The sequence below is a fragment of the Quercus lobata genome, chromosome 4 (genome assembly GCF_001633185.2).
Source record: "Quercus lobata isolate SW786 chromosome 4, ValleyOak3.0 Primary Assembly, whole genome shotgun sequence".
NCBI classification, from domain to species: domain Eukaryota; kingdom Viridiplantae; phylum Streptophyta; class Magnoliopsida; order Fagales; family Fagaceae; genus Quercus; species Quercus lobata.
The window spans coordinates 38,763,210-38,835,298 of NC_044907.1; the positions used below are offsets into that span (position 1 = coordinate 38,763,210).

At 35.1% G+C, this 72,089-nt stretch overlaps 2 protein-coding genes across 2 annotated transcripts; both read right to left on the reverse strand.

Moving 5' to 3' along the window:
- Positions 1-20,515: 20,515 nt before the first annotated feature.
- Positions 20,516-23,656, reverse strand: LOC115986700 (scarecrow-like protein 22). Its single transcript, XM_031109951.1, has one exon. It carries the CDS (start codon positions 23,049-23,051, stop codon positions 20,847-20,849), a length of 2,205 nt encoding a protein of 734 aa, XP_030965811.1. The 5' UTR covers positions 23,052-23,656; the 3' UTR covers positions 20,516-20,846.
- Positions 23,657-51,912: 28,256 nt separating this feature from the next.
- On the reverse strand, positions 51,913-54,595 carry LOC115988109 (scarecrow-like protein 6). The gene is made up of 2 exons (XM_031111748.1): positions 54,200-54,595; positions 51,913-54,047 (listed from the first exon to the last, which is right to left on the reverse strand). Exon 2 carries the CDS (start codon positions 53,969-53,971, stop codon positions 52,097-52,099), a length of 1,875 nt encoding a protein of 624 aa, XP_030967608.1. The 5' UTR covers positions 53,972-54,047; positions 54,200-54,595; the 3' UTR covers positions 51,913-52,096.
- Positions 54,596-72,089: the final 17,494 nt, after the last annotated feature.

The window sequence follows — 72,089 nt, forward strand, 5'->3', positions numbered from 1 at the left end:
TTTTTGTCACTTTGGTCCTTAAAGTTTTTCTAAAAAATGTCAAATTTTTAGTGTTGAAAAACTTTGTTTTTGGCCTTTTCGCGATTGCTTTTGCGAGTGGTCTCTAGTCGCGAAATTCTTAAGAAATTTCAATTTCTTAAAAATTTCAAGCAGAGATTTTCGCGAGTCCCTTGCTAGTTCTTCGTGAGTCCCTTGCGAGTTCTTCGCGACTCAGACTTAACCCACGAAAATTTGCCCTATGCATCTGCATATTTCACAAGTAGGCTCACAACTGTCTTGCTAGTCATTGACTCACGAAATGCAGAAAAGTACAGTTTTTAAAGGGCTCAAAATGTCAATTTTCAAAATCCTTGTCTTTTTGCACTTTGCGACTCCCACACCCAAAAACTCACACTTTTCTTCAAAACTCAACCAAACTTCATTGGATTTCATCTCTAAGACTTCACTAAGGTAATTCCTAACCTTTTTCATCTTTCAAATCCTTTGATTTTGTCTTTGATTTCATAAAACCTAGGGTTGGGGTTATTTTTGTGTTGGGTTGGGAAAACTTAATTCTTGCAAAATTTTCAAATTTTGTTGATTGGGCTTAGTTTCATTTAGTTTCTTGTTTATTGTGTTGGCCCCTTGTGTCATTTTAACATGTATTTAGACAAGTTTTTCACATGTTCATGTATTGTTTATCATATGTGTATAGTGTGTGCATTCTAGGTGTTTGATAAAATGCCTCTATGATATTTTTTTCATCCATTTGGACTCCGATGAGTACCAATTTTTGGGTTTTACCATATTTATTCATGTTTAACATGTTTTAATCATTGGTTGGTGTTTTACACACTTTGCCCTATGAGTGCTTGTTCATGCATTGCATATGCACACTGGATGCACAAACTCTATCACTTGACATGTTTTACATACATTCATGCTAGTTAAGTCCTTTTAGACATTTTTAGCACATATAAAATGTTCATGTGTCTTTGTTATGATCGTTTTATCTTATTTTAGGACATTTTCTTCTATTTTTGCTTGTTTTTGGACTAACTTGTATCTAATCAAGTTTGTTACCATGTTTGTGTATGGTTTGTGTGTTTGCTCATTTTTGTAGATGTCTCCTCGCAAGAAAACTACTACCAAGAAACCTCTTAAGCGTTAAAGATTTGAAGAGGATCGCTTTCGAAATAGAGATGCATTTGAGGCATTCTCGGAATACTACAAGGATGCTGTCATAATTGTGGAGAGAAAGGTAAACCTTCCATCTCTTAAGAGCACTTTCATCCTCGATGTGTTCAGAGATCGCACATGGGCTCCACTCCTCACAGGCTCAGTCGATGTGCATCATGTTTTGGTTAAGGAGTTCTTTTCAAATGCAGTTGCGGAGGGAGATCATGTAAATTATTGGGTGAAAGGGAAGGAGTTCACAATTTCTGCCATGTCGATTCAGAACTTCCTTCAAATCAGGCTGGTGATCCTAGAGTCTTCTCTTCCATATGATAAGAGGAAATCGCTAGTGGTATCAGTGATAACACTAGTTCTTGGGGGAGAACGGTTGAAGAAGTGCTTGCTTACCACCAACTTTTCTCTTGAAATGAGAATACTAGCGTACACCATGATTTTCAACCTCTTTCTAGTGAGGAATCTGACGAACCTCTCCCATCCTCGAGCTCTGTTCCTTCATGACTTGTCCAAGAAGAAGGACATTGACATTTGTGCTCACATCTACTATTTACTTGAGAAATGTGTCAGCAAGAGGACATCTCGGATGACTCTACCTTTCACGAGATTGATCATGTCCATCATGCGACACGAGAGGGTCCATGAAAGCTCAATTAGTGTGAAAACACTAATACTTGTTTAGACCCCCAATTTTAAATTATGGCTAAATTACTTTTACTCTAACTTATCAAAGTGCAAAACAAGAGTAAATAAAATGCAATAACTCGGTAACACTACTCTAAGCCATAAGCAAACAACAATGAGCAATAAACATAAAGCTTAAAGAGTAGGGATGAGAGACACAAACACAAGATAACACCAAGACGTGTTATCAAAGAGGAAACTGTAGTACTCGGCAAGAAATCTCTCCGTGACCCTTTAAGTCGAAATCAATCTACTAATGAATGTACACGAATATCAAAAAGACCCTCCAAGCCTAATCTACCCCATGTACTTGAGCCCTCCAAGCTCTTGCTACCAATGGACTTCTCGAAGTCTAGTTTTTCGGATCCCACAATTCCGCACGATTGCATCCGCCACTCAATAGCTTCTCCCAATACTTCCCAAAGGCACCAAAACTTCTCTCAACACTCCAAATGGGTGAGGTAAGTGTTAGGCCAAGAACCTCTCAAGAATGTGTAAATGGAGAGGTGGGAGTAGATGGAAACTTTAGAGAAATGATGTAGAGAATTGTGGGTAAAACCAATCTCTAACTCTCAAGTTTTTGGCTAGGGTTTCCCTCTCAAAAGTTTCTTCAGAAAATACTCCTTTTCTTTTTTCTTATATTTCGTGGGTAATGAGGGTTTATATAGTGTTGGTAAAGAATGGGAAAAGTCACACTCCAAAAAGCAATAGACAGTGGATTTCACGGGTCACTCACGACTTAGCCTGAGTCGCGAGTCACTCATGAGATCTAGCTTGTCAAAGACTCTTCAAATTCTCGCATGTGCTTCTCACATGACTTGTTTTGTGAGTCATCAGTCACAAGTCCAGTCGTGAAAACCCCTTCTTCATAGATTCTTCACTAAACTCTCACACACAACCCTTACATTAAATCCCATAAAAATTCAAGGAAATGATTGAACATAATTACAATTAAATTTGACACGGAATAAAAGCCAACATAAACATAGTTGTCAATCACAACTTTACAATCTCCCCCTTTGGCTATTCCGTGACAAAACCCCTAAACAAACTCTAGACTTAAAACGTGAGCTTGGAAACAGAGGCAAAACTCACTCACACTTAAATCTAAAATCTGTGAAGCATTTAAACCATATGCACATGTGTCTTAAAACACTTGCACATAACAAATAACTTCATTAAGCATGAGACAAGTAGAATACAAGGCATGTATAAAGAACAAGTAAAAAGCAATCAAGATAAACACAAGATATGAAAGAGTACATCATAACTTGATCAAACAGGAACAGTCACTAAGAAATAACCACAATGAACATTTATCAAGTAAATGATCATCTAAACATGCAAACAATTAAGAGTAGTGCAAAAATTAATTGCATGTCCAACACAAGCACATGATGCATTAAAGAAACTAAAGCAAAAAGCAATAAATAACTAAAAGCATCAAGAAATGACTATAAAAACCAAGGTACACATAGTACTAAAGAAAAAACTAAGTTTTAAACTAAAGTACTGAAAGCTTTAAAATAAAGCACTGTAAATAAGCATAAAGCAACTAAATAAAACTATAAGAGCAGTAAACATAGTTTCAAAATTCTGCTCCCCTTCAAGTTGTGCTCCCCTTCAAGTTGTACTCCCCCTCACTAACTACTCCCCCTTATTGATTGAAATGGCCAAAGGTGCTAGTCCATGCTCGCCAAGTCTCTAATCTGAGTGGAGAGTGCAATATTTTTCTCTTAAAGATACATCATCTATGTGGTGGTGTATGCACGATGTTCGCCCAACGACCTTTGAATAGCTTCCCGTGATCGCTGGAAATAATCGAATCTATTAAGAAGTAGGTCAATATGATCAAGAGCATGAGGAGGTGCATAAGGCTAAGCCCATGGCTGCTGCTGCGGCTGAGTAGGTAAGGCTTCCATGTCTTCAGGATTGAGGGTGAAGTTGTTAATATCTTCATTGGTATTACCACCCTCAAAAGCAATGTCCTCACCTTCTGCTCTCTCTTCCTTTTCTTTAAGAACAGGGAAACGAGCTTTGTTCCTTGTCATTGTCTGAGCAGAAATTTGATCTTCCCTTTTCATCATTGGCAAGTTGTGGGCAAACTGAACCCTCTCATAACGTATGATGGACATGATCAATCTCGGGAAAGGTAGAGTCATCTAGGATGTCCTCTTGCTTACACACTTCGCAAGCAAATGGTAGATGTGAGCATAAATGTCTATGTCCTTCTTTAGGTGCAAGTCATCAAGGAATAGAGCTTGTGGATGGAAGAGGTTCGTCAAATTCTTCACTGGGAAGAGGTTGAACATCATGATGTATGCCAATGTTCTTATTTCAGGAGAGAAACTGGTGGTGAGCAAGCACTTCTTGTACCGATCTCCCCCAAGAACTTGTGCTATTGCTGATATGATTGGTGGTGTCCTCTTATCATATGAGAGAGAAGATTCTGGAATCACCGGCCTGATCTGAAGGAAGTTCTAAATAGACAAAGCTGACACTATGAACTCCTTCCCTTTCACCCAATAGTTTAAGTGATCTCCTTTAACAACTGCATTCGAGAAGAACTCTCGAACCAAAACATGTTGCACATCCACTAAGCCTGTGAGGAATGGAGCCCATGTGCGGTCTTTGAACACATCGGAGATGCAAGTATTCTTAAGAGATGGAAGGTCCACCTCTCACTCCACAATAATGATTGCATCCTTGTAAAATACCGAGAATGCCTCAAATGCATCTTTATTTCAAAACCGATCTTTTTCAAATCTTTTACGCTTAAGAGGTTTCTTGGCAATGGTTTTCTTGCATGGATGCATCTACAAAAATGAGTAACCACACAAACCATACACAAACATGCTAACAAACTTGATTAGGTACAAGTTAGTCCAAAAACAAGAACAAATAGAGGAAAATGCCCTAATTTAGAAACAAAAGAGCATAACAAAGACACAAGAACATGTTATATGTGCTAAAAGACTTAACTAGTATGAATGAATGCAAAACATATCAAGTGATAGAGTGTGTGCATCAAGTATGCATGTGAGATGCATGATCAATGCATGAGCAAGCACTCATGGGGCAAAGTGTGTAAAACACACAACCAATGGTCAAAACATGATAAACATGAATAATTATGGTAATCCCCAAAAATTGGTACTCATTGGAGTCCAAGAGAGTGCAAAAAATACCATAAAGGTATTTTATCAAACACCTAGAGTGCACTCACTACACATGTATGATGAACAATGCATGAACTACACATGTATGATGAACAATGCATGAACATGTGAGAAACTTGCCTTAATACATGTTAAAATGCCACAAGGGGTGAACACAATCATCAACAAACACAATGGGACTAAGCCCAATCAACAAAATAGAAAAAATTCACAAAAATGAAGTTTTCCCATCCCAAAACACGAAATAGATCCAACCCAAGGTTTTATGAAATCAAAGACAAAATCAATGGATTTGAAAGATGAAAAAGGTTAGAAATTACCTTAATGAAGTCTTAGAGAAGAAATCCAATGAAGATTGGTTGAGTTCTGAGGGAACATGTGTGTTTTTGTGTGTGGGAGTCGTGGAGTGCAAAAAGACATTACATTTGAAAATTGAAATTTCAAGCCCTTTAAAAACTGTCTCTTTTTGCATTTCGCGAGTCAGTGACTCGCGAGCCCACTCATGAAAAATGTAGATGCACAGGGCAGATTTTTGTGGGTTGACTCTAAGTCGCGAGAGACTCGCAAAACTTTTTGCCTGAAATTTTTAAGAAATCAAAATTTCTTAAGAATTTAGCGACTGGGGGCCACTTGGGAAAGCACTCACGAAAAGGCAAAAAATTGAGTTTTTCAACACTAAAAAAATTGACATTTTAAGAAAAACTTTAAATAACCAAAGTGACAAAAATCACTTCCAGAAACACATGAAACACTCAAAAAATCTTTTTGGGTTTGATCATCAAGCAATTGAGCATACATAAATCACATTTGAACACGTACAATCACACAAATGAAATAGGCATTCATCGAACATTAGACTTGTGTTGTGTGTAAATCAAGTATGAACTAGTCCATGGTCTAGTATGAAGTTTCAATGATCAATTCAATCAAGTCATACACGAATAGCACGAAGTCAAGTGACCTATCTCACTAGTAGAAATGAATATATATATGACCCCTCACCAAAGTGTTTACATTGATTGAAAGCTTTTCATTTAACTTCATTTTTTTCATACTTTTTGATCAATACAACTCAATTTTTGAGCAATGATGTCATGAATTTTTTTGATATTTCTTTGAAGAATATGCCTTTGGCTTTGGTATCATACATTTTGAATACATTTTGTTCCACCTTTTCCTAGTCAAACTAATTTTCAAAGCAAGGTTTTTTAAGCTCTTTCTCCTTTTAGAGATTGACGTTTGAAGAGTTTTTTGACATAAAAAATAAATGTGAGGAGATATATAGGATCAAGTCTATGCATGTATCAAAATCAAACAAGACTATTGACTAAACATTTATGACAAGCTTGAAGATTCATTTACAACAATCAAACATAGATTTTTAGATTTCGCTCACACTTAAAAATGTGCATACATAACAAGCTAAGCTCGTAAATGCACTACGCCATTAGTACAGAGGTACTAGGCCAAACTCAAACTTTTTGAGATTTTAAACCTTTTATGAGTTTTTGGATTTTTTGCTCACTCAAAACAAAGTAATAAAGTAAGATCAACAAAACAAAGCAAACAAAGCAAAGACCAATAAAAGAAACATGCTAGGAAGAAAGCATTGAAGTAAGAAGAATACATATGACATGATGCATGAAACTATGACTCTAATACATTGGAAGTATTGATGCATGGACATAGTGAATAATCATGCATGAGTACCCTTCTTCACCCACACCGCATGGGTGCTTTGGGTGAGGTCCTTAGAAGGAGGGATACGACCAACATAACTCTCAAATCTCGGGGTGAAACTAGCTAGGCAAGATGTAATGTTCTTAAGCATTTCCATGAAATCTCCAACGAGTTGACTCTCATTTTCTCCCTTAGCTTGCTTTCCTCTTGGCATTCTTCTTGTATTTCATCATGCAGAGAATCGGCCCTCTTGGGAGCATGAAGCTTGAAGCAATTTGGTCTTGTATGCCCTTAAATGCCACAATGATGACAAAAATGCTTCACCTGTGGTCCTCTTTGATTCTTAGGCAATGACTTCCCTTTTGCCTTTGGTTTTGGTTTGATATCCTTCTTCTCAATGGTAGGGATCTCAATCTAGGACTTTTTTACATTCTTCACCAAAACAAACTTTATCTCCCTTTTTGATTCGCCACTCGAACTTCCTTCATCGGTGTAGCCCAATCTGGTTTTGTCCATGGAAGGCTTTTGAGATGAAAGCACACTATCAAGTTTCTTGGTTGTGAAGCGTTCTACTTTGACCTTGGCTTGAATCATTTCAAGTTCGAGAAACTTGATCTTAGAGTAGGCATTTTGCAACTCTTCTTTCAACTCTTCAACTACACACTTGGCATCTTTAAGTTGTGCAAGAGTGGATTTATGTTCTTGTTTAATCTTCTTCATCTTCTTGACTGCACTCTTAGTAACTTTAGCATATTTGCCACAATATTCAAGCAATGCATCGTACACTTGTTGAAGATTCTTATCACCTTCATTGAAGTACACATCTTCATCATCCGAAACTTCAACTTCTTCACCTTCGAAGTGAACACCAAGTTTTTCAACCTAATCACTCAATTCATCTTTGGAATCAATCAAGGTAATTGCCATAAATGCTGAATATTTACCATCACCATCACATTCTCCTTCCGAATTGGAATTTGAGTTCTCTGAGTCATTGAGGGTAGTTGTTAGCACTTTACCCTTTCCTCTCAAATAATTCGGATACTTTTTCTTCAAATGCCCATGACCATTGCATTCATAGTACACAACCCCTTGGGATGATGATGAGTCTTTTGCATCTTTCTTCTTGAAGTCTCTTTTGTCATTCTTGGAGGATGAGAATTTTCCTTTGCCAAACGACTTCCCATTGTTCTTCATCTTTATAAACTTTCAAAAGTTCTTTGCAAGGCATGTCACCTCTTTTTCTGCATCATCCTCATCTGAGGAATCACCGATTCTCTCATTTATGGTTTTGAGAGCAAGTAATTTGCTAGAATTATGAGAGGGCAATCTGAGCTCATAAGTTTGAAGAGAGCCAATAAGCTCTTGGATCTTGATCTCATCCAAATCTTTGCTCTCCTCAATGGTGGTGACTTTAGCTTGGAAGCTTTCGGGTAAGGATTTCAAGACTTTCCTGACAACTTTGGCATCTTCAATATTCTCTTGAAGATTGAGCTTGGCAATAACTATCTCATTGAGTTTCCCATAAAATGAGTCAAATGACTCATCTTCACTTCCACAAATCAAGTAATGAGCATTTGTAATTTGGTGTCCTTGACTTTCTTGGTTCCCTCATAGGTGGTCTCGAGGATGGTCCACGCCTCTTTGGCGGTCTTCACATGAGAGATCTTGTGAAATTTGTCAGTAGAAACACCACAAAAAAATAGCATTAATAGCTTTGCTATTGGCATTTGCCAAAGCAAGTGCAGCCTTATCCCACTCGACCTTGGGTGTCGTTGGTCTCACCTAAACATTCTCAGGGAAATCTCAAACGATCTCATTAATAGCACATAGAAAAGCATGCATACGTACTTTCCAATACGCATAGTTACTCCCATCAAAGAAAGGAGGTGCGTTAAGGAATTGAGATCTATCCATCTCAACCGGGGTCTAGGATCACACAAGGATAACGAAATCCAAAAAGTGTATCCACTCTTATACCAATTGAAAACTCAATTAGTATGAAAGCACTAACGCTTGTTTAGACCCCAAATTTTAAATTACGGCTAAATTGCTTTAACTCTAACTTATCAAAGTAGAAAACAAGAATAAATGAAGTGCAATAAACCAGTAACACTACTCTAAGCCCTAAGCAAACCATAATGAGCAATAAACGTAAAGCTTAAAAAGTAGGGAAGAGAGATGCAAACACAAGATAACACCGAAACATGTTATCGAAGAGGAAATCGAAGTACTCGGCAAAAAACCTCTCTGCGGCCCTCTAAGTCGAAATCGATCCACTAGTGAATAAGTTGGAGTACACGAATATCAAAAAGACCCTCCAAGCCTAATCTATTCAATGTACTTGAGCCTTCCAAGCTCTTGCTACCAACAGATTTCTCGGAGTCTTGACTCGATTGCATCCACCACTTAATGGCTTCTTCCAATGCTTCCCAAAGGCACCAAACCTTCTTTCAACACTTAGAATGGGTGAGGTAAGTGTTTGGGTTAAGAACCTCTCAATGATGTGTAAATGGAGATGGGGTAGTAGATGGAAACTTTAGAGAAATGATGTAGAGAATTGTGTGTAAAAACAATCTTTAACTCTCAAGTGTTTAGCTAGGGTTTTTCTCTCAAAAGTTTCTTCAGAATTATATACACATAGTTTTCCTTTTTTATCTCTAATGAATAACACAGACTAGTCATACAGACTAGTCATTTGGCACCATTAAAGAATTTCAATTTATAAACATATGTTTATTATTTTTTTAGATAACATAGTTAAATTGTAATTTTTTTCATAATTTCTTTTGAATTCAATCGTTTTAGTTTTAATTTCATCGACAACATAATTTCACAATTATAACCTTCTAGCAATACCAAATTATATTACTATCCTTTGTACAATTAAATTTTTTTTCACATATCTCAGTTATTGTCATGTTGATATCATCATTTGTGCATAATTTCATAAATTTTTTATTTGACTTATTTCCTATTTTGGGATTTTTCTAATTAAGTTTATACTTGTTGAAAAGTAATAAATTATTAATAATTTAATAAATTTATAATGCACCAACTTGATATATTCAAATTAACACTTACTTAAATTGGTATATACAATTTTCACATGTTGACTACGAAACCTAAGTATAATATGTATGTTAATTTAAATATATCCAAGTTAAATAGGTCAAGCTATCAAAAAAATATCTTATTGTTAAGATAATATATTGTAGGAAAATACATTTTCCACTCAAGAATTGAAATACTTTATATATATATATATATATATATGTATGTATGTATGTATCAAAGTTTGGGTGATATTTGTAGGTTAAAATTTCTAGTAAGTGTTAATTTGATTATTAGTGACTATGAATTTTTAGTCGTATTATAATTTTTTTTCTAGATGAATAATCCTTTTTTATAGTGTTGTATTACACTTCTGAAGTAATAAAACGAAAAGACCAAATTTAAAATAAAAAAGGGCAAAATGAAAAAATAAACATTAGTCATTTGAACATATAAATAAACATACGTTTATACATTACTTCTTCTACATTAAAACATCATTTGTGGCTACTATGTGGTCACAAAAATGAGATCAATGTTTTAATTTTGATTTGATGACAATTGTAGTGTATATATAATTAATAGAAACATCTACCATTTTAATGAAACTTTGTTGAAAACCATTATAAGTAAGTAAAACAACATAAAAATTAATCTCAAAAATACGATTCTTCATTATCATGCACTTGGAGATTTATATTTTAATATTCCCTTGATATTGGGTTAATTTTTTGTTTGATGAATGTTTGTTTAACCTTGCAATTTCGTAGGACAAATGTGCATTTTTGTACAGAAACATGAAAAACGTGTGCGTTTGGTATTCACAAGAAAATATGTTTTAAAAATGATAAAAATCACATTTTGAATTCACAAATAGTAGAAGACATTTTTGAAAATGCCTATTTTAAAACCAAATAAATGTTTTTGCTACACACATTTTCTAGGTTTCCAATTTCTAAAATAATCTTACATATTTACTTAACGACCAAAATATCATGGCAAACTCCTCTATTTCCCTTAGATTTATCTCTCCTATTCTCTCTCATCACCATCTTCCCTGACCTTATTGCTACTCATTTGTCACTCATCGTTTTGTGCTACATGCCTATATCTATGATATTGTGACATTATAATAGCTTATCAAAATCTTTTTTTTTTTTTTTTTGAATTGACACAGTAAAGAACAATAATCTTATATCTCAAATTGCATATTAAGTCCTTAAAAAATATTTGGTGATATAATCAAGTCACATACTTTGAAATTTTAAACTAAAATGACCACCTCCATCAATACATTAAACATGCTAAAAAGGTCATGCATTTCTATCTATGTTTTTTTTTATGTAAAATATTTTAACCAAATAATTAAACACATAAATATTTCATACCATATTCATATAAATATATATATATATATATATATATATATTCCATTCTATATATTAACTATGGTCTAACATCTTATACCAAGTCATATATATATGTATATATATTCTCTTTTTTACTAAAAATGGAATTCATTGTCTACAAATCAATATTAGAATCTTTTAGTATTAGGTAAAACAATCTCAAGTATATCTAATTTAAACCCTTTATTCTCCTTAATTTTTATCTTAAAAAATATGAATAAATTATTTGGTTGAATTAATCATTAGATTGGTGTAATGATTGGTTTCTATTATAAGACAATTGTCAAATATTCAATCATATGTTGATTATGTTTTCAACAATGACACCTTAAGACAATAAGAAAATTTATGATTAACTTAAAGTTATGCAATTGACCGATTGAAAGAGATAGAAGAGAAAAGAAAGCTTAGAAGCAAGGATTTTAACCTAGTCCGTCCTAATGGCTTGCATCAATAGATGAAAACTCTTAACAACTACATTTTTTTTTTTAATAAATTAAAACTCATTACAATGAACCTAATTTAGGTTTTATACCCTAGGGAATCCTAAGTTAACCCTAAAATAACTCAGTGTTTGTTTTTTTTTGTTTAACAAGTAAATGAATTTACAATTGGTTTATCTTTGAGCATCTTGAGCCATGATATCTCTAACAACTTAATCATTAAATTTATGTAATTAGATATGGGGCAAGACTCAGGTATTATTCCTTAGGTTCCCATTTTAAGATTTTGCCGTGTAGATTTTTTCTCATGGAATGGAAGTGTATTTTTTAGTTAAATAACCACACAGCTGAATATTAAGAGGGGAACCTAAAGAACAGAATCTAAGGTATTGTACCTAAGTTTTGTCCTTAAATATGCTATTTAAGGTTTTTTTTTTTTTTTTTAAAAAAAAAAAACAATATATATATATTGTGGGGCCCAATAATTCATGGACCAGGCCCATTTGCCCTTAGAGAGTCCAAAGGCCCGAGCCGAGGACAATTGTGGCCCAAGCTCTGCAATACAGAGCACAAAACAATTTTGGGAGGTAGCCGAGGACAGTTCAGTCCTCGGCAGATCCTGAATCCCACCGGAATAAAGGGGTAAAACTGGTATAGGGACGAATTTGTAAGGAGATCCAAAATATCTTGGGGAAGTTATCCTTACTACCCTTCCAGATAAGACCCAACACATGACAGGGCCGTACTCTGCAGCCTTATCAACCATCCCCGACAATTCTGGGATTAGACTGATGGGACAAATATCAGTCTTGTAAAGATTGACCCTACACGTGGACGAATGACAGTTAACGCAGACGAGTATAAAAGAAGAAAGTAAGTAACTCTAAAGGGGATCCCATCCCACCTCCGAAAAAGAAAGATCACATGGGGGAGAACATCTCAACAACACCGGACTTCACTGAAGAAAGTCCGTCGTTGGAGAACCGGGATAAGGCCTCAATGGTCCTCGGATCAACTCCGAGGAGTCCCATCCCATAGGATGCGACGCCTTAGGGCTTAAATTTTCAAGCCCAACTCCTTTTTTCCATATGAATTCCTCTAAAACCAGGACCGGGCACCGCCCCGTGACCAGCGGCTAGCTTTTCAAGCCCACTCTCTACAAATCATATTGTGAGGGATCTTTCATGCGCAAGCCCAACATCCTTATTGGGCCGCCAGAGAATTGTGTCCTTACATATATAATTAGTAAAGAATTTATATTTAATTAATTTTTAAATAATTATAAACATTGTGAGATAATCCAACCCTCAAATCAAATATAGTGTCAATAAATTTGCTAAACAATAATAAAGGAGTTTTGGATTTGGGGTAAAAAATCTCCTCTAATCACGATATCAATCTCTTCTAGATTAATAATAATAATAATAATATACCAAGCCAAAAATCCCTTATGTAACAATTTTCTCACTCAAGACTGATAACACCTAATTAGGTCTTCTTTATGTATCACTATTCACTAGTTCCATATAAATCTCCAAAAAAAGAAGAAATGAGTAGATTTTTTTTTTTTTTTTGGCTAATCAATGAGTGGAAATCTTCACTTGCATACTTTCACCAACAAAATATGAATAGAAAAACAAAAGATAATCTTTTCTCCATTGTTTTACCTTCAATTCTTCTTCTTCTTTTTTCCTCTATGATTCTTTTTTCCTCTACGATTACATAATAAGTATATAGATATTAAAGTTAATATAATGGAAAGTGTGAATTTTTTTTTTCATATTAGATAAAAATTCTACTTTAACCTAATCTAAGTGTATATGTGTGAAAGTACCTTCTAGAAACTTGAACCTCAATTCTTACCTTCCACATCCCGCAAACACTTATACTTGTGGAGTGATCATTGCACTAAGGGTGCACGGTGGTGAAAGTGAGAAAATATTAATAGAGAGAAAAATTGTAAATAATCCTATAATTGAGGAAGTTGAATACTTAATTTTAAAATTTATGGGGACATACAAAAAGATCCTTATATTTCATGGAAGGAAAGTGTAACTTACCTCATCACATTTTTTTTTTCTTTATTCTATTTGAGAAGAAGGTAAGGTGTTTTTTTTTGGATAGAGGAGGAAGGTAAGTTAACTTCCCTCTTCCCTTAATTATGGAAAAAATATATATGAAATTTAGAGCTCAATTATTGGTGTGTGTATATATATAAAAGAAGAAAGTTTCTCTTATATAAACTAGGAGCAACAATTATAATCTTTTTTTAAGGATTTCATTATTAATTTTTTGGGATTTTTTTTTTTTTTTTTTTTTTTTTTGGTAATCAATGCGATTCTTTAGGATTTAACTAACAAAGAAATGAATTTAGAGTATTTGCTCATTTTTCAAACATAAAAGAAAAAATTTGTTGGTTTTAAAGATAAGAGAGAGAATTGCAAACTACCCAAATATAGAGGGAGAAAGTACCTTTTCCCCAAATAACTAATATCATAGAAAATTCTTACTAAAAAATACATAATAGAAAAACCACCATAAATGGCATGATAAAAGAATGACGTGTAATTCCTGGTATAATGAACTTTTTTTTTTTTTTTTTTGAGGAAGTAGTATAATGAACTTGGAGCTACATAACATAATTAATTTGACTTGTAACATTATAATTTTATCAAACACAAAATTATAAATAAAAAGATACTAAAATAATTTTTTTTAAAATAGATAATAAGAATTTCTTGAAACTTTTGGTAAATGAGTTTCAACTGAAATAGTTTTTTTTTTTAATGTATTTACTTTTTTACAATTGGGTGTGTGTAGCAATTTCAACCTCTGACTTTGCTACTAATTAACCGTTGAGTTTTTGTGTGTGTGTGGGTAAGGACAAAATTATTTTTGTGTGGGTTATTTAATTTGAACAAAATTGGTTGATTGTGCTTAATTTTTTTTTTTTTTTTAATTTTACTATTAGTAATTTTTGTTGTTAAGCTAATTTTTTTGGGGCTTATATATTTTGTTTTAGATTATAGACCTATAAATTTTTTTATGATCACTAAAATGAAGAAAATGCTAGAGCTACAAACTTTTTTATAAATTGCTGATGTAATAAGTGGTTATTGGTAAGTAAAAAAATGATATAAGTGGTGGGCCTATATGCAAACCAATTAGAATTTGCTACCAAAACAGTTTGTAAAAATATTATATAAAAGTGGTCCTTATATTCTTTATAATTGCAAAATTTCTAGAAAATCAAAAAATTAATAGCTATACCATCAATCAAATGTTTAAATTTCAAATTTTTATAGTCTAAAATTATGCATAAGATAAAAACACAACTAGCATAGGTGTTGTAGTTGGGGATGAGAATGGATAGGTTATAGCCTCCATGACCAAGAAGATAGCTAGCCCTCCTTACTGTTGTGGCAACCGTGGAAGCTTTGGCAGCAATCAAAGCTTTAGCCTTCGCTCAAGATATTGTACTATCATCCCTTATTCTAGGGGGAGATTCAAAGGTATTAATCAATACTTTGAAGAGTGAGGATGCTTCTTTAGCTTCTCATGGCCACTTGATTGATGAAGTGAAATCTCTAGCAGAAATCTTCACTGCTTTTAGTTTTTCACATATTAGGAGATAGGAGAATTTTGTTGCTCATAAAATTGCAAACTTTTTGTGTGGATGGAAGATATTTCTCCACATATCAATGTTGTAATCCTAGATTCCTAGTCGATATGACTAATATTCTTTAATAAAGTCACAACCTTCTTTTCAAAACTAAAAAATAAACACTTATTATTACTAAAAATTGAGATGTTTTAGTAAAATTTTCATAATTTTTAATTATTGTATTTAAGTGTTGATTTTTTATATATATAAAAAATGGAGTACCAAATCATTTCTAATTTTCAAAAAATAAAATAATTATTTTAAAAAATATATTGTATTGAATTTTTTAAAAATCTTTTAGCAAAACAGTTTCAACACAAATTATTTTCAATATTTAATATTATTTTAAGAATAGAGTATCATAATCCATATTACGATGGTTAAAAAGGGGCATGTAATCCTTATAGTGAAACCCATGATAAAGGCATCACAAAGAAGTATAGTGTTCATAGTGAGCTGAGCTCTGTGAAAAACAAAATACAGCATATAAGACTGAATTTTCAATAAATTACAAATGGTAAAATTAAAGGCATAATTTTGAAATTGAAAAAAAAAAATTGAAAGAAAAATGGTTACGCCCGTGTGGCTATGAGAAAGCCTTCCCCAGTTTGTAGTTTTGTTTTCAAAATTCATTTATGTACGTAGTGACAACATGTAATGTTGATATGTAAACAAAATTATGCCATTTTGATTATTTTATAAAAGTTAAAAAAAATTATGTTCAATATTGTGAGTAGTGACAAATCTCTCTCTCTCTCTATATATATATATATACACGGGAACTATAAAATTTATTTATAATAATCTAATAAATTATTATTTTTTAATTCTTGGAGAATTGTTTTTATCCAATCTACAGCAATTAATAAATAAATAAAAACAGGTTTTGCCCCAAAAAATCCATGGAATTGACTTTGCCAAACTTTTTTTTAGAAAATTTTTTCCAAATTCAATGGAAATTTTTATGCAAAAACTGAGATAATATTTGCTAATTAAAATTAATAAAAATATTTTTTTTATAAAATAAAAGTAATGTTACCAATAGATCAACTTGAGTTTTAATTACCATTTATCTCATCAAATATTATATATAAAAATATATATGATATTTATTATAGGTTATCCCTAACTAGTGCAACTAATAAATCAAGAAATCTAGTTTCGACCGACCATTAGGTTGATAGAGGGTCATAGATCTATTCACCCGACTTAATCAAGTTAAGCTCAAATTTGATCCGAACTAGCCATAGACCTCCCTGTCCCAAATCATTGTAGAATTTACCAAATAAATTTGAAGGATCAAGGCTTTCTTGAAAAAAAAAAAAGAATTAAAAAAAAAAAAAACTTTTAGGCGATATCAGACGGTGATTACTCAAATAGAGCATAAATCCAACGGTGAGGATCACTTGATCAATTTGAAATAGACATATCAAGAGATTGAGAGAGACAATTTCTGCCCCATGCATGTTTAGCTGGCAGCGTTTGGGAGGGAGAGCCGAAGAGGAACCCGCCCTGACTGTATCCTCTAGGACCGTAGATTAATTTTTGGATCTTATGTAATGGGTGTACGTACATTGTCAAGTCTTGTTGTGTACCAGCCGTACACGTGTCATCACACATTGGATTATGACCATTCAATGATCTGGATCCCACCCCTATTTGTTCAAGGGGGATTGTATCGATTGCATATTGATATTGCACATCATTGTATGTGTATGTGTCACTTTCCCATCTTACTGTCCCCAACAATTATAACACTTGAGACAACCAGTCACAATCTTTGCTCGGTGCTTTGGTACACACTACACCCACTTGTACTAACTAGGCCTTCCTATCATCCGACTAGATAACTTAGTAGCAAGAAGGTTTCTTTGTCCCGTCATTTCACGAGTACGAGATTTTGGATTCAATTCGAGTAATAGTAAGTTTCATTAGTGTTCGGATGATTTCACGTTATGTTAAATTCGAGTTTAAATAAGTCAAGAGTTAGGATAGTGACCACACCTACAATCTCTTTAAGATATTCGGTTTCTTTTATTCTTATGTTACGCACTAATAAACCTTTTGTTAAGGCTTTTCTTTTTTCTTTTCATTTTTTTGAAAAATTCCTTTTGTTAAGGCCTAGTGGGTGTGTGAGGAACTAGATATTGGTGTCTGCATGCTTCTCATAGAAAATTGATTACGAGGCCAAGAAAGCAACCAAAGATTCATCAATTTCATCAATTTTGGATTCTATCCTTGGTACGATGTTACTACTTAAAATAGTTTAGAAAATCTTACTATTCTCAATTCAATTTTACCATATTGTTTTAAGGTCCCTTTCACCCATTTTGATTAAGATTTTAAAAATGTTGATGAGATGGGTCTAGACTCCATAGCCAATTATGCTACCTTTGAAATTATTATGTTAAAATTATCTGAAAATAAATGGGAAAATTGCGTTATAGGTAGGTTTGTTGCTGTTGCTATAAGGGCTGCTCGCCTTTATACAGCTTGGTTTTATCATCAGTCATATGTAGTGCTTGGACTAAAAAAATTCAAATAATCTATATACTTGACTGGAGAATAAATTTGTTTTAATTCAGAAAAGAAAAACAGGATCTCAAAGTTATAACTGTTAAGTACAACTAAATTTGTAACCCAATTTTACCTTTACATGTAGCAACTTTGTATTGAATATAAGTATAGGATACACAGTTGCCTTATACTCTTTTTAATATAGATTAGACTATATATTTTAGATTTATTCCCGAAACTCTACTAAACTGATAAGAGACTTGTTAGCTAAGCGAACTAATATGATCTCCACTCATATCACTGTTTTGCTCAAAAAAATATGTACTGAGAGGGTTAGTGAAAAAACCAAAAAGAAATCAAACAAAAGTTAAAATGTTTATTCTTGTCAAGTTTCATGCAGAGTTGTAGTCAACTTGCAAAGGAGAGAGACTTGAAAAATTTTGGAGCATGTGGTTGGGCACAATATTATTAACTTATTATCACATATTTCCATATCTTTATAATTGAATTTGAAAATCAAGTAAAACTTGACATATATGATGTGACATAATTAAGAATTTAAAATTATAAAATAGTAAAATACTTCTCTCAATCAGAGTTAGAGAGAATAGTATTAGATTATCATTAATCAATTAACTATGTGTTTAGATTGGGATTGATCTCGTATGGCCTACTTAGAGATGATGTCAACTGTAAGAAGAAAAAAGAATAGTAAATCTAGGGAAATTCCAATTACCAAGAACCTATAATAAAAGAGTGCTCTCATCCAAAAAAAAAAAAAAAGAGTGCTCATGAGTATATTTTCACTTGGGTGGGCGCCCTAAAAAATTGACCACTTATCATGCTCTACGTCTAAGAGTATGTTTGTTTTAGTTTATTTTATTAGGTCCAGTTAACTTTTTCATCACGACTTCAATTATAAATTTTTCCACAATTTTATTCAAATGACACAATATAAATACTAGAAAATAAAAGTGATTTAACTAGTGAATTGTACCCAAAATTGACACAGGTGGGTAGGTAGAGAATATCTAAAGATGACGTGAAATTAATTATTAACCACATTAATTATTAACCATTATCAACTTGTCATTTCAATAAATTGCGCAAGAAGTGTTCCTAACAAATTCAATTATTTATTTAGTTAATTATAATTTCTTGAAAAAAATTTAAAACTACAATCATAATTTTATACAATTTTTAAAAATAAATTCATCAAGAGGGAGCCCAATTAAAAAAAATAAAGAGGGGGTTGTGTTGCCATTAAAAAAAAATACAATTATCTAGAGTTAGATTATGTTTTTTATTAATTATTATTATATGATTGTTCCCGCGCTAATTTAGGGTATGCATTGTCTGTGGAGCTGACGTGTTTGCCTCCTTTCTTTACATTGTCACAGGTAATAATTATGATATTACAACAAGAGCCCCAAATATCTCTCTCATACAACATGGCCTCAATAATTTAATATCACGGTTCTGTATAATAATAGCTTGTTTAAATGAAAAGCTTCCAAGTTTTTAAAGTGAGAGTTTAATCTAATCATTTAGGTGTCCAATAGTACAAGACTCATGTGATTTCATCACTGGAGTCCTTTAAAAAATCCAATCTAACAACATCCAATTCAATGTAAAATAATACAAGTATTAGCATGTATAATATAGCAGTCACACTGTCCACAACAAACATACAACCATATAATAAACACAATTAATTTAATCTTATATATTGTATTGTAATTGTACCCACCCAATTCACATTCGGCAGAAAATATGTGAGTTCTACGGATGCGTGTATTTAAAGGAATTTAGTCCAAAATCCTATCATTGAGACCTTCAATACCATACACCTATGAACGTGGATCCACATTCTACTTATATGCCATTATTCTTAGAACAATTTATCTCAAGTAGGTAAGATATGGGGTTGATTTCAATGTTCATAAAACTATGGCAGTAAATTATATTGAGACAAAACACACAATGAAAAACAAGATAATTTGGCCCCAAAAAAGGACTCAAATCTCACTAAAATTTCATGAGAATGGTGTAGCAAACAGAGGGGTTTGAAACAAATATTCTATCAAAGTGGTATTTGAATCAAACCATAATAAATTGAATGTTCAGAACTTCTTCACACTGCCAATTTTCGGTGGCTAGAACTAAACCAGATGCAAGGGTATTAGCTCACATAGAGAACCGCACATTGATAACCATGTTGCAACCAATCCTATATAGCTAGGTATGTCATTCACCTATTACGGTTGCAAAGACCTTTCCCTTTTCCCAATTAGGCATTGAAGAAATACCACAATTACAAGCAATCCAAGCAAGAGTGAAGCATGCAAACAACAAATGCTTTTGTTGGATCCCTTTCCCCACCCTTCAGAATTACAAATTCAATATCAAGAAACTAATTTTCTTCCTCATTATTTGGCATATAAGAATTGTAGGAACAAAACTTGTGAGTACAAGGCTATATCATTCCTCTATCATTCATAAAATCACGCTAAAGTAACTCACAAATCTTGTAAAATTTGGCAAAAAAATTGCGTGAAGTTGAATAATATGTATGACTTCTCCAAGCTAGAGGAGTGCAGTTCAAAAATCAACTTGAGCATACACAAAAAGAGAAGGAACATTAAATTAAACAGCCCCATGATGCTCAATTAGAAAAATGCAAAGAAGTATGCACCAAAAAGGACTCCATCAGCAGGGTTAAAAATTTTCTTTTCTAGATCACTTGTTTTGCATTGTTGTTAAAAGTGTACAACAAACAATCACCACCACCTTAGAAGCAAAAAAAAAAAACATCAATACAGTAATATCCATATTCAAAGTAAGACTAACATAAGACACCTGTACAGAACCATCCAGTTACTAAAATATTTGGTTTCTTGATTGGCAACATTGGCCTAATGTGAAGAACAACAGGCGAGAGAGTTTAAGAAAAAAAAAGAGATTCACTAAAACAGTAAGTTATGAAGCACCCTGGCAATAAAAATTAATTGGTAGTTGTAAAACCAATTCCAAAATGCAACTCTTCTCAGCACCTCCAAACTGAAGCTGAGATAAGCTCCCTTCGCTGCCAGCAGAGAACAAGTGAAGTTTGCTTCTTTTCGACATGGAATCCCCGAACTGGAGTCCTCTGCACCAGACACTCTGCTTGGGACTCGGTGAAGTTGCTGAATGTCGATGGGGAGAATCCAGATGACAAAAAAAGACCCCTCCATGGAGGCGTTCTATCAGGTGAACGGCGACGACCCAACACAATTTTCTCAATTCCCGGTTGTAGCAAATATCTCTCAATCTTTTGCAAGGCATCTGGGTTGACATTAACAGCATCCAGCGATTCAAGCAGGCCCGAATAAGATTGAACGGCATGAATTATGTGGAGGGGGAAAAGGAGATCGGTTCGATCACAACCTCTATCCAGAGAGACCACAATTTTCGGTGAGAGCTGCTTTACAAAGCCAAGAACCAAAGGAAGGGATAAAGGGTAGTTGGAAAAGGAACCAATTGGCAGATTCACTGCAATTGCCTCACTCTCCGATACATGAAGGGGCAATGGCCAAGAACCAGAGTTCAAGGACTCAAAACTTAAAAATTCAAACTCAAATGCAAGGTTAATCTCAGAAGCAAAATGTTTCAAGTTTTCTAGAGTGAAACCAAGCTGGAGTTCATCATGTGTGGATGGGGATGCAAATGCAGTGATTTTAAGAGCTGGACCACCGCCTTGCTTCAAGGCGAGCTCTTGCATAAGAGAAGCCCATTGTCCACCAAACCCAATATCAAAATCAATAATGTGAATGGTATCAAAGCCATCCAATGCTTCAAGAAGAGCTTGGTTACAAGTAAAATTGGCAAACTGAAGTACAGGAGAGACTTCTGAGAATGATTTGTAAGCACCAATCTTGAAAATTAGACTAATAGGTGGTGGTGGTGGTGATGACATATTCAAAGAAGCATTGCTATTAGTATTATTAGTATTATGAAGGAGCAATTGCAAGGCGTCCTTGAAATAAAAAGCAGCCCTTTGAAAAGGCTTACCAATTGGAGAGAGCTGGTGATTGAGCCGCGCCAATATCTCTTGCGCGAGTACCGGATTATTCCCAGTTTCTATCAGCTCTGCTAACTGGTATAACTGATCAAATAATAATTGCTGTTGCTGTTGCTGTTGGTTTGCCAATTCATTGCACACCATTTTCTGCTTTGAAACCATCATTGGCCTCTGCTGGATATGCTGAGGAAGCATCTGAAGCTGATTTTGCTGTCTTCGAAGAAGCTCTTGCCCCGGTTCCGAAAACGGTGACTTGGGCACCTGATAATTAGGCCCAATACCCCCAAGATTATGCCTTTTTGCCAGTGGTGATGAACCAAGGTGATGCTCTTGCAATTGGGCATATGTCAAAGGCATAAACAAAGCCGGGTTTTGAGCATACTGGGCTTGATTCGGGTGTATCATCTGGGGATTGAAAATCTGTGGCTTCTCATCTACAGTTTCAATTGTTTGCACCTGCTGTTGTTGTTGTTGATGATGAAACATGGCTGGTGAATGAGATAGAGAGCCTGGCAAAAGATTATTACTTGTTGCAACAGAGAACATGGGGCTGTGATTTGGGGTCGAAACTGAGCCAAGCCTGGTTGCATTGGTGCCACCACCATTGAATGGAAAATCAGCAGAAGGGTCAATGCTAGGCAACAAATTGTTGGGCATTTCAAGGCAGCCAAAGGCAGCACCTTGATCTATCATACCAAAACCTGAATTGAATTCAAGGTCTTGATGCAAGAGCTTGTTGAGACCCAGAGATGGGTCTTCAACGTCCCCCATAATCAATCTCAGAATAGACTGTTCTTGACCTGATGAGGAATCAGACAACACACCTTCCCAGTCTTCCATTCCAAGCCCACATTTTTCACCTATGTCTAAGCTAGTTTGGGAAGAGGGTTGGTGGTGACTCTCTGAGGCCGTTGCTGCTGCTTTTGCTGTTGCTGTTGTTGAAGCCACACCGTTGCCAAGAGAGGAAGACAGAGTTGAGGTTGAAGTTGGAGGGCTGGGGCTTCTTGTGTCAAGAACTGACGTGGGCTCAGTGCCCACATAGCAATTTTCTTTGTTGGTGTTGTGCCACTTTTGTAGTTGCTGTTGTTGGTAAAGACGGTGGAGATGGGGTAATGAATCTGAAGAAGCAGTAGAGAAATCTAACACCCCCTTCCCTTGAAACTCCTCAAAGGGTAGGGGCATGGCCTTCATCTAAGAAAGTGAACCAAAACAACAACAATACACAAGAACTCAATACCCCAAAACCCTCCAGTTTTTGAAAGACAAGAACCCCACCACCAAAGACTTTCAAAAAGCACAAAACAGAAATGGGTTTGGTGTGAATTTTATCAACTAGACCGTATGCATAGAGAGAGAGAGAGAGAGAGAGAGAGAGAGAGGCACAGTGAGTAAAGGTAAGAAACAAAATCAAATTTTGGAGCTTTAAATTTTCTGACACAAAAGACAGACAGACACTTGTTATATGCATGCACAGCTCAACATGAACAAACCCATTTCACCACACTCCTCAAAGGCTCAAACTCAAACTCCTGCTGATGCTTCTTCTACTTCTTATTTTCTGTATGTATTTAGGACTCTAAAATTTTGTAATATAGCACAAACCCATTTTTTGGCACCATCTTTTTTCTTCTTTGTGGCGTTGTTTACTTGAAAAAACAGGCTTTGGTGGGGTTTTCTCTCTCTTCTCTTTGGAGTACTCTGTCTTCCTTGTGTTTTCTGGTTGCTATGGATGCGTGCAATATATAAAAGATTAAAAGTGGGAAAGTGCTCTCTCTCTCTCTCTCACTCTCTCTCTCTAATTTCTTTGTTTTCTAATTCTATAATTTTTTATGTGGTTTTTGTCTGTAGATGTAGTTATCTCTCCTGGTTGGGTCTCTGTCACTCACACTTTAGCCCCACTCTCATTTATAACGCGTAAAAAAAAACTTCACCATTCATGCAAATTTCAATGTCCTGTCATGGACCATTTATGAAAAATTTTGAACCTTTTAAGAGTTTCTAATAATATATCAGTAAAAACGGTGTTATATTATGAAGGGTAAAATATAGTTAACATTTCTTGTGTCCAAATCTTCTATTCCATTATTTTTACTCTATTTTATACTTATCAATCAAAATTTGTTACATGTTCACCTAATTAATTAATTATTACCACTAATTAATAATGATAGTATTAATAAGTCAATAATGGTAATATTTAATTAGTTAGGTGAACATGTGACAAGTTTTTATTGGTGAAGTATAGGGTGAAGCAGGAAAAGTAAGACAGAAGATTTGGACTCTATTTCTGAGATTTGAATTAATATCAGTCATATTATTCATGTGTAATACATTTCAAAACAGACCAATTTGGTCTCTAATCACCTTGAGAGATGGGACCAAGTTGGGTTTTAGGACTAAGTTATTCAATTTTGAAATGTCTTAGATCTGACGAATATTAACCAAACCTTATTTTACCATAATATTTATCGAAATAAACTATTTTTGCGGTATTCATAAACTTTTTTTATAAAAAGAAAAAGAAAAACCTTCTATATTTTTTAAAATCTTTTTGTAAGATGCTAAAATAGATTTATTTTCAAAATTAACTTGGAGTGCATTTGAATGCATTTAACTGATTACTTATATGCTAAAAGTATCTATTAACTATATAAAAAGAATTAATAGTCATAAGAATAGTGTTTTGGTTTAGTAAAGTTTTTGGACTCATTCTAATGCTACTAAAAAATATTTCATTCTTATTCAAGGCATTTGGTCAATCTGGCGAGATGAATTTTTTTTTCTTCTCAAGTACACTAGGTTTTTATTTATTTATTTTTTATTATATATATATATATATAATATTACCTATGTGGGGCCAGGGAACTTATGATCCGGCCCACCCTCTACTAGGGCCCAGGGCCCGTGCCGAGGAGGGTATTTGCCGAGGACGAATAGGGAAAGGTCGAAATGCCGGGGGCACAGCAGAGGATGACCCTATCCTCGGCACTCCAAGACTTCAAAGGGAAGAGCAACATCTCGTTGAAGGCTGCCCCCAAAAAGCCCCCTGAAGGAGATGCGAGTAGAATGGGACCCACGTGGGGGTACGGTGTGAAACTGGTTCAGGGTAAATACGTTCCCTCCGCATTAAATGCACCCGCCAACGTCCTAACCATATTAATGAGAAAAGACGCCTGGACAGGGTGACTTCGATCATCGCAACTAACAAAAAGTAAGGGGGGATAGCTGATGGGACGGGTACTGAAGTAGGCACCTGCCTGATCAACAAGTGAAGAGCTAAGATCAACCAAGAAGGGCTATATAATGTGAAGGTTGATGCGCCAAGAAAAAGGGCTGGGGAAAAAAGGCCAAGAACAAAAGCTTCCCAGACCGCCTCAAGGAGAAAGACTCCTCGAGCGAACACGGCCTAATTCTGCACGATCAAGACGACTAACCCTCACCCGGTGACCAAGGTCTAGCCTTTCAAACCCATGCTCTATAAATGATATTGTTTGGGCCTTTTTACGTGCGAACCCAACATCAACATCATTATGGGTCGTTACAAATTGTGTCCTTACAATCTATATATAAAAATACTATCTATATATAAAAAGAGTGAATGCCTAAAGCTAAAGTTGCTTTGCTACAATATTTTTGGTTTGTTCAATTTGCTCGGTTTCACTAGCAATTTTATTTTTTGAATGCATAAAGTTACAGTTGTTTTGTAACATTATTTTTGGTTTGTTCAATTTGCAATGTTTCACAAAATAATAAAATATTAACACAACAAATTGGCACAATATTTTCACAATTGTTGAGGTGTTAATTTCTTATAGGTCAAAATAAAATATCATATTAGAACCAACCACGACTAAAAATAAAGGTATTGTGAAAGAAAAAAAAATGTGTTACATCCACAACATTTTTTATAATGAGATTAACTTTTTATGACATAATTATCAAAATTCTGAAAATTAAGGTCTCTTTTGATTAATGTAAATTTCTATGTATTTTAAAAATCAAATAATTTATATCTTTGTTTTGTGATATAAATAAAATCTAAAATTGACTTTAATCACTACTTTTATTCCACGGCAAACACGTGCCTGCACTAACTAGTAGTAGAAAAAGAGTATAAAAATTTCCTTAGTGTGAGACTAGCAAAAATTTTCCTTTTTGATTTTTAAAATTAAATTAATATATGAAAATAATATTCTAAAAAAAATTAAAATTAGTTTTCTTAAACACATCTAGATTTCAATGTGTATTAAAGTATATGACTCACCAAATTATATAATTATTATATAAATTATATGATTAAAGTACATGTGAATACTCGCTTCAGTTATCACAAATAACGTTTTCTTCCAACTCATTAGTTGATGGTTCATGTAGGGGTGAAAGGCCAGGGAGTCCATATTTATATATATGTTGGGCCAGAGGCCTAATCCGAGGACGTTAAACACTTCTAGAGGGGTCTATGCCAATGAGAGAAGAAATGGAATCTGATCAAAGCCATCCAGGAGGAAAACGAGGAAGAATCCCTCCTTGGCTGGGCAAGGCCGAGGACAGGGGGCATAGTATGGCATTAAGAGCAACATTCCAGACCATTCCAGGGAAAATGATAAGTATTAAGGAGGGACAGGACAAAGGAGAGCTATAAAATATCTAAGATAAGGCTGCTACCACGACATTAAATGCTCTACAGCTGACTGAACCATGCTTTTCAGCCTTACAATTACTCCTAAAGACTTTAGGGAGGGGTTGATGGGAAAAATATTAGAGTTACCAATCTAAATCTACACGTGGAAAGTGGAAAGAGGAGGAAGAGGATAGTATAAAATAAAGGAGAGACCTTGATAGTAGGGGATCCAAAAAATGGAGAAAGAGAGGATGGTAGCAATATAGACCGGATTGGTAACCCAATCCAAAAGACAAGCAAGAACTAATCTCCTTGGACCGGGCCGATAACGACCTTATTTAAATATAAGCTGCCTGTTCTTACTTTGTTGTCATTTGAATCTACGATAATAATTATCCAACTCATTAGAACCTAGATTTCCAACTCATTCTCTACAAATTCATTGTTTTGGGGCTTTTTGGGCCAAGGTCCATATATCTTTTGGACTAGGGACCGAATCTATGTCCTTACAGTTCATAAAACTATTTGTGTTTAAAATAGATAACTTATTGGTTTAAGGTGTGACCTAAACTGAGAGGTTTCATGTTCAATTTACTACACTATTGATTTATAAGATGTTCAAGATGTCATATGTATAGAGAGTGAAATAGTCTACTCAGAGACTAAAACACTACTTCCTTATATAAATTAAAATAAAATTATATGATTAAAAATAACAATTACCAATGAGGCGGTGAAGAAATAATTTTCATTAAAAAGGACAATGCACACATGTTTGGAGAAACTACATTTTACCACCTCAAATTATACATCCGATTACACTTTGCACCATAAACTTTTTGAATGCACGGTTTGCACCCTAAAGTATGATCTTTGTTACACTTTACATCCCGGCATCAAGTTTGCTCATTCTCAATCCTTTAAAATAAAAGATAAATTATATTTTACCACTCTAAACTATACTCTTGATTACATTTTGCACCCTAAAACTTTAAATTTGGGTCCAAGTTAATAGAAAACTTAACGTCAGGGTGTAAAATGTAACAATGGTCACAGTTTAAGATGTAAAATGTGCATTTGAAAAGTTTAGGATGCAAGGTGTAATTTGGGATATAGCTTAGGGTAGTAAAGTTTAATTTCTCCTAATTTTTATAAAGGAAGGATTTTTTTTTTTTTTTTTGGAGAGAGAGAGAGAGAGAGAGAGGTTCTAAATGCACACCACAAACTACACTTAAAAACCACAATAAATTTTTTTTAATATAGAGACACTAGGGCAGTCACATCCCAGATACTTTTTCTATATACACTATCTAATGAGTTAACTTAGTGACTTTTTCTATATACACTATCTGATGAGATAACTTAGTGATAAAAAGCCCTTGTATCCCATTATTTTACGAGTGTGAGATTGTAGGTTCAAATAGTAGCAAGCATGCTATTACTCAGATGATCCACGCAATGTCGAAATTGAGTTGAAGTGGGTGAGGTTAGTGACCACACTTATGAACCTTTTTGTAATAAAAGAAATACTTTTCTAATCATGAATACATCTTTTTTGTTTTATAAATAAAAAATAAAAGAGAACTTGCACACACAAAAAAAAGCTTTAAATAGTTTTGTTTTTCTTAAATAGGAACATCATTTTGATGTTCTGATGTAGAACAAGTATCCCTATATTTTCTTGAGAAACAGGATATTCATTAATCAAGGCGGAGGGGCATGTGATTGATTAATTATTTTTATTTGTTATTGCTTATTTTCCAACCAAAGTTTAGTTATTTTATTTTAGCTATTTTATTTGAGCATAGTTTGGACTTTTGTGATGTCGTAAGAAATTTAAAGGTATTTTTGCGATTGTATTTTTAGGGAAGCCTAACTGAAACCCTAAAGGGTTCATATAATTATGTAATTTTGTAGGTCCAGTTTGAAGCAGATTGAAATAAAATACTCCTTTGAGGTTTTCTCATATTTATGGTGGATTCCAGACTTGTTTTCTCTTGATTCGTCAAGGGTTTGTTAAGCTAGAACGAGATCTATCCTACTACGTTTTCCATGCTGCGTTTGGTGGTATCAAAGCTTATTAGTATCTTGGTATGGAGAACAACTAGGGCAAGCGAAATAGCCGTGTTGAAGAAGAACAAGGGGTACAAGCCCTTAGTGATGAACTCCAAGCTTATCAGCAAAGTACAGACCGCAAACTCCAAGAGATTCATGATATGCTAGCGGCTATAGGATTTAGTGTTGATAAGAATCATGAAGGCAATAGAGATGATGGTGCTGGGCCCAATGCTCATGGTCTAGGTGGTGGCCGGTAGGTTCCAGCCAATCACTGTAGGCCACCAACCTATGAGGATGATTCTGAAGATGAAGATGGAAGATATGGAGGGTATCAAAGGGAGCCTCGACAAAATAGGGAGGCTAAGGATTATCGTCTAAAAGTCGATATTCCTAGTTTCTATGGGAATCTTGATATTGAGTCCTTCCTTGATTGGATCTATGAAGTTGAAAAATTCTTTGAGATGATGAATGTACCAGAAGAGAAGCAGGTCAGAATGGTTGCATATCGATTGAAAGGTGGAGCTTCTGTTTGGTGGGATCAAATACAAAATAATCGTCGACGACAAGGAAAAGGGGAAGTGAAGACATGGGGGAAGATGAAGAAATTATTAAAGGGTAGATTTTTACCTCTTGACTATGAACAATACTTATTTTAGCAGTATCAGAATTGTATGCAAGGTGTTCAATCTGTTGTTGAATACACAGCAGAATTTCTTCGCCTGGCAGCATGTTGTGATTTATCAAAGACAGATGTGCAGCAAACTGTGCATATATTAATGGCCTGAAATTCCCAGTAAGGAGAAGATGGGTTTATAGCCTATTTGGACGATAGATGAGGCTTGAAATTTCCAGGCAAGTTACTTCTGAATTGCCCCGTAATAATTTTGAAAAAGAGAAACAACCTATAAGAGTTCCTATTCATTCATCAGTTGTAGGCAAGCAAGGAACTGAAGGTAGCAATAGTGTTGTTCCAAGACAAACTAGTGGGGTACATAATAGGGATGTTGCTAAGAACCCCTACAATAGACCTACTTCCAACAAGTGCTACAGGTGTGGTGAGCCTGGTTATAATTCAAGTGTATGTCTAGCACGTAAGCCTGTACACTTTGCAGATTGTGAGGATAATTGTGTTGGAGACGTAGAAGAGGATCAAGGCAACGATGATTTACTTGATGCTGAAATTGCAGAAGAAGGGATTGAACATGTTTCTTGTGTGGTGCAAAGATACTGTACACTCCAAAACAAGAGGAGCCGTCTTAGCGACATAGAATTTTTCATTCACTGTGTTCAGTCTAGCAGAACGTTTGCAACTTGATCATAGACAATGGTAGCTATGAGAATATTGTTTCAAAAGCACTTGTCAAGCACCTACAATTGCCAATTGAGCCACACCAATTTCCCTACGAAATCAGCTGGATAAAGCAAGGTCCTTCTATAAAGGTAACTGAAATTTGTCGTGTTCCTATTTCTATTGGAAATTCTTATAAAGATGATGTAGTTTGCAATGTAGTTGATATGGATGCATGCCATATTTTATTGGGGAGACCTTGGCAACAGGATGTTGATGCGACTCATAAGGGTAGGAAGAATGTTTATATTTTATGGTGGAAAGAAAAGAAAATTGCTATACTTCCTAATGAGTTTAAAGGAGACCAACCCAAAACTTCTAAAGTGAAGGGGAAGTCATTCCTTTATATTACTAGCTCCGGTGTTGAGTTTATTAAAAGAGGCTAGTGGGAATTATGTTCTAATTGTGAAAGGAGTGGAGTCACCAATGGTAGAGGTTCCTGCAACAATACAACCTTTACTTGAAGAATTTAAATAGATTATCCCTGAAGATTTACCAGAAGGTTTACCACCCATGCAAGACATTCACCACCACATAGATTTTGTACCTGGTGTGAGTTTACCAAACTTACCACACTATTGGATTAACCCAAAAGAAAGTAAGATACTCTAGGAGAAGGTCGAAGCGTTGATTCGTAAGGGGCATATTCAAGAAAGCATGAGCCCATGTGCAATGCCAGCATTGTTAGTGCCAAAGAAAGATGGAAGTTGGCGGATGTGCGTAGACAGTCGTGCTATCAATAAAATAACAGTAAGGTACAAATTTCCCATCCTAATATTGGAAGACATGCTGGATAAATTGGAGGGCTCTAAGGTGTTCTCAAAAATTGATATGCGTAGCGGCAATCATCAGATTCATATTAGACTTGGATGAGTGGAAAACTGCTTTCAAGACGAAGGAAGGTTTGTACGAATGGCTAAGGATGCCTATTGGGCTATCAAATGTACCCAGCACTTTCATGAGACTTGTAAAGTTGTGATTTACAAATATGTTTTTTGTTGGCTTTTATTCCATGCTAAATTTGATTGTAATTTTATTCAATCTTGTGTACCTTGTATTTATTGTGGAATGTGATTGTAAGGGTTGTGTGTTAGAGAGAGAGAATGTGTGAAGACTCAAGCAAGTGAAGCTAGAAGAATTCTTGCGGGTATCTCGCGACTAAGCTTCCCGCGAAGTGAAGCATGTGCCTTGCACATGACTGGAATGCGAAGAGTCTGTACAAATGGAGACAGCTGTGTCTCATGAGTATCTTGCGGGTAAGGCCTTCCCGTGAGACACCAACGAGACATTTTGTTCTGCTAGTCTGTACTGCCTGATATACACTTTCTGTACCCTTATTATATATACCCATATTACCCACAAATGTGATAGAGAGCTTCTGAGAGAAAACCCTAGCAAAAACACTCGAGAGTTAGAAATTGTTATACCAACAATTCTCTACACCTTTGTTTGTGGGATTTCCTCATCTCCTACTTCTCCATTTCCATACCATTGAGAGATTAATAGCCCAAACACTTACCACACATTTCGAGAGTGTCCAGTGAGGTTTTGGTGCTGCTGGAAAACATTGGAAAAAGCCAAGGATGGCAGATGCAACATGGAGCTTGTTGCGGGATCCGGAGAGCTAGACAAGACACGGTTTCGAGAAGCCTTGTTAAAGTAGAAGCTTGGAGGGCTTAGGTACAGTGGGTAGACTAGGCTTGGAGGGTCTCTTGCTTACCCATGTATCCCAACTGATTGTCTAGTGGATCGATTACCGCTTGGATGGTGGCGGAGAGATTTTTCGCTGAGTTCTTCGGTTTCCTCTTTGATAACACATCTCGGTGTTATCTGTGTTTGCATCTCTTTTCCCTACTCTTGTTCATTTCATTTTCTACTGTGTTGCTTTAAATATGGATTAGAGTAACTCTCGTGTTTGTATGCTTGTGTTTACACTATTCCGCACTTAGTATTAAGTTAGTGTAAAATCAACCAAGCCATAATTTGAATTAGGGGTCTAAACAAGCTCTTGTGTTTTCACACATTTCGAGCTTTCAATTGGTATCAGAGCGGGTACACTTGATTTGGTTTCATTACCTAAGTGTGATCCTTGATCCCTTGTGTGTTTTTCCATGGATAATGCTTTGTATGCTTCTATGGATGTTGTTGATTGTAACATGCCATGTGTTTGTAAAAATGCCTCTATGAGTGTTTATCCTCATGATTGTGATGCCATGTTTCATGAATCTATGGGTGTTACTGATATTCCTAACATCAAACTCTTGAAGAAAGATGCTTAAGAAGTTTCAAAAGAAGTTGAGCAAGTTATTTTGTGAAAATGATGATTTGATTGTTAAGCTCAATGAATCCAACAAATTGGTTGAGAAATATAAGAATCTTGTTGAAATTTCTCTTAAAAAGCTGAAAGAGTTTGAATGTTTGAATATGGATTTGGATGCTAAACTTGTTTTGTCTAACAAACTTGTTGATAATCTTAAATCTGAAAATGAATCTCTTAAGATGCATGCCAAGTGTTTGATTACTGAACCTGTTGCTAAAACAGAAGAAAATATTTATTGCAATCATGTTGTGGTACCTGATTTTGTGTTTATTGTGTGTTCTACCTTAAAGGACAAATCGGTGTACATTCCTCCACACAAAAGAAATCAAAAAGTGGAGAGAAAGGCTCTTAAGCCTAAGCCTCTGTTTAGGTTCCATCCTAGGGAATTGAGTAGATCTAAGTTTGTTTCTACTTGCCACCATTGCGGTGTGATCGGTCACATAAGACCTCAATGCTCCATGTTGAAGAAAGAACAAAACCATGGTGTTAGATCTCTTCCTAAAAAGCCTAGTGGACCTAAACACATTGTTTGTCACTTGTGGTGCCTTTGGTCATCTTAGACTACATTGCTCTAAGTTTCAAGCTCTTAAAAGAATAAAAAGAAAAGAGAAACTTAAGTCGTTTGGAAGGTGTGCAATGAAAGCAAAACCGAATTTGGGGGAAAATTGTATATTGTTGAAATAAGTTGTTAATGCTCTTACCTCCTTGTCTATGTGCATCTTCGGTTCTCATTCTTTCAACCATCGTCTCACTTCTCTTGAGACACTTATTCCAAACAATTATTCCGTTTGGATGAGGAAGGGTTCCTATAGTTGAGATTGTGCTCTTTTGGTCATTAGATGTTTTATTGTCATGTATTTGTACATCTTACATCTCTTTATATGCATTGTTCTGTTTTTGTTTTTGATCTTACTTTTATGTCTTTATTTTGTGTGTGTAAAAATCTAAAACCACATAAAAAGTGAAAAATTCAAAAAGTTTGATCGTATAAGTTTTGAACACATATCATATGTGAGTTTGGCCTAATACCTTTGTATTAATGGCGTAGTGCATTTACGAGCTTAGCTTGTTATGTATGCACATATATCCTTGTGGGAGAAATCTTGAAAACTATGTATGATTGTTGTAAATAGATCTTCAAGCTTGTCATGAATGATTGGTCAATAGTCTTGATGGTCTTGATACTTGCATTGACTTGTGCCTATATCTCTTCCCACTTTATTTTTTATGTTTTCGCTATAGAGCTCACCAAATGTAAATCTCCAAATGAAAAGAGATAATGAGCTACAAAAGTCTGTCGCACATACTAGTATTTGACTAGGAAAAAGGGAAAGCGACTTTTGTATTAAAATGTATGATGCTCAAAAAGCTAAAGACTAAATCTAAAAGTTGAAATATCAAAAATTTCAAGTACCAATCTCAAAAAGAGATGTATTGTTCAAAAAAATGATCAAATGTTATGATTTGTAAAAAAGTCAAATGAAAAGTTTTAAAGATTTTGTAATCATTTTTGTGGGAGATCATATATGCTCATTTCTATAATTGAGATAGACTACTTGATTTCGTATCAGTTGTGTATGACTTGATTGAATTGATCATTGAAACTTTACTCTAGTCTAAGGACTATTCCACACTTGATCCACACACACAACACACAAGTTTAATGTTCAATTAATGCCTATTTCATTTGTGTGGTTGTACATGTTCAAATGTGATGTGTGTGTACTCAACCATATGTGGATCAAACCAAAAAGATTTGTGTTCTTTTTGTTTGCTTTTGGAAGTGATTTGTATCACCCATGTTTTTCAAATTATTTTTGTGTGAAAAAAACATGTTTTCTGGGTGTTTACGTGACCCATTTCACGTGTAAGCTTAATTGGGAGTTAAATGGTCCAATTCTCAAGTTTTTCAGCTTTACACAGAGAGTTTCGCGACTATTTTGCGACTGTTTCGCGAGTAAGACTTACCAACAAAATACTAGCGAGATACCAGCGAAATTTTCGCGGGAAGCTAACCAGTGAGATACCAGTGAAGATTTCCAGATCAGCTTTTTAAAGGTTATTTCGTGGGACATTTGTTTTAAATGCCTCCCATCTTCTCTCAAACCCATGTTTTAATGTTTCTACATCAAAACCCAACTAAATTCAAGTGTTTTTCATTCCATTAACATCTCTAAGGTAATCTTTAACTCTTTTCATTGATTTTGATCCTTAGATTATGTTTTTAGGAGTTTTATGTTCATAGTTGGGATTTTCTCAAATGAGAGTTGGAAAACTTATTTTTTGTCAATCTTTTTTATTGGGCTTTGTTTTAAATGATAATTTGCTTTGGATGTTGGCCCCTTGTGGCAAAAATAACATGTATTAAGGCAAGATTTTCATATACTCTTGCTTTGTTTATCATACATGTGTAATGTGTGCACTCTAAGTGTTTGATAAAATGCCCAAATGACATTTTCTCACTGTTTTGGACTCCGATAAGTACCAAACTTTGGGGATCACCATAATTATTCATGTTTATCATGTTTTGATCATTGATGGTGTATTTTATACACTTTGCCCCGTAAATGCTTATTCATGCATCTCACATGCACACTAATTGCACCTTTGCTGCACACACTCTAACACTTGACATGTTTTGCATTCACTAGTGCTAGTTAAACCTTTAGACCTTTTAGCTCATATTACATGTTCTTATGTCTTTGTCATGCCTAGTTTTACATCATGTTCCATCATTCTTAGCATGTCATGCTCTTTATGCTTTGTAGCATTTTTTAAAGATGTTTTTGTCTTTTGTTTGAGCTTCAATTTCTCATTCATCTTGCACCCCTCATGCATCATCTTTCACCCTTGTTCGTATCTTCTTTTCTTTCCCTCCTTCCTCTTGATTCATTTGTCTATTCGTGACAAAAAGGGGGAAAAGATTTTATGACTCATGTGCACATTCTTAGGGGGAGAAATTCTACCTCATGCACATTCGTAGAAGGAGAAATTCATAGGGGAGATGTATATATCAAGGGGGAGAAGACATTCTCTCATGAGAAAATTTCTTTTATGAGAAAACCTTGCTTTACCTTATGCTTGTTTTCTCGGTGTTTTATGGTGCTTTGTGGTCTATGCTTTATTGCTCTCATCGCATCGTGTTTATGTGTTGAACATGTATACATCCTTATGCTTGTTTTGATGATCATTTGCTTTGCTATGTGGTCATTGTAGTCATTTCTATATGACTGTTTTGGTGTATGATCAAGTTGCTCTTATGTTTCACATCATGTTTACTTGATCACAATTTACTTGTTACATTATACTTGTCCTTTTATTACTTGCTTTACCTTAAGGGTTTAATGTGTTTTGTGCAAGTGTTTCAGGTTACAAGTATATATGTTCCAAGTTCATCACAGCTCCTAAGATTCATGATAGGGGGAGTGATATGATGGGGGAGAAAGAGAGAAAGAGCTTTGTGCTACATTAACTATGTTTGCTTTGCTCATAGTTCATGATTATACTTAGTTATTTAAAATATTGTAGTTTGTGACTATCTCAATGCTTGTGTAGCATTCTCTGTGTACTTTTAGATATTGCTAAAATGTCTTAAGTACTTCACACTTGTGCCCTAGTAGGATTGTTCCTAGATGCATATACTTCGTGTATTTTGCATTGGTTGTGTGATTGGACATGCAAGTAATCATAAGTGATTGCTTTATTATACATGTCCAGATGAACATTTACTTGTTATATGTTCATTGCAGTCATTCTTTAATGACTAACCTTGTGTGATCAATTTTTTTGTTTACATGTTATCAAATGTTTATAAACTTGGTCACTTTATGCTTGCTCTTGCTCATACCTTGTGTTCAACTTGCCATAAGCTTAATGAAAGTTTTGTTTGTGTGCGAGTATTTCAGGTTACAGGTATAAACTGCAAGTGCTTCACAGTTTCTAGATTAGGTGTGAGTGAGTTTTGCCATTATTCCCAAACTCACGTTTAAGTCTAAAGTTTGTGTTAGGGGTTTTGTCACGGAATAGCCAAAGGGGGAGATTCTAAAGTTGTGATTTACAAATATGTATTTTGTTGGCTTTTATTCCATGCCAAATTTTATTGTAATTTTATTCAATCTTGTGTACCCTGTATTTATTGTGGGATGTGATTGTAAGGGTTGTGCGTTAGAGAGAGAGAGAGAATGTGTAAAGACTCAAGCAAGTGAAGCTAGAAGAATTCTTGCGGGTGTCTCACGACTAAGCTTCCCGCGAAATGAAGCATATGCCTTGCACATGACTGGAATACGAAGAGTCTGTACAGATGGAGACAGTTGTGTCTCGTGAGTAAGGCCTTCCCGCGAGACACTCGCGAAACATTCTGTTTTGCCAGTTTGTACTGCCTGATACACGCTTTCTGTACCCTCATTATATATACCCATATTACCCACAAATGTGATAAAGAGTTTCTGAAAGAAAACCCTAGCAAAAACACTGGAGAGTTAGAAATTTTTATACCAACAATTCTCTACACCTTTGTTTGTGGGATTTCCTCATCTCCTACCTCTCCATTTCCATACCATTGAGAGGTTAATAACCCAAACACTTACCACACCTTTCGAGAGTGTCCAATGAGGTTTTGGTGCTGTTGGGAAACATTGGAAGGAGCCAAGGATGACAGATGCAACATGGAGCTTGTTGCGGGATCCGAAGAGCTAGACAAGACACGGTTCTAAGAAGCCTTGTTGGAGTAGGAGCTTGGAGGGTTTAGGTACAACGGGTAGATTAGACTTGGAGGGTCTCTTGCTTACCCATGTATCCCAACTAATTGTCTAGTGGATCGATTACCACTTGGAGGGCGGCGGAGAGGTTTTTCGTCGAGTTCTTCGGTTTCCTCTTCGATAACACGTCTCGGTGTTATCTATGTTTGCATCTCTCTTCCCTACTCTTGTTCATTTCATTTTACTATTGTGTTACTTTAAATATGGATTAGAGTAGCTCTTGTGTTTGTATGCTTGTGTTTACACTATTCCGCATTTAGTATTAAGTTAGTGTAAAATCAACCAAGCCGTAATTTGAATTGGGGGTCTAAACAAGCTCTTGTGTTTTCACACATTTCAAGCTTTCAAGACTGATGAATTAGGTACTCAAGCCTTTTATTGGAAAATTTGTTGTTTTCTACTTTGATGATATCTTAATTTTTAGCCGTAGCAATCAAAAGCATGTGCAGCACCTATGAGAAGTGTTGACTGTGTTGATGGAAAATAAGTTGTAAATTAGTCTAAAGAAGTGTAGCTTCCTGACTAGTTGGTTAATTTTCTTGGGGTTCGTAGTTAGTGTTGAAGGTATTCATGTAGATGATGAGAAGATGCATGCTATTAGGGAATGGCCAACTCCCAAGATAGTTTCTGAGGTATGTACTTTTCATGGCCTTGCTACATTTTATCTTTGATTTATTCAAAATTTTAGTAACATAGTCGCCCCTATTACTGATTGTTTAAAGAAGGGGAAATTTATATGGGATGGAGAGGCTGAGAAGAGTTTCTCTATAATTAAAGAAAAATTAACTATATCTCCAATTTTGGCACTCCCTAATTTTGATAAGGTGTTTGAGTTGGAATGTGATGCAAGCGGGGTGGGGATAGGTGTTGTTCTTTCTCAAGAGGGTCCCCCGGTTGCTTTTCATAGTGAAAAACTAAATGAAGCTAGACAAAAGTGGTCAACTTATGAACAAGAGTTGTATGCAGTTATTCGAGCCTTGAAGCATTGGGAGCCTTACTTAATCCCAAAGGAGTTTGTAATTTTTTCTAACAATGAGTCATTGAAATATTTCAAGAATCAAAAGTACGATCGAAAGTCATGCATTAGTAATTTTCTGCAGAATTCTCAAACCAACCCAAGCCCATATGACGTGTAGGGTTAAGTGTTTCACTCCATGTATAAAAGAAAAAGCCTTAACTACGTTTTAGAGGTCTTTGTTGAGTTGTGTGTTGAATCTTTTATGAGATCTGAGAGGTGTTTACCTTTATACATACACATACAGTTATCAAGATCAAGATTCATGTCAAGAACTTGATGATTGCTTCAGTTGTTTCATAAAAAACTTTCAAGAAGATCTGAAACCTTTGAGTGGAGTCTTAAAGTCACAAGTAGGAGAACTTGTGGTTGCTGCAGATCAAGGAAAGAAGTAATCCATGGACTCAAAGTTGTCACATGGTTGTGATAGTAAGTTTTCTACACGAGGTAGCAATAGGATGTTAGTGTTCTAAGTCTTATTGTACAAACTTCAATTCTTTCATAATGGATCTATTTTTACCTTGAGGATAGCTAAGTTAAATCCTCCCCAGGTTTTTTATCGGCTAGGTTTTCCAAGGTCATCAAAGTTGTGTGTTCTTTATTTTTTGAATTATATCTGTTTTACACATTATAGACACTCGATTTTGCATCCATGATTTAATCAAGGAAAATGACTGGAATGACCATCCGTGTACCCCAAAAATCATGATTGCATTACATGCATCAATTTGTTCTTGCATTACATGCATTAATTCATTCATTGCGTATCATAAAAATGATCTTAAGGTTTTAACAGTCGCAACGATGTGTCCGGTTTCTAAATCGGACCATCGGATCGAAGATATCGCATGATCAAATTTGCACAGTCAGCATGCATTGTGTCTAGGTAGAATCAACCGTGCATGATTAATTTAAATTAATTCTGATTGGCTAAAAAATTAAAATTAATTAAGTAATTTTGTGATTGGTTGATAATTAGTATTTTAAATAGGATTGCTTGCATAAGAATAAAATGGATGATTGGATAACAATAAAATTATGGATAATCTGAACTTTATCGAGATTTATTTTAGGGTATTTCTCTACAAGATAATTATTCCTGAAAAAGCCCGAATTATCCAAAAAAGAGATAAAGATCTTAGAATATGGGTGAAAGCCCATCTAGGTGCAAGGGCCGACTCAAGAAAACCTAAAAGGGGAGTCCAAAACGCACCCAAACACAAAAGTACGTTTGGTGCCCAAGAGTACCATTCAGCACTTTTGGAATGCTGAACAATACTTTAAAAGGGCCGAATTGCACCCTTAAGGGCTAAGGCCCAACTCCCTTCGAGTGACGATAAGGCACACCATTTTCGACCTTTTCGTAAAAGGATGCGTCCGGATTCGCATTTTAATCATCCTTGTCTATTTTTTAGAGTTTTCCAGCCTCTATAAATAAAGACTGGATCTCATAATCCAAGACACTTTTTTTACACTCTAAGAGGCACACACTTTTAGGCTCACAAATTGCTCATATTTGTTGATCCCCTCTCTTATATTTGCTGTTGAAATTAGGGTTTTTAGGTTTCAAAGATAATTGAATAAATTTCTTTGAACCCTAAAATATTCTCTCAAGAACAAGAACAAGACATGCAAGAGGTTGATTTCAATCACCATTTCCTTTCTTTTATGTCTTTCTCTTATGATGATGCATGTTTTTTTTTTTTTTTTTATCCATATACATGAATTGTTAATCATTGTTTGGTTTAAAGCATGATCTTGAATTTTTTACATATAATTGTTATAATCTTTTTCCTAATTTCAATGATCTGCATATAATCAATTCTTTTTCTTAAAGTAAAAACAGATCTGCATCTTTATTAGATGTAGATCTAAATTTTTCTTAAAATAAAAACAGATTTGCATCTTTCTTAGATGTAAATCTGAAATTTTTTTTAATCAAAAACATATCTGCATCTTTCTTAGATGTAAATTTGAATTTTTCTCAAATCAAAAAATGATTTGTATCTCTTATAAATATAGATCTGATTTTTTTTAACATATGCGGATTTTGAAACAAAGAAAAAGATTATGCATGATTGTGTTTATGGCTGTTTGTTTTGTTTGGTTCATATAGCATAAATTCATGTTATGAGTGGAAATCTTTTCATAAAAAATTTTGTCCATATATTTTGAACATATGAAAAACAAATTTGATTTTTTTTTTTTTTTTTTTTCAGTTATCAAAAACCATTTTTTTTATCATCATAAAACAGATCTGATCTTTTACAAACCAAAAACCAATTTTTTCTAGTTCTCAAAAATAGATCTGATGCTTTTTCAAATCAAAAGACTTTGTTTTATGTAATAAACACAGATCTAAATTTTTATCTATAAAAACCATTTTTTCTACATATTACAAAACAAATTTGGTATTTTTTTAATAAACCAAAGTCAATTTTTTTTAATCACCGAAACAAATCTGAATTTTTTTAAACAAAGAAGAGGATACATATCATTCATAGTATGCATAAAAGGGGTACATAGGTCACAAGAGTCTAGAAGACTAGATTCTGTCTAGTCGGAATGGGTGCCTAACACCTTCCCATTCCGTAACCTAGCCTCCAAATCTAGTTTCTTTGGATAGGTAGACTTAGGTCTTATCTTTGTCTTATTTTTGGGTAGATTGTAGCTAGGACCCAAAGCCTTGTAGTTTTCAATTTACCAAATGTATTTTTTTCAATCAATAAAGGAATTATTCAGTCATGTATTTTTGTATATAGTTTTTCTTATTTTTTTGCATAAAAAATAAGTGGCAACTCCACACTACTTACCCAAAAAGAGAGGTGCCCTAAAAAGCACACAAAATCAATCTCTCTCTTTTTTGAGAAGCAAACCAAAGTCAATTTTTTTTAATCACCGAAACAAATAACTGAATTTTTTTAAACAAAGAAGAGGATACATATCATTCATAGTATGCATAAAAGGGGTACATAGGTCACAAGAGTCTAGAAGACTAGATTCTGTCTAGGTGGAATGGGTGCCTAACACCTTCCCATTCCGTAACCTAGCCTCCGAATCTAGTTTCTTTGGATAGGTAGACTGTAGGTCTTATCTTTGTCTTATTTTTGGGTAGATTGTAGCTAGGACCCAAAGCCTTGTAGTTTTCAATTTACCAAATGTATTTTTTTCAATCAATAAAGGAATTATTCAGTCATGTATTTTTGTATATAGTTTTTCTTATTTTTTTGCATAAAAAATAAGTGGCGACTCCACACTACTTACCCAAAAAGAGAGGTGCCCTAAAAAGCACACAAAATCAATCTCTCTCTTTTTTGAGAAGCACTTTCATGGTCTCTCACACACATATTGGTTTAACCTAGATCTAATTAACAAACTTGTTAATCAACTTAGCTTAATATTAGGTTAAACATATTGTATTAAGGGGTCTAAAAACTAACAAGTGGTATCAGAGTAGGTTAGCTCTTGTGTTAGATCTCTTGATCTAAGAGTTGATCATTGACCACTGTTGTCATGGAACACGGTCACTCTCTTGTGATCCCTCCTCACTTTGATAGGAATAACTATGCCTATTGGAAAGTGAGGATAAAAGCCTTCTTGAAATCTATAGATGAGAGAGTGTGAAATTCCATTGAATACGGATGGGAGAAACCGACTACTCCTATTAGTGAGTGGTTAACATCCCAAAAAGAAGCAGCCGCTTTTAATACCAAAGCCATGAACGCTATTTTTAATGCTGTTTCTATGGAGGAGTTTAGGAGAATCTCAAATGTTGAGGTTGCACATATTGCTTAGAAAATTCTCCAAACTATGCATGAAGGCACAAAAGCAGTTAAAATAAACAAGTTGCAGCAGTTAACAACTAGATTTGAAAGCATTAGGATGTCTGATGATGAAAGTTTTGATGAATTCTATACTAAGCTTAATGATATTGTTAATTTTGCATATAATTTGAGTGAAATATATGATCAACCTAAGATTGTTAGGAAGATACTTAGATCCTTAACTGAGAACTTTAGACCTAAAGTGACTGTCATTACTGAAAGCAAGGATGTGGACTCCGTCCCTGTTGATGAGCTTGTAGGATTTCTTTAGTCCTATGAGTTAGACCTGCCCAAAATAAAAAAATCCAAATCAATGGCTTTTAAGTCAGTTGATGATGCTGATGACAATGGATTTGATGATGAACTCTCTTCTATAGAGATTGCATATCTTGCCAAGAACTATAGAAACTTTCTTAGGAATAACAACAAAAGGGCAAGAGGTAGAAACAACGTTGAACCTAAGAATTTTAAGAAAAATGAACCAATTAAAATCAAGAATGCTGAAAAATCAAAAGAAAAAGTTGGTCAGTCTTCTAATAATTCTTTAGGTCAACAATGTTTTGGTTGTCAAGGGTATAGTCATGTGAAATCTGAATATCCAACATTCTTGAGATCAAAAGGTAAAGCTATGGTTGTAACCCTTAGTGATGGTGAAGTTTCTAATCACGAGTCTAGAAGTGATGAAGATGGAAACTTCTTTGCTTTCACAGCTACTGCTATAGTTGATGAAAGTGTTTTGGTTGAAGAGAACCCCTCTGATGGGGAACTCTTTGAGTGTGTTGACTTGCAAGAAGCTTATAACAAGCTATGCAAGGTTGTTGCAAAGGCTGTTATGAGTGTGGACTTAGGGCTAAAGAAGATTGCCACTCTTGAACATGGAAAGAAAAACTTCTTGTTGAATTTGCTTGATGCTAATGAACTAGTTAATAAGGTGAAGACTAAAAATATGATGTTACTTGATAAGATTAAGAACCTAGAACTAGAATTATTTGTTGCTAGAGAACAAACAAATAGGTCTGCTAGTTCTAAACTTGATCACATGTTGAGTATTCAGAAGTCTCCCTTAGACAAATCGGGTTTAGCTTTTGTTGATAGCATCTCTGCATCTGAAACTCATTCCACAAATTATGTTCCTTCTTTTGAGCCATCAAATATATAGGTTGTCAAATCAAAAGAAGAGGTTCCTGCTCCTAGGAAGATTAGGGTTAATCTGAAACAGTCTAAGCTCAAGAATCCTAACCTCCCTAAGGACAAGAAGCATAATAGATCTTTGTGGGTTTGTCATTTTTGTGGAAAGGCTAGGCAGACTCGCCCAAATTGCTTCAAGTTGCAAGCTGCAAAGTAAGCAAATAAGTAAAAAGTACTTGTGCCTTAAGCACAAGATCCTATGGTACTTATTGGTGAATTGGCAAAGGTTTTAAACCTTTATACCAATGTTGGAGTTACTCATCATTCAAATATGAATAATAAGAGGTTATGGATGCAAAAGACTCAATCTAATTAATTCTTTCTGCCATGGTCCTTGTGCTTCATCTCAAAATCCTTTGTGACTTTTTTTTTCCTTGATGTTTTTATTTTCTTTTGCTTTTAGGATTTGCATTGCATTACATTCATGCATTTCATATTAAGTTTTTTTTTTTTTTTTTTTCAAAAATTAATAAATAAAAAAATGGAAAGAGGAATGTGGAAGGATGTGTTTTGTATTACATATCATGGATGTGTACTTTCTATGTATTGCATGTTGTGTGTGAGTTGTTTATAGTTTTTAATCACATGATCTTGATTTTGAACTCATATGCTTTTGATTGTAAGAACTAAAATATTCTAAGTGAAAGGCATAAATAATCATCTCATCACTATTTACTAGCCAATCATGAACACCTTAGTACATATAATAAGATTTTGTGCTTGAGAAAGTGTAGCATATGCATAAAATGAAAATAAGGTGTAGCCTTAAAATAAATAAATAAAAGGAAAAGAAATAAATAAGTAAATAAATAAAATATATGTAAACAATAAGGCTAAAATAAAATATAAAATGCAAGATTGCAAGCTTATTTTCTAGGAGATGTGGGAGTTATATGATGTAACTTTTTAGATGATAGTCACTTTCAAACTTATGTGATGAATAATATAGAAATTGTGGTTGATTACTATCACCTCACATGTATCTCATGCTGCTACTAGTTGCACACACTTCATGAGTTATTCTTTGCTAAACTTAGTACATGAAATTGTGTGTGAATTTGGTTTGGCCATCCAAGATTATATATTCTATGATTTTGATACAAAATGTATTCATTGGATTGAAAATTTGGGGGTAAAATGTGTGAAGATCTTGTTTTTGAAGTTCTGGGTTGAAAACAAATGTTTTCGAAAAACTTTTAAACTCATTCTCATGCATTTCATTCATGAAATTATATGGTTTGAGTGTTTTCTACATAAAATTTCTGCTGTTTTTCAAAAATCTTGTTTTCCAAAATTTTGATCAATCGAATGTGTTTTTCAACCGATCGAAAATCCTTTAAGTTTTTAAGCTTGGTCTCTGCATGGTTCGATAGCTCCTCGATCAGTCAAAATTGTTTTTTCGATTGATCGAATCCAATTTTCGACCGATCGAAATTTTAAAAGTTTTTAAAGCAAACCTTTCGTCTAGCTCAATCGGTACCCGATTGGTACTCGACCGATTGAAATTCAAAAGAAAAGAAAAATAAAAGACTTTTTCCCTCATGTGTTTATCACTTTTTCAAAATAGTCTTCTCTCTTTTTCTTCCTTTTCTTTCTGGACCGATCCAATCCAAGGTTTCTTGTCATTTTCTTCCACAAATCATCAAAGGTTTTTGTGCTCACATATTGGTAAGACCTACATACCCTTCGTTTTTCAAGTTATTTACATTTTTCATGCATTTTCTTAGGAATTTCGAACAAATTTTTTTGATATTTTTGATGTTTGGATTGTTTTTTGTTCAAATTTAATCAATGGATTTTCGTTCCTAGGTCATATACATATGAATCTCATGCATTAATTGGATTAATTTTGTGATTTGAGAAGGATTGAAAATTCTAGGGCTTGAAATTTTGAGAAACTGGGGTTTTGTTCAATTGGTTTAAATTTGATAAAATTGACTTGTGTAATTGATGAATTATGTCATTATATGATGTTTCCTAACTAGTGTAATGATTAATTGATCAATTTGATTTGGTTTTGAAAAATGGAATTTTAAAAAATTGGGGTTTTTGGTTAAGACTCTTGGTACATGTCAATTATTGGTAAATGTTGAAAAATTGAACAAGTTTTTACGCATTAGAGCATGCATCATATGTGCATTCATTACATGCATCATATAGATTGTTATTTATTGATATATTTTGTGCTTTAACTCTTTCTAATGCAGTCTACCATTGGTTTTTGTATTTTTCTTGCTTTTCCTTTTCCTTTCTACTCTCAAATCATGGTTAGGAAATCTAGAGCCTAGAAAACCTCTACTTCATACTCCTCTTTTGCTTTTCAGAGTGATAGGTTTTAGTTTAAGTCAAATCAAGAGACGTATGAGAAGTTAGTTGTCTTTAGGTCTTTTTGGGTTGAGAGGAAAGTTATTCTAAATGAGGTTGACCTTGAGATTCGTAGGAACTTTGAGTGTCGAGGTTGGTTACCTCTTTTAGATGTAGAGCATCCCTATTAGGACATATGTGAATCATGTTAGGAACATATGTCAATATAGAATTGGCTAATCCTTTGGCAAAACACACTTTACTTGTAATTTGGTAGATCTAGGACGTGTTTAATACTTCAAGGAACAAGGTTTCAAGTTCAAGTGTTAAAGCCATACAAGTCTGTCTAAGAATCAAGTGAAGAAGTGCTGGATTTTAAAACTCGACAACTAGTATCTATCGAGGTTTAAATGGCTGTTTAAGCCCGATGCTCGATAGTTGCTCGATAGATAAGGTATCTATCGAGATTTAAGAAAATTAGATTTTCGGTTCTGATTTTCATCCAATCTATGTATAGATGTTTGGGTTTTCTTTTCTCACAACCCTAAACATATATGAGGATTGTTTTAAGGGCAATCACAGCTAATGCACCTCATTGTAAAAGTTTTTCACAAGTATATTGTGAACAGGAGACATATGCCCTAGTTCATCTTTCTCTTCAAGAAGCTGCTGTGTTTGTACACCGTAGGGTTTTATAATGAACGAGCTTCATGATCTTCATCGTGTTGATGAACTGAAGAACTTTGCAGCCAACATCTTTCTTAAGTTGGTGTGTAAGTCGCGTACTGAATTTCGCGCATCAAATTGGTTAGTCACGTATTGGGAACCGCGATTGAAAGGAGAGATTGTCACTACAGAACAAGTCTAATTGGGTATTGGGGTAAGGATTCAACTATAGGTTGGTATAAGGTACTAAGATTCCTTTACTTGTAACCACTTGTTGTGATAATAGTAGATTCTCAAGAGTGGTGACCTTAAAATCATTCGGTGGGGTTTTTGCCGTGTAAGTTTTCCCCATTCGTAAACAAATCGCCGTGTCAATTTATTTCCCGCTGCATATTAACTTAGTTGGTAATTTGTTTGTGCTACCACGCATATTGCATGTTAATTAACTTAATAAATTCACTTGGTTAATTAATTAGTTAATTTATCACAAGAAGTCAATACATTCTTAGCCTATCAATCCCCCTCCGGATGCTTTGATTAGAGAGTTTTATTTAAACCTCTTTATCCACTCCGATTATTCCAACATTCATTATGTGAAGACTTGGATAAGAGGTGAAGAGTTTGTCATTACCCCTGAGGTAGTGGCTTCTGCTCTTAGTGTACCTTTGGTGCAACAGCTTGTGTATCCTTACACAGAAATTCCTCTTCTCGATGACATCATGTCTCTTCTTACTGGTACTTCCATTAGTTAGGGTACTGATCCTAGAGTTACCACACATGAGCTTACAGAGCTCAATTACTTGTTCTTTAGCATTTCTTGTCACAGTATTTGGCCTATTTCTCATATATATACCATTCTCATTGAGAGATGTGCGTTCTTGTACACTCTCATCACTAATGCTCCTATCAGTTTTTCTACTCTTTTTATTCGTTCTCCTGTTGAGGTTCATAGGAGTAGCGATAGGTCTCATGGTTTATTCCTTCCTATTTTCATTCATAAGATTTTGTTAGATTTAGGTTTAGAGGACTTCCCAACATCTGAGTCTGTTCATATCATCGGTTCCATAGGTGCCACCTTTCTTAGGCAAAGGGTTGCTCAGTTAAAAGCAAGTTCTAAATGCCCTCGTGTTGAGTCTTCTACAGGTGATGCATCTAGAGCCCCTCCTTCTAGTGATCCTACAGTTGATGCTTTTGTGGACCCCACTGCTGCCGTGGAACTTCCACCATCTACATCATCCTCTTCATCTATGCGTACTATGCTAGAGATGTGTCTCACTGTTCAGGCGGCACATGGACAGCTTTTGTTAGATTTGTTTAATAAGGTTGCGGCCTTACGAGCAAATTTGGCGAATACTAGAGGTGCTTCTCCACACGCTCCACCCTCTGATGAGTCTTGATTGCCCTTTGGCAATACATCACAAAAAGGGGGTGTGCATGCTGATAGGGGGAGATGAGCAAATTTGAGTTATTTTGGTGTAAATTGTATTTTAGGTGAGATATGTTTTTGATGATGTGTTGTATATGTTAGGGGGAGACAATGTTTTTATGTTTTTTACGTTTCTTGTTTTATTTATGTTTATGTTCTTGTTTCACATTATAATACATTGGTTATGATTTATATTATGAGGTTATTCATGGTATATGTCTTTTTATTTTATATTTTTTTGAAATCAATAATTTTATTTTGGTTTACTTGTATTTTCCATACATGTGTTTATGGTTTGTTTAGTGTTTCAGGAATTTATAGGTTGATTCATTCAAAGCTACTGTCTACTTTTGCAACTGATAGATAGTAGTTAAGTTGAATTGTATTTTGGCCAATAATGTGTAATTGTATTTTGGGCATTTTGTGGTCTAAGTCTTATTGTACAAACTTCAATTCTTTTATAGTGGATCTATTTTTACCTTGAGGATAGCTAAGTTAAATCCTCCCCAGGTTTTTTACCCGTTAGGTTTTCCTGGGTCATCAGAGTTGTGTGTTCTTTATTTTCCGCATTATATCTGTTTTACACATATTGGTTTAACCTGGATCTAATTAACAAACTTGTTAATCAACTTGGCTTAATATTAGGTTAAACATATTGTGTTAAGGGGTCAAAAAACTAACATAAATGAACATTTTTAGTCTTGAATATTTCCATAACTACGCCTCTCAAAAAATGGAAGATGTTGAAAAATATCTTTTAAAAAAATTATTTTGTTATGTTTCTTTTGTTAACATTTTGTTACGATTGCTTACATGTTAGTTTTATTTTTTATAGACTATTAATTTGGTGAATTTTAGTAGTATATTTATTCTTGAATGGTCGGTATTTTTTATTTATTTAATGGTTTGACCCTTCAAATATAAAATTCTAATTATGTCCCAAGTCGCAACTCTACTTTTATGGAAAGATGTATAAATTTTTTTTTTTTTTTTTTGAAAATTGTATAAACAAATTTTGAATGCAAAGATAGTCATACAAATAAAAACTAAAAATAATTGGCAAGCACAATAATTATTAAATTTTGAATGAAAACACAAAAATCATTTTCACAACTAGTGCAATTATTCACTTTGGCAAATATTTTAAGATGCTATTACATTGCATCTTCATACTTTAAAATAAGGTTGTCCACGGATCAGGTTAAGGCTTCACTTGGACTCAACCTGATCCCAGTGGGTGGTAGAACAGAGGACCCGTCGTCAACTAGTAACATCAACGGGTCAGTTCTTCCATGGATCGAGTTGGTTTCGGTCAAAATCAAGAAAGGCAAAGGCAATCACAATTCCAACATAAAATGCACTAGATCCAATAGAAATCTCTCTAGATCTAATGAGATCTCGCTGGATCTAGTGAAATATCTCAACAAATTGGTCGAAATCTCACCAAATCTAGTTGAGATTTAACTAGATTTTGTAGATCCCTTTGGATTTTCCTCGGGTTTTCGGTCGGGTCGGTTTGCTCAGGTTTTGGAGGAGATAAACCAAGACTCGAATAGTAGAAATTGGGTTCTGAAGGCGTTGACTTGCCGCCAACAACCACAGCTTGGCTTGGGTCTATCAGGTCACTTGGGTGGATCGGTTAATTAATGGTTCCCTCAGACAACCCTACCTTAAAATATGATTTACTACTTCAAAGAAAAAATGGGGAAAAAAACCCCTATTTTTCATCTATTCTCATCTCTACGTGATAGAGAGTCATGCACAATTTTGGATAAAGTTTCCCCTTCCGGAATGATATATGGCCAAGGATTACCTATAGGATGGCCTTGAAATTCTTTCCAATCTAACTATGTTTATCTTACTTCTGCTGTTCTAATAGTCATTTTCATCCTAAAATTATGAACTAATATTATCAAATATATCTTTGGATATTCTTTTTAAAATATACTATAATAATTAGAAGTTTGGTTGCATGAATATGAAATTGCTAATTTTTGAGTTATCCCTTGGGTAATGTTAAGCCCATCAATACATTATTTTGATACATGCTCTCAGCATTCAACTTAGTTAATTAGGATGGTAACCCTAGGTGCATGAAACTTAGATAGACATATGTAAGTAATGCCCATCCATAAACAGGACATGATCTCTGCAAAATCCCAATGAACTACAATAGAAAACAAAACCCTCTTATTAATTGGGATAAATAATCTATTTCGTACCAAGTTGGTTTTAAAAAGAAAAAATCCATGTCATAGTTGTTGAATTATACATTGAAAATCAAGTTCTAAATATATATATATATATATATATATATAAATTTTTGAAAATCAAGACATCAAAGGGAGCGTTCTGCTACGAGTTGCTTCATGAAGAACTATTATTATTATTCTTATTATTAGTAATAGAATTAGAATTGGACTAGATCATTAATACTCTGATTAGTACTGTAGACTTTTTTAATTTAAGGTTTCTTATGGTATTATACTATCTTGTTATCCAGTTATCATTTTTCATACGTAAATGAAAGTTTAAGTTACTTTTCTAAAGAAAAAACACTTAGTTTAATAAAACCTAAGCTTTCATACATGTTGCCACATTAAATAAGAGTTTCTTTTTTTCTTTTTTGTAAATCAATAATGTATATAACATAGATAAGTTTGATTTTTGTTTGGCCTTATAATATTGTATCATATAAGTTTTGAGCTTCCTTATATGTTGCAATATTAACTAGGAGGTTTTTATTTTTTTATTTTTTTAATAAGCTAATCTAAACAGTGCAGTGTTTAGTTTATATTATCTCATTTAAATAATTTTATAAAAAATTAAAAATGCAATTTACATTAAACCATCAATGCAAATAGAATAACATTCTTATAATTTAAAGAAAACCATTACTCTCATAAAATAAAAATAAAATAAAATAAGAAATACCACTACTCATCCCATTACATATATAAATGGAAACCTAAGTTTAGGAATACTTGAGCATCACTTACGTGTTGTAAAATTAAATAAGAAGTTTTTTTTTCCATAAATCATCTATATATAATCTTTTTTTTTTTAGAAACATATATAAATATATATATATATATATATATATATATATATATATATATATAAACATAAACGGAAGACTTTTCATATCAAGGTTGCGTTTAATAATAGCAAGTTTAAATAAAAAGCTTCCAAGTTTTTGAAAGAGAGTTTAATCTAATCATTTGGGCCTCCAATGGTACAAGACCCATGTGATTTCATCACTGGAAACATTAAAAAATTCAATCTAACAACATCCAATTCATTGTATAATAATACGAAGTATTGGCATGCATAATATAACATTCACAAACCGTATAATAAACACAATTAATTCAATTATATATTGTTTTGTACCCACCATAATTGACATTCGGCAGAAAATATTATAAGCACGATGTGCCTTCTACGGATGCATGTATTAAAGGGAATTTAGTCCAACATCCTATCATTGAGACCTTCAATACCAAACATCTATGAACATGGATCCACATAATCTTCTACCATTATTCTTAGAACAATTTGTCTCAAGTGGGTAAAGATATGTTGCAGATTTCAATGTTCTTAAACAATTGGCTCTGTTAATTATGTTGAGACAAAACACACAATGAAAAACAAAATAATTTGACCCTAAGAGGGACTCCAATCTCACTAAAATTTCATGAGAATGGTGTAGCAGACAGAAGGGGTTGAAACAAATGTCCTATCAAAATGGTATTTGAATCAAACCATCATAAAAAGAATGTTCAGAATTTCTCCACACTACAAATTTTTGGGGGCTAGAACTAAACCAGATGCAAAGGTATTAGCTCTCTCACACACACACATATATATTGCAACCAATCCTGTAAAGCAAGTTGTATCATTCACCTATTACAGTTGAAAAGAACTTTTCCTTTTTCCCCCTTAGGCTTGGAAGAAATATCACAATTACAAGCAATCCTAGCAAGAGTGAAGCATGCAAACAAGTGCTTTTGTCGGATCCCTTTTCCCACCCTTCAGAATTGCAATTACAATATCAAGAAACAATTTTCTCTCCTCATTATTTGGCATATAAGAATTGCAAAAACAAAATTTGAGAGCACAAGGCTACACATGCATATCGCTCCTCAATCATCAGAAAATCACGGTGAATTCACTCACAAGTCTTGTAGAATTGGCAAAAAAATTGTGTGAAGTTGAATAATATGTAGAACAACTTCAAGCTAGAGGAGTGCAGTTCACAAATCAACTCGAGCGTATTGTAACAGATTAAGGGAATATCAAATTAAACAGCCCCATATTGCTAACTTAGAAAAATTGAAAAGATGCATGCACCAAACGGACTCATATCATCCGAGTTAAAATTTTCCTTTCTTGATAACTTGTGTTGCATTGTTGTTAAAAGTGTACAACAAACAATCACAACCACCTTCAAAGCAAAAAACATCATAACAGTAATACCCATATTCAAAGACTAAACATAAGACACCTGTACAGAGCCATCCAGTTACTAAAATATTTGGTTTCTTGATTGGGAACAATGGGTCTAATGTGCATAGACAATTAGCATAGGTGAAGCATAAGCGAGAGAGTTTTTTTTTTGAAAGATCAACTAAAACAGTAAGTTATGAAGCACCCTAGCAATAAAAATTAATTGGTAGTTGTAAAACCAATTCCAAATGCTACTCTTCTCAGCACCTCCAAACTGAAGCTGAGATAAGCTCCCTTCGCTGCCAACAGAGACAAAGTGAAGTTTGCTTCTTCTCGACATGGAATCCCTGAACTGGAGTCCTCTGAAGCAGACACTCTGCTTGGGACTCGGTGAAGTTGCTGAATGTCAATGGGGAGAATCCAGATGACAAAAATAGACTCCTCCATGGAGGCATTTTATCAGGTGAGCGGCGACCCAACACAGTTTTCTCAATTCCCGGTTGCAGCAAATACCTCTCAATCTTTTGCAAGGCATCTAGATTGACATTAACAGCATCCAACGATTCAAGCAGACCCGAATAAGATTGAACAGCATGAATTATGTGGTCGGGAAATGGGACATCGGTGTGATCACAACCTCTATCCAAAGAGACCACAATTTTCGGTGAGAGCTGCTTCACGAAGCCAAGAACCAAAGGAAGGGATAAAGGGTAGTTGGAAAAGGAACCAATTGGCAGATTCACTGCAATTGCCTCACTTTCCGATGCATGAAGGGGCAGTGGCCAAGAACCAGAGTTCAAGGACTCAAGGCTTAAAAATTCAAACTCAAATGCAAGATTTATCTCAGTCGCAAAATGTTTCAAGTTTTCTTGAGTGAAACCGAGCTCAAGTTCATCGTGTGTGGATGGGGATACAAATGCAGTGATTTTAAGAGCTGGACCATTGCCTTGCTTCAAGGCAAGCTCTTGCATAAGAGAAGCCCACTGCCCACCAAACCCAATATCAAAATCAATAATGCGAATGGTATCAAAGCCATCCAAGGCTTCAAGAAGAGCTTGGTTACAAGTAAAATTGGCAAACTGAAGTACAGGAGAGACTTCTGAGAATGATTTGTATGCACCAATCTTGAAAATAAGACTAATGGGTGGTGGTGGGGATGACAAACTCAAAGAAGCATTACAATTAGTATTATTAGTATTATGAAGGAGCAATTGCAAGGCCTCCTTGAAATAGAAAGCAGCCCTTTGAAAAGGCTTACCAATTGGAGAGAGCTGGTGATTGAGCCGCGCCAATATCCCTTGCGCACGTACCGGATTATTCCCAGTTTCTATCAGCTCTGCTAACTGGTATACCTGATCAAATAACAATTGCTGTGAATGCTGTTGCTGTTGGCTTGCCAATTCATTGCACACCACTTTCTGCTTTGAAACCATCATTGGCCTCTGCTGGATATGTTGAGGAAGCATCTGAAGCTGATTTTGCTGTTGTTGTAGCTGCCTTCGAAGAAGCTCTTGCCCCGGTTCAGAAAATGGCAACTTGGGTACCTGATAATTAGGCTCAATACCCCCAAGATTATGCCTTTTCGCCAGTGGTGGTGAAACAAGGTGACGCTCTTGCAATTGGGCATATGTTAAAGGCATAAACAAAGCCTGGTTTTGAGCAAACTGAGCTTGATTCTGTTGTATCATCGGTGGATTGAAAATCTGTGGCTTCTCATCTACATCTTCAATTGTTTGCACCTGCTGTTGTTGTTGTTGTTGTTGTTGATGAAACATGGCTGGTAAATGAGATAGAGAGACCGGCAAAAGGTTATTACTTGTTGCAACAGAGAACATGGGGCTGTGATTTGGGGTCGAAACTGAGCCAAGCCTGGTTGCATTGGTGCCACCACCATTGAATGGAAAATCAGCAGAAGGGTCAATGCTAGGCAACAAATTGTTGGACATTTCAAGACAGCCAAAGGCAGCAGCTTGATCTATGATACCAAAACCTGAGTTGAATTCAATGTCATTGTCTTGACGCAAGAGTTTGTTGAGACCCAGAGATGGGTCTTCAATGTCCCCCATAATCAATCCCATAATAGACTTTTCTTGACCTGATGAGGACTCACACAACACACCTTCCCAATCTTCCATTCCAAGCTCACATTTTTCACCAATGTCCAGTGGCGGCGCCACTTTGAAGGCAGGGTGTTCAAATGAACACCCTGACCTGAGGGGAAAAAAATTTTATATATAATATTTTCTTTTGACTACTCAAAAAAAAAAAAAAAAAATGAATGAACACTCAAACTAATTGAAACCCAAAATGGTTCTAATTTTTGCCCCTTCCTCCAAAAAAATATATATATTTCTTCAGCTTACTTTGGAGTTGACTGTAGAAGGATATGGCAGCACCAGCCTCCAACAGATTACAGATCTGCATTTTAACTCTTCTAATAATTGTTTTTCTCTCTCTTTCCGTCTGAGCTCTTTAACATTTGTGAGCCTCCAATAGATAACAGCTTCCTAACTTGCTAAGTTTGGTCTGTTTTCTCTTGCTTTTTTCTTCTTCTTCTTCGTCTTCTTCGTTACTTCTTCCCACTGATCCCAGTAGTTTTGCTCTCTGTTTACTATTTACTGATTAGATTACAACAACGGTCCACGTGTATGGTTTAGATTTCAAGTCTGCAAAATAGGCAAAAATATAAATTTCTCATCTACATTTGTGAGCTTAAAATATTCTTAAAAAACTTTTTTTTTTTCTCTCTCTCTCTCTCTCTGGGAAGTGGGAACAAAATAAAAGTGCAAAAGAGAAACTCCTCTCTCTATAACAGAACACAAAGAGGCAAGAGAAAAAAATATAATGTTTTTATGAATAACTTCAACGAAACTCTTATTTGTTTTTTTTTTTTTTTTTTTGGGTTGTGACTTATGAAGAAAATGGAAAGGAAAGGTTGGGATTTTGAGATTCCAGGGAAATTATCTATTGGGTGGGTACAGCCGTACTGGTAATAAATAAATAATTATAGTATAAAATTATATGTTTTGTTAATATTTTCTAAATATAGTTTTTAAAAAATTATATCTTTTTTTTCTTGTTTATAATAGGATTTGAAAATGGTTAAAGGTACTGTTTTCAAGATACAGAAAATATTTTTAATGATATAGTTGCAAATAAATTGAAAATAGTAGACCATCTATATTTGTTCAAACTCTTTTATCTCTTAAATTAAGGAATTTATCTTTATTATAAAAAGAATTCACATACTTCAAATTTGAGACTTATTATAAAAAAAAAAATGATGAACTTTATTACCTTATCATTATTCAAAAAAAAAAAAAATCTACAGATTCTAAACGTTACCTTTTGTAAAATAAAAAAATAAAAAAAAATAAATAAATCTCATAAATAAAAATGGTCTCTCAAACAATTATTTTTTGTTTTTAGTATTTTGAAAATTGTTCTTAAAAGTGAAAGCCAAACACATAATAAAAAATTTATTATTTGGAAACTAGTTTCAAGTTTAGTTTTTTGAAAATTGTTTTTATACTATTTGAAAACAAAAATAAAAATCCTTCTACCAAACAGGCCGCTATTTTCTTTTTCTTTTTTTGATGTTATATATAAAAAAAAAATATATATATATATATATATATTTTAGTAAGTTTACGAGGGAAAATTTTAAATAGAAGTTGTCATATCATCCACTAATGAATCTGCTAAAGTAATGTTAACGTTTAACTAACAACATTTTCGCAGCAGATCCTAGCAACAGTTTAAACAAAATTATAATGATGAAATTTGTACTTGTAAACATTGATTTGTTTGTATGGTTTGATGGATGCTTCTTTTCTTCCTCCTTTTTTGTGGTTATCAAGGAAACTTTTAATTCAGTGCATTAACCTTGCTTCTTCTTAAGAGGCAACACCAATGGTTGTCATCTAGGGATGGCAATTTTTTCCGCCCCGCTTGACCCGCCCTTCCTCGCCTTATGTGGGTTTTTCCCGTCCCGTAAAGGTGGTGGGGTGGAGATGGGGGAAGATTTTAGCCTCGCACCATAGAGTGGGGTGGGGATAAGTTTAGACTTTTTAGACCCACCCCGTCCTGCCCCGCTCCATCCCTACCCCACCTCGCATTGATAAGGGTTAAATTGTAAATTTTTTATACCCTAAAACTCTACTATTTAAGCAAACATATAATCAGCTTATTTTAGTCTACCCAACAAGGCTTTTTGACTCTCTCTTTTTTTCTCTAGCAAGGTTGGAAATAAGGTTCCAATTTTAACATTTTCTTTTGTCTTTATTATAAAAAAAATTATATACTATTGATCATTGATTTTGTATTATGAGATTTTTGTTTTTGTTGTGATATTGTCTTGCTAAACACTTTAATAATATAATTATTCAATTTTTGCTAAAAATTATTTTGATTTGATGGGATAAATTTATTTGTAATTTCAAATATATTTTTACTAATGAAACAGATTTTATTAAAAAAAATTGTAATAGTAATGGGCAAATTAACAAGAAGTAAAGTTTTACAGGGTGGGGTAGGGCTTTGCGAGGCCCCAAGGGGCAGGGATGGGGCAAAAAAATTGTCCCCGTCATGCGGGGCGGGGATGAGGTAAAACAAAACCATGCGGGACAGGGGTGAAGACCCCATCCTTTAGACCCGCCCTGCCCCGCCCCATTGCCATCATCTCCTTAGATAAATTTTCTAAGTTTAAGAAGACTTAAGCTTCTCTTAAGTGTTGTAAAATTAAATAAAAGGATCTTTCTTTTCTCCATATATCATCTATATTTATATCTATCTATAGTAAATATTATAATTATAATTATAATATTATAAAAGTTGGATCCCTCATCTGGTAAATGCACACAATGATGATAAGTGGTGCAATCTTTTATTTATTGAGAATGATGTGGACAAATAATATCATATGGCAAGTAGCAATTTGTCCATAACATAATACATCTTACATGAATGTGTTGATACATTTAATTCTAAATTAATGTTGGGTTACAAATATTTTGTATTTAATACTCTTAAAATTAATTATGCATCTATATAGTATTTTTTTACTCTCTTTTTCCGCTATGTACTATTCACATTTGACATTTTGATAATGAAAAATATAATTAACTAATTATAAGTTTCTTTATAAAAAAAAAAAAAAAACTAATTATAAAAAAAGTCACTTACTTAAAATAAATTATTTTACACAAAGTCATTTTAGTTCATATTTCCCTTATAATTAATTAGATGTTAGTTATTATTTTCAATTCATAATTGAGATCTATTCAATTATTAACTGATGAAATACTTATTTTTACTTGATTTGTCAATCAATTTTGAACACTCCTTTTTCTGCTTTTGTTTAAAAATATTATAGGAGATGCAATTTTTTTTTTTTTAGGACACAATAATACTTATTAGAACACACAAACATGAAAGTAGTGTATATAGTTTTTTTTTTAACTAGACTTATAATATATTACATAACCAAAGTATCACTACAAAAGAGCCTAGATGCATTATTAATTGATTGTTGTGTTTATAGTCCAAAAAATAAATAAATAATAATAATAATAATAATAATAATAATAAGATTCAAAACGACATTGTTTCCTAAATTGAATATCTCTACAAAGTGGTTGGGATTGGGATAGGATTTCCTTTAAGCTTCTCTTGGAAATTAAAATGATGATTCAAGCTACCCTATCACAATTACAAGTAGAGGGAGTGACAAGTTAGCTTGGGCCGGTATTCCTCAAGGGAGCTTCGATTTAAAAAGTGCATATAGGATTGCTTTGGGTCCTAATTCCAATTTTCCTTTCATTGTGATCTGGAGCTAGAAAGTTGACACCCTTCCTCGAACTAAAACATTTTTGTTGATGTGTGCACACAATAGTATCGAGGTAAAGACTTGTGCTGTGAGGAGAGGAGTTGTGGATGAGGAGTTGTCCCATCTTCCAAGGGGAGCTGAATTCCATTCTCCTTTCTTTTCGGTATTTCCTTGAAATCAAACCTGTGTGGACCCAACTAGGGATGAAAACATCAAATCAGGCCTTTTGGGTGAGCAATCTGCAGGATTGGATTAACTTAAATGGAAGGCTGAACTGTAGGCTCAATCCTGTAAATCCTCCATGGAGGATCCTTTTCCCATTTGTAGTGTGGCTTATTTGGAAGAGCAGAAACCAAATAGCATTTAGAAGGAAAAACCAAAACCCAAAGTTGGCTGTTGAGATAGTGAATCAAGCGATGGAATATATGCACTGAGTATCTTCTCCAAGAATGCCAATCTACAAGAGAGTTAATAGAATGTGCTACGATTGTCCTCCTAAGGGTTGGATGAAACTTAACGCGGATGGGTTGTCTGTTGGCAATCCGAGTGTAGTTGGATATGGGGGTGTAGTAAGAGATGATTGTGGCAAATGGGTGGCAAGATTTACCAGGTGTATCGGACTAACAAGCAGTTTTGTGGCGAAGTTGTGGGTGCTTAGGGACGGGTTAATGATGTGTTGCAATTTAAATATTTCATCTCTTCTAGTAGTCGAGCTAGATGCCAAGGCTATTGTGGATGGTTTAGGCAAATCTGATTATGTGAATAATGTCATTTCCCTTATTTTAGATGATTGTAGGCTACTGGCTTCCCGCTTTTACTTGATTCAGTTTAATTACTACTATAGGCAAGCAAACCAGTATGCTGATAGCCTTGCAAGGATGAGCTCCAGCAAGGATTTAGAATTTACTTCTTTTGAAAGTCCTCCTATGGATGTGGCAGATGGGTGGCAAGATTTACCAGGCGTATCGGACTAAGAAGCAATTTTGTGGCGAAGCTATGGGTGCTTAGGGACGGGTTAATGATGTGTTGCAATTTAAATATTTCATCTCATCTAGTAGTCGAGCTAGATGCCAAAGCTATTGTGGATGTTTTAGGCAAATCTAATTATGTGAATAATTTCATTTCCCTTATTTTAGATGATTGTAGGCTACTGGCTTCCCGCTTTTATCGGATTCAGTTTAATTACTACTATAGGCAAGCAAACCGGTATGCTAATAGCCTTGCAAGGATTTAAAATTTACTTCTTTTGAAAGTCCTCCTGTGGATGTTGCTAATGCTTTTGAGAATGACCTAAATGACATGTACTCTAATAGGCTTTGTTTTGAACCTTTTGTAGCTCCTTAGTTTGTTAGTTTGTTTAATGAATCGTCTTTTACCCCCAAAAAAAAAAAAAGAAAAAAAAAAGAATATCTCTACAAAGTAGCTCAAAAAAATAATAGCTCTATAAAAGAAAAATTCTTAGGCATTCTTGAAGTACAAAAAAAATAATGCTCTCTCCATGAATTTATATGAGTAAACCCTATCATGAATGTAAGAAGAGGGAGCACAATTTATCATGCTCTGGAAATACCTAAGAATTACTCCCTACAAAGTAATATATGACAAGATTATATAATGGGTTCTTTTTATATAAACCATTACAATTAATTAAATGCAAAATGATCTCCTAAAATTTGTCTACTTTAAGTGTGTACCACACCACCATGCACCTTTAGTGTGATGATTATTCTACAAGTACTAAGTTTTTGTAGGATGGCGGAGTAAAGGTCAGAGTTCAAGTTTCTAAAAAGAAGTTTCACACTCGTATATACTTAAATTAGACTAGAGTATAATTTTTATCTTATACAAAATAAAAATTAAATTAAATTTAAAAAAGTGTGCACCACCTTCCTATATTAAATTTTCCTTAAAAAAAGAAAACTTTACATATTAAATGTGCACTTCCCAATCTTTAAATTACTCCAATGATTCCATTACTCATTCTTTTCAGTTACAAACTTAAGATTGTTTACAACTAACATTTAACGTAGGAAAGGAAACATAAAAGAAACAAGATGGGCAGAAATAATAAAAATGAAAAGGAGTTTATAAAGTAGCTTTCCATTGTCAATAACAAATGCAAGTAGCTTTCCATTGTCAAGTTGTAAAAAGGAGTAATAACTAATATGGTTCTATATATGCACTGGGGCACAAAGATCATGAATATAAATAATAACCCAAGAACCTATTTTCATGATTATTTTGTTTTAAGCTTTCAAGCTCGAGTTGGCAAATCTAATGCTTATGTATAGTCTTTTCACTTATATTACAACTTAAGCATAAATAAATATTTACTATTTGAATTAGAAGGAAAAAAAAAAAAAAAAAGACATATTAACCAAATATTTATAACTAAGCTAACACAGATCCAGTTGTACACTTGTGCTAAAAGAAATCATATATTGATTTCTTTTAGCACAAGTGTACAACTGGATCTGTGTTAGCTTAGTTATAAATATTTGGTTAATATGTCTTTTTTTTTTTTTTTCCTTCTAATTCAAATAGTAAATATTTATTTATGCTTAAGTTGTGATGGATAATGGATAATCACTTATATATAATTTTTTTCATATAAGAATTAAACAAGTATTTTGCTAATAGTATATATATTTAAAACCGAAGATGTTTGACTTTTGGTTGACTTTATAATATGTTTTCATCTAAATTTTCGGGCCTACAATTTTACATTTCATTATTTTAATATAAACTTTTTAATTGAATTTAAATTCTTTACTAACCACTCATTAGAATATTGCCACATCATATTTTCTATAAAATAGACAATTTCATATAAATAGAATTATAATTTTCTTTTTAGAGAGAGTTTCAATCTATGACATTCGCTCCTGATGATAGCTTTTTATTATTAGACCAAGACACCAATCGGTTTTTGGTGTAAGTGAAGATTGAACCTCAGATCTCTTATTCAACAATCAAGGACTCTACCAGTTAAGTTAACTGGAACCCACTATAAATAAAATTATAATATATGTATATTAATAACTACCATAATTATCAAATTTATATCTGTAAAGACGTAATTTGGGTCCTAAACCCAAAAGTTAAAAGGATCTACGCCCAAAGAGCCCAATGCAATGAATTTGTTGAGAGTAGGTTGGAAAACTAAGCTCTAATGAGTTGAGTAGCAATTATAGTGGATCCAAATGACAATAAAGTAAAAATAGACTAGTTTTATCTAAGGAAAATCGTCATCAGCACAATCCGAGGAGATCAATTCTTATATATAATTCTTGAAGTTGATTACAAGTACATTTTTTATTGCTACAATATTTCTCTCTCAATTCTCCAATCCCTTTCTCTCAAGACCTCTCTTTTATTTTATACTATCTTCCTCCTTTCATTTTTGTCCTTCACATGTAGATTAGATTGTTGGTGTTGATCCTTGTCACATCAACACCTTCCTAAAGTCTTCGGGGAGTAGCTGTAAGGCTGAAAACCACTGTTCAGTTATCACTTCCTCATTAATGCGACCAGAGAGTTAGTTGTAGAGCATTCAATGCAGTGGTAGTAGGTTTCCCTTAGATATTTCATAGCTCTCATTTGTCTTGTATGTTCTTGATGCATATCCTTATAAATAGAATTTCCTAGAATGTTACTCTAGATGACAGAACATACCTTCTAACCTCTGCTTTGTTTAACCGAGGAGATACTCCTCCTAGGCCTATCTTCCCCACCTTTTTCATTCGTAGCTTGCTCATGGAGTTCTGAGTCTTACATCTTCATTACTGTTTATCTGTCCTCGAGCCACTATGCGTCCTCAAACAAGGCCCAAGGTCCAACATATATTCTTGGGCCCCTTATCCCTACAGTAGCCCCTCAAAACTCCAGTTTTTCCCCTCCCGTCTGAGGAGAAAAAATGTGGTTTTGACTTTGGATAATTAATTCCATATGTTTCTTTGATTTCCGCACGTGAGAATATCACGTCGCATGTCCTGTAACTGTTCCTAATGCTTTGGAGTCCGCGATGTCTCATTAAATGCTCTAGGCGGTGTTTTGTTCCCTGCATCTTACGGTGAGATGTAGATCCTATGACTAGCATTTTTCCTCGAATTTTGAGCGGGATAACTCCCACTTAATTCCACCTCCTATAGAAGGCGCCTGGTGGGTTTTTTTTTTTCGACTTAACAAATCTGCAAACACTTAAGAATTCTTAAACTCTTAGGCTTTCAAGACTTTCCAAATCTCCCAACTCTCAAGAAGCTCCTGAAGTGTCACATGTTCTTTACTCTTGTAAGTTTTCACACTCTTAGGTTCTTTTCTTCTCGGCCAGTCTCCTCGGCCTTCTAACCTTCACTCCCTTTTCAAAAACGCTTCTCTCACTTCCCCTTAACTTGCTTAGATAGGTAGATTTAAGCACTTTATAAATTCTCCCGCTCGTATGGAGGGCTTTAAGGCTAAGTACCACATTCCTCAAGGAGTTTCCCTGTGGTACTGTGCTCCAAATTGGGTGCTTACCCATTGGAACGAAGGGGATATCGTCATTCCCATGATCGCCTTCATAGAAGGAGGAATGACGCTTCTCATAGGTAGGATAACTAGAGACTACCTAATTGCCCATAGGCTGTGTCCTCACCAATGTTTGCCCAACCTATTTAGAGTCTTAGGTAGCGTCAATGCTTTCAATGAGAAAATGGGTTTGAGACTCACCAGGCATGACATCGTCTATATGTATGAATGCCATTCACTCATTGACACGGGGAATTACCTCAAGTCTAGGTCCTCAATTGTTAGGCTCGTATCGTGTCTTCCCAAGTCCAATAAGGGCTTGAAAGATGACTACCTAATTGCCTCTAGGGAATGGCACGACGGTCTTTACTGCCTAACTTGGGAGGGAGAGCCAAGTGAGGTGCCTTAAGGTTAGGCCCTTTGACACAGGACTTAGTTCATTAGTTTTGCTACTCTTTCCTTTAGTATTTCATTTCTTTTTTATGATGGGTTTCATCGTTTTAACTGTGATTATGCTCCTTAGCTGTTTTTGCATATAAAAAGCACGTAGCACCCAATCTCAACTTTGTTAACGTCGCAGACCTCAACAAAGTCCTAAGGTCCGAGGTGTTTGTAAGCAAGGACAGGCAGCTGAGAGTGGTCCACCTTATCCTAGACTTCGTGCCATTATTGGACAAGTTCTAAGACATGGGCCCCGCAATCAGGGCAAGTGATCCTTGGCTACATAGAATAGACGTTTCAGTACTTGAGTTCCTTTCCCGAGAAGACGTTTTGCCAGTTGATTAGCCTTCCTAATACTCTCCCCCTTGAGGCACATGAGGTAGCCAAACCTCTTCATGTCCCTAAAGATGGATCTAGCCCTGGCAAGCCTCTTAGCATACCTCACTGAGGGCATTTTTTTTTTCCTTTTTCCTTTTTATTTTTTTATTTTTTTTATTTTTAAGTACTCCCTTGTTGTTTATATGCAAGCTATCTAGGAGGTTTTTGTAGGCTGAGGAGTGGGTCAAGGATGCCGGGAATGAGGTCATGTTTGAGGCCAACCTCCGTGCCAAGGCTAACAAGGCCTTGGTTGCATCTGAGCAAAAGAATAAGGAGCTTGCAGTGAAGTTGATGGCCAATGAGAGGGCACAGAAGAGTGCTGAGGCTGGTCTTTAGAGCGCCCAAGACCAAGCTGAAGACCAATGCAAAAGGCTCTACCATACCAAACTAGAGCTAGCCACAGCGAAACAACAAGTCTTGGAGCTGAAGGTCGAGCTGGGGAGAGTGAAGGAGGTTGCAGAGGCTTCGAAGTTGGAGTCCTACAAGCTTGGGGTGCAATAGACAGAGGTCCGTCTCGTAGACGCTGGCCGAGGTCTGTAGGGACTACTGTAAGGAGGTGTGGATGGAGGCTCTTAACCTTACAAGAGTCCCTACTACCTCAAAGTGGAGGCAGGCTGGGAATGTCTACTATCCTCCAGACATTCGCGAAGTCTCAGCTGAACTCCCACCTCCTACTGCCCTTGCATCAGTTTCTTCTAAGTAGCCCCATATCATCTAGGCATCTCTTCCTCTTGCCGAGGTTTCCAAAGGGCTTGGCCAAGCTGGTGACCAAGGCTAGGGGTTTGAGTTAAATAAGGATAAGGGCAAGGGTAAGGAATTCAAGCCCTAGTCAAAGGCCAAAGATCCAAAGGCCGCCCCAAGCTCAAGGATGCCCCTTCTAAGGCCAAGGATGCTGCTGTCAAGGCAAAGGAGGCCGAGGCCAAATCCAAAGAGGCTAATCCTAAGGCTAAAGATGCTCCTACCTCTCAGCCAGGCAACAAAGAAGACCCTGCTTCGAAGTCCAAGGCATAGCTTAGGATCCCTTTCTTTTGCTCTTCTTGTTTTTTGTTTACATGTAAATTTCCTTGATTGTGGCAGCTTTGCTGTTGTTCCTGGTGTACTCTTCCTTTATTTAATGAAAAGACTTCAAACCTTGCAATATTTGTTGTTAATTGACCGTAATCATTGTTTTGCCCTCTACTGAGATCTTTGAACTGATAATGTTTCCTAAGGTGAACACCTACACTTTAACAAAAGCTAGCAGTAATAATTCACCATTAACTTAAATAAATTAAACCTGTGTGCATGGTGAGAAAAAATGGCTAAGTCCTTAGAGACAAACGAAATACTTAGTAAGAAAAAAGGGTGTCCAAGGTATCTCATTTTAAGAGCATCTTACTAATGTTCCCTTAGAATCCTTTAATTAAGACTCAGGGTGAGCTTTCCAAGTGTTAATTTCCCCTAAGCATGTGATCCGAGGAACTTAACATGTCCCAAGTTCTGTTCAACACTTAAACGGATAATTCAAAATATTAAATTACCCAAGGCATGTGGTCTGAGAAGTCAGAAATAACTAAAGTTTTGTTTAATACTTACATAGGTAATGGAGAGTGTTAATTTACCCAAGGTAGGTGGTCTAAAGGACCAGACATAACCAATATTCTGTTTAACACTTAGAAAAATAATATGAAATATTAATTTAACCAAAGCATGTGGTCCGAGGAGCCAAGCATGACTAAGGTTTTGTTTAACACTTAGTTAAAATATCATGAAGTATTAATTTACCCAAAACATGTGGTCCGAAGAGCCAGTTATGACTAAGATTTTTTTTAACACTTAGATAAAATGTCATGAAATATTAACTTACCCAAAATATGTGGTCTGAGGAACCAAGTATGACTAAGGTTCTATTTAACACTTAGAGAAATAATTTACTATATCAATCTACCTAAAGCATGTGGTTCGAAGAGCTAGATATGACCAAAGTTTTGTTTGATACTTAGAAAAATGGCCTGAAGTATTAATTTATCCAAAACATGTGGTCCGAGGAGCCAAGCATGGCTAAGATTCTGTTTAACACTTAGAAAAAATATCATAAAGTATTAATTTATCCAAAGTATGTGGTCCGAGGAACCAGACATGACCAAGGTTTTGTTTAACACTTAGACAAATAATAGGTATAACGCATAATGTAATAAAAATACGGCATAAATGAATTTCATTAATAATAATACATTCGCAAGTTATTTACATTCCAGGGGCATGGTACAACATTTTCATCTAGATCTTCAAGATAATATGCACTTATTCCAGCTACTAAGGTGATGCGATATGGCTTTTCCCAGTTGAGCCCTAACTTTCCCCATGCTGGGTTCTTTGCAGTACCCAAAACCTTTCTCAATACCAAGTCCCTAGGTGCTAATGGCCTTAACTTTACATTGGCGTTGTATCCTTACTTGAGCTTATGTTGATAATATGCCAATTGAACCATGGCATTTTCTCTTTACTCTTCAATCAAATCTTAAACTCTTTTCTAACAACTCGTTATTGTTGCCTGGAGTGAAGGAATTCATCCTCAGCGTGGGGAATCCAGTCTCTAGAGGAATCACAACTTCGGCTCCATAAGTCATTGAAAAAGGTGTCTCCCCTGTTAACCTGCGAGAAGTAGTCTGATATGTCCAAAGGACATGTGACAGCTCTTCCACCCATTTTCCTTTTGCATCATCTAGCCTATTTTTGAATCCATTCACTATGACCTTATTGATAGTCTCGGCTTGTCCATTCCCTTATGGATAAGCAGGGGTAGAATTCCTATTTGTAATTCCCAAGTCACAACAGTACCTCCTGAAGGTTTTGTTATCAAATTGAAAACCATTGTCCGAGATGAGAGTATAGGGGATCCCAAACCGAGTGACAATGTTTTTCCACACAAATATTTTGGCATCCACATCCCTGATATTTGCCAACGGTTCAGTTTCAACCCACTTAGTGAAGTAATTTGTGCCGACCAATAACCATCTCCTATTTCCTGCTACCTTAGGGAAAGGCCCCATAATATCCAAGCCCTACTGAGTAAAAGGCCAAGGGCTGGACAGAGGATTAAGGACACCCCCTAATTAATGAATGTTTGTGGCAAATTTTTGGCATTGGTCACACTTTTTCACATACTCTTATGCTTCCTTCTGCATGTTTGGCCACCAAAATCCCTGAGTAAAGGCTTTGTGAGATAAAGATCTGTCTCCTGTGTGGCTTCTACAAATCCCTTCATATAACTCCTCTAGAAGTAGCTCTGATGCCTCAAGGTGCATGCATAGTAAATATGGCTAGGAAAAAGAGCGCTTGTATAACTTTTGGTCCTTGGATAGCCAAAACCGAGGAGCCTTTCTCTATACTTTGTCAGCCTCGGATGTCTCCTTGGTCAAGATATCCTCCTTAAGGAATAGCATAATAGAGTCCACCCAGCTAGGTCCCACTCTAATTTGATGAATATGGACCACCTCTTTCTTCATTTCAGTAGGTTAACACAAGTCTTTAACAAGGATAACCCAAAGTAAGATTTGTGCCGAGAAGGTTGCAAGAGTGGCCAGAGAATCAACATGGGTGTTTCCACTTCTAGGGATGTGCTGTAAGTTGAAAGACTTAAACCCTGATTGTAAATGCATAACCAGATTTAAGTATTCTTGCATTCTCATATCTCTGGCCTCCAACTCTCCCTTAACCTGACTTACAACCAATCTTAAATCAAAGAATATCTCCACTATTTTTCCTCTCATTTTCTAAACTATAATCATCCCTACCAATAGAGTTTCATACTTGGCCTCATTGTTTGTGGTCGAGAAGCTCAACCTTAAAGATTTCTCAATGATGATCTTGTTAGGAGAAATTACAATTAGCCCCACTCCAAATCCTCTTTTATTGGCCGCACCATCAACATATACCCTCCAGGATAAGGGTCCTTACAAGGAAATCATGCCAACTGATTTTCCATCCATGCCCTACTTCTTGGCTTCCTTTTTCAATGGGGATTCAGCAAATTTAGCCACCAAATCTATGGGGACCTAGCCCTTGATGGAGGTGCAAGATATATACTTAATATCAAAAGCCCCTAGGATCGTACCTCACTTGGCAACCCTTCTAGTGTAATCAACACTCCGAAGTAGTGATTGAAGTGAAAGTTGGGTTAAAATAACAACTGTGTGGGATTGGAAGTAGTGAGGGATTAGAAGTAGTGATCAGGGTTAACCTTAATTCCATGATGAGTGACCATATAGCCTAGAAATTTGCCTGATCCCATGCCAAAAGAGCACTAGGAAGCATTAAGGTGCAGTTTGTGTTTCCTCAATATTTCAAAAATATCTCCGAGGTCTCCCACGTGCTTGGACACCATTTTACTCTTTACCACCATATCATCTATATAAACCTTAATGTTCTTGCCCAATTATGGCTCAAACATCCTAGTCATCATCCTCTGATAGGTAGACCATGCATTCTTCAAACCAAAAGACATCACCTTGTAATGGTAATTTCTAGTAGAAGTGACAAAAGCTGTCTTCTCCTAATCACCCAGGGCTAGTGGTATTTAATGGTATCCCTAGAAGACATCCAAAAAACTCATCTGAGGATGGCCTACAGTTGTATCCACTAACTGGTCTATCAGAGGCATAGGGACAGGGTCTTTTGGACAGGCCTTATTCAAATCTGTGAAGTCCATACACACTCGTCACTTCCCACTTTTCTTTTTCACCACTACAATAATGGCTAGCTACTCAAGGTAAAACACCTCTTTAATAGCCCTAGCTTGCTTAAAGTTTATCACCTTGTCTTTGACAACATCATAATGGTCTTTAGATGAACGCCGAGGTGGTTGCTTTTTGGGGGTGACGGATGGATTGACATTCAAATGATGACAGATGAAGTTTGGATCCACCTCAGGAGCTTCGTAAGCACTCCATGCAAAAACATCAATATTCCTTCTAAGAATCTCTATCAGCTCTTCCTTCTCCTGAGGAGGAAGCTGAGCTCCGACTTGAAAAAACTTTTTTGAATCATCATCTACAACAATCTTCTCTAAATCCTCACATTTCGCCCCCTTGGTTATCTCATCCACAAGTAACACCGGAGTCCTTTATTACTATAAACCCTTATCAGTAGAGGCCGAGGATCCAGTTTCAGGTTGATGCATAATTGCGGCCACTAAGCACTACCTAGCCACGAACTAGCTCCCAACCAGCTTTTCAATCCGATATATGGACGAATATTTCACTTTCAAGTGAAGGGTGGAAGAAACAGCTACCAGGGCATGAAGCCAAGGTCGTGCTATAATGGCTGTGTAGGGAGAACAAGTATTCACCACAATAAAATCCACCTCCACTACCTCTGAGCCTGCTTGCACGAGTAGTCAAATCTAACCCTTTGGAATAACAACCTTCCCATCAAAGCCCAACAAAGGTGAATCATAACCTGTCAAATTCTCCTGTTTCAAGTTTAGCCCCTTGTACAAATTAGGATACATAATCTTTGCCCCACTACCCTGATCCACCAACACCCTTTTCACATTATACCCCCCTCTCTTAAGGGTGACCACCAGGGCGTTGTCATGTGGTTGTATAGTTCCAACCTTATCCTCATCTGAGAAGCTCTATGCTGGTCGGATCTCTATCCTAGCCCTCTTCGGCTCATGGCTAGAGTCCTCGGCAAATGGCCGAGCCACAAATATCACCCTGGACAGATAAAAATCAGTCATTCCTAGAGCAGCAAGGATGACATTAATTGTGTCCAAAGGAGCTCTCGAAGAAGTATCTCTCCGAGATTCCAATCCTGCCTGGACCCCTTGCCCACTAGGATGATACAAAAATTACTTTAACCTCCCTTCTCGGACCAGTTATTCTGGATGATTCCACAAAGTTCTACAATCCTCTATGGTGTGCCCTCGGTCCTAGTGGTATTCACAATGAAGGCTTTGATTGCACTTCATGGGGTCACTTCCCATCTTATTTAACCATTTAAAGAATGGTTCGTTCTTGATTTTCTCCAAGACTTGGTGTACTGGTTCTCGGAACACCGTGTTAACCATTTGAGTAGTGGTAGACCCCAATTGAGCAAAATCTCTCCAGGGCCAGTTATTGTTGTATTGGTCCAACCTGAAATTCGTTATCTCCTAAGGGATAACCTTAGCCTTCCTTTTCCCCTTCCCTTGTTGTTAGTCTTTCTCAACCCACTTATACTTATCAATTCGATCCATGAATTGACGTACATTATTAGCAGGTTTCCTAGTCAAAGACTTCCTCAAACCATGCTCAACAAGTAAGCCGACCTTGAAAGTTCTTATGGCCACATCATCAAAGTCATCATCTATCTCATTGAACATCTCTCAGTTCTGTCTGAGTACGTTTTTAGGGTCTCCCCTTCTTGCATGGTCATAGACAGCAAGGAATTTAAGGGTCGAGAAACCCTACTGCATGTGATAAAGCGAGATCCAAACACCCAGGTAAGTTCCTTGAAGGAATCTATAGAACTGGCTCCCAAGCCATCAAATCATCTCATTGCCATAAGCCCCAAACTAGACGAGAACAGCTTACACATGAAGGCCTCATTCCTAGAGTGAACAGTCATTCTCTGGTTGAAGTGACTTACATACTCCACAGGGTCTGTTCAACCATTATACATGGTGAACGTTGGCTGAGTAAACAATCGAGGAAGTTTTCCTCCTTCAATTCTACGTGTGAAAAAGCAACCTAGAAATTTGGTTTAACGCCTTGATCATAGCGTCATTTCCCAGGCCTTTGCGAGATAGGCTCCTATTCTTACATTCACGGTGGTAATCCTTATCACACGGAAAGGGTTCATTGGAGGGAGCTCTTGACCTGGGTCTGTAGCTAACATCCCCCTCATCACCAGAAGAAAAATTAGGGTTGGAGGGAGTTCACCTTTGCCGTTCATGGCGCAACTTCCTCTTCAAACGATCAATATCCAGTTGCATGGCTCTAGTGTTTTCCTCATGAGAGATATGACTCCCACTTCGAAATTGGCTCCTACTAGTATGGGTGGTATGCACACAACCTCCCAATCCCTTCTTCGCCAGATTAACAAAATGATCTTGACGTTGGGACCTCATAGATTCCTCCCGATTCGGACTTAAACCTACCATAATTGAACGTTAAACTCACTACAGCACCAGAATTTCCCACAGACGGTGCCAATTGTAAGGACGCAATTTGGGTCGTAAGCCCGAAAGTTAAAAGGATCTAGACCCAAAGAGCCCAATATAATGAATTTGTAGAAAGTGAGTTGGAAAACTAGACTCTAATGAGTTTGGTAACAATTATAGTAGATCCAAATGACAATAAAGTAACAATAGACTAGTTTTATCTAAAGAAAATCGTCTTCAGCACAGTCCGAGGAGATCAGTTCTTGTATATAATTCTTGAAGTTGATTACAAGGACAATTCTTATTGGTATAGTATTTCTCTCTCAATTCTTTGATCCCTTTCTCTCAAGACCTCCTTTCTATTTTATACTATCTTCCTCCTTTTATCTCTGTCTTCCACATGTAGATTAGATTGTTGGTGTTGATCCTTATCATATCAGTACCTTCCTGAAATCTTTAGGGAGTAGCTATAAGGTTAAAAACTACTGTTCAAGTATCACTTTCTCATTAATGCAGCCAGAGAGTTAGCTGTAAAGTATTAAATGCGGTGGTAGCAGCTTTCCCGTAGATATTTCATAGCTCTCATTTGTCCTGTACGTTCATAATGCATATCCTTACCAATAGAATTTCCTGGAATGTTACTATGGATGACAAAACATACCTTTTGACCTCTACTTCGTTTAACCGAAGAGATACTCCTCCTTGGCCTACCTTTCCCACCATTCTCATTCGTAACTTGCTCGTGGAGTTCTGAGTCTTGCATCTTCATTACTATTTATCTTTCCTCAGACTACTAAGCGTCCTCAAACAAGGTCCAAGGCTTAATATATATTCTTGGGTCCCTTATCCCTACAATATCTATGACCAAATATATATATATATATATATATATTGTTAAATTTCCACTTACATTTTATAGATTATTGACTAGTCTATATATAAATGAAAGTGTAGGATAAGAAGACTTGAGCTTCCCTTATATGTCGGCACATTAAATAGGATTATTAAATTAAAAATAATAATTCTCAAAGGCAAATGTAAACAATGCCACGGGTTGTTTCACTTCTTTTATTTATTTAAAAAATTAAAGAATTTAAAATGCGATTTACATTAAACCAATAATGTAAATGGAGTGGGTTCCAGCTAACTCAATTGGTAAAGTATCTAACAGTTGAATAAGAGATCTGGGATTTAATCTCTATCTATACCAAAAACCGATTGGTGTCTTGGTCTGATGATAAAGAGCTATCATCAGGAGTGGACGCCAAAAGTTGAAACTCTCTTAAAAAAAAAAATGTTAATGGAATAACATTCTTATAATTTAATGCAAAAACATTACTTATTCAGTTACTGTTTTAGAACAATTTTTGTAATACGGTATTTAATTTTACTATAAATAACAATTAAAAGGGGTTTTAGTATAAGTTCAATCCTTGTTGGAAAAAACTTTATCATTCCATTGTCGTAGCCAAAATAGCTTGTGTTTATTATTTCTTTCAAAACAAATTATTTGATTTTTACGCACCCACGTTAAACTTATTAGTTTTAAATTGGCAAAAATTCAAAACTGACTCTCTAACTTTTAATCTTTTTCATTTCAGTCCTTTAACTTTTAATTGTTGTCATTTCAGTTCTTTAACTTTTAATTGTTGTCAATTCGTTATTCCGTTAACTATCGGTCAAGTGTCTCCGTTAAATGAGAAAAACGATGTCATTTTGGATTTTTTTTTAAAAAAAAAATTGTAATTAAAAGAAATTAAGAAAACAGTTTTTTTTTAAAAAAAAAACTCTACTGTGTGTGTTGGGTTTTTAAGTTTCAGTGTCAGAATGGAAGTTTCTGGCATGACTTTTCGACGGGTTCCTTGTCTTTTTGGCGCTGTGATTGAAACCCACTTTGAAAATACCAAGCTATGTAGAGCTACTATGAGAGTGAGACCACCCAGAAAGTTTTCTATGTGTTAGAGATATATTACCC

Excerpts from the sequence above, each read along its gene's own strand:
- LOC115988109 (XM_031111748.1), bottom strand. The coding sequence starts at position 53,971 with ATGGAAGATTGGGAAGGTGTGTTGTGTGAGTCCTCATCAGGTCAAGAA.
- LOC115986700 (XM_031109951.1), bottom strand. The coding sequence starts at position 23,051 with ATGAAGGCCATGCCCCTACCCTTTGAGGAGTTTCAAGGGAAGGGGGTG.